Here is a 72,089-nt window from a genome sequence, read left to right on the forward strand (position 1 = left end):
CAGTTATGGGCTCTGTCTGAAAGGAGGAACGCAGTTATGGGCTCTGTCTGAAAGGAGGAACGCAGTTATGGGCTATGTCTGCAAGGAGGAACGCAGTTATGGGCTCTGTCTGTAAGGAGGAACGCAGTTATGGGCTCTTTCTGTAAGGAGGAACACAGTTATGGGCTCTGTCTGTAAGGAGGAACACAGTTATGGGCTCTGTATGTAAGGAGGAACGTAGTTATGGGCTCTGTCTGCAAGGGCCCTGTCACACCTTGACGTTTTAGCCAGCGTATGGCAACGTATCAAAATGTATGTAAAACGTTGGCGTACGCTGAACTATTGATGTTTTTTTTCAGTTTTGGGTGTATAATAACAAGTTGGACGTATGCATAACGTATTAGTAACGTACACAGAACTTTTCGATAACTTATCCCAACGAATGCTTAGCATGTTGTCGGCGGTCACAACCTATGCCCAACGATAGTCTAACTTATGCATCGCGTGCGGCAGCGTATCACCGACGATCACGTGGCGTAGCCTATTAAAAGGCTGCCGCTCGACGATTCAAATCATAACCGCACTCGACATCGAAGTGTCAACATCACCATCATGCCGAAGAAAACTTCAAAGAATGCTGCCAAGAAGTCTCCTGGCCGTGGACGTGGACGCAAGGAGGATCCATCATCACCCACACCCTCCCCATCACGCTCAGCTACTACTACTGACATGGACCTACTACTAATACTACTGACATGCTCACCTACTACTACTACTGATACTACTGACATGGACATCTACTCACCATGGAGTCTGAAACACTGACGGGTTCCTCCTGTGTGAATCCCATTTTTATATACCAATTCCCCTAAACGCTGCCAATACGCCATTATAGGGTAGCTGTAAGTTAGAAACACATTCAGTAAATTCTGTGGTCGTCCGGAAGACGTCAAATACGTCTACATATGGCAATATGCGTTGGAGATACGTTACACATAGGTTCAAAGCACGTTACTCAGAGGTTAGACATAAGTTTCGGTTACGCTAGACATTACCTCGACGTATTTCGACTTATGAGTAACTTACAAGTAACGTGTGTCGACGTGTGTCAACGATCGCATAACGTGCCTACAACTTATGGCCAGCGTATGCGGAACGTGCGAGTCATACGCCGAGCATGTCGAAAAATTTTGAGCATGCTTAAAATTTGTCGACGAGCTCGACGTATGCTAGCGTGCTTCAGCGTGCTCTTAACGTATACAAAACTTACCCATAACGTATTCGACGTGTGCCAGCGTATTCGCCAAATTTTTCATACGTCGGCAAACACTGGCTAAAACGTCAAGGTGTGACAGGGCCTTGAGGAGGAACGCAGTTACGCGCTCTATCAGGAGGAACGCAGTTATGGGCTCTGTCTGTAAGGAGGAACGCAGTTATGTGCTCTGTCTGTCAGGAGGAACGCAGTTATGTGCTCTGTCTGTCAGGAGGAACTTAGTTGTGGGCTCTGTAAGGAGGAACGTAGTTAAGGGCTCTGTCTGTAAGGAGGAACGTAGTTATGGGCTGTCTGTAAGGAGGAACGTAGTTATGGGCTCCGTCTGTAAGGAGGAACATAGTAATGGGCTCTGTCTGCAAGGAGGAACGTAGTTGTGCATTCCTTCTGTGAGGACGAACGTAGTTAAGGGCTCTGTCTGTAAGGAGGAACGTAGTTGTGCATTCCTTCTGTGAGGACGAACGTAGTTATGAGCTCTGTCTCGAAGGAACGTAGTTGTTCGACCACTTCTATCCCCCTCACCCCCCTCCCTCCACACTTTCACTCCATTTCATTGAAGATCCGAAACTCAATTATTCTCACACTGAAACCAACTCAACTTGACACTTCTGACTTACTGAAATCAGATTCTCAGTTTTGTCAGTCACCATCATAGCTCCGTTACAAGGATCCGAAGGGAAACAAACAAAAGTGAAAATGTGGAAACAAATGTGAATCAATCCATCAACCAGAACCCACCCGATGAAGTCCAGCGCTTATCACACTCAGCTATGCCACGACCTCTCACATTCTAGCGAGGGAAGGGTATTCCAACATGGCGGCTGTTTGTCCTAGTTTGGAGGATTGCTCCAGATATACTATCTATATATATATATATATATATATATATATAAATATATATAAATATATATATATATATAAATATATATATATATATATATATATATATATATATATATATATATATATATATACACATACACACACACACACACAACTCAGTGCCCAATATACACATGGCAAGAGGACTGCGGGGAAGAGATTTGCATATTTCACATACTCGTTACTGACATGTGGTGGCCCCATGCTTTGCCAATATGTTGTACGGCCCGTGTACCCAGTGTTTCCATTTTTTGTCTGCTATGTATAGAATTGTATAGAAAATGGGGCAAGTGTATCTATGTCCAGCCACTGACGGCACTCAATGACATAATAAATAAACACCGTTTTTCCATGTCATTTGTGTTCCTGTTAAAGCATGATACAATTAATTGCATACATGTTGGTCATACCCAGGGTCAGGTCAAGGGCACAACATTTTTTAGAATGACCCTCAGTGGGGTGCACATCTCCACCAAGCTGAACGGTTTATGTTTTGTAGATTACTTCCACGCTTGAATCCCACCTGATCTGCCAGATCTGCATCCCGACATTAACCAAAATTTCATCGACTTGTTCTTGTCACCTGCCCAACTCACCGCCAAGTTTCGTTCCAATCCGTCCATAACTTTTTGAGATATCGTGCTATATATCATTTTTGACCCCATCTCTCAATTATGAAAAATCACTTAAAAAATTAAAGTATCTGGATCCAGACTCAGGTCTTCACCAAAACTTAATCAGTTCATCCTTATCACACTACACAGACAAACAGACAGACAGTGGTGAAAACATAAAATATCCCAAAGGGAGCGGGTGCTTCTAGTATCGATAAAAGAGCGAGTTGTTCACAGTCACGTGTGTTTCAAGCTCTTTTTTGTTGGTCACACAATTCCATAAGCCCTGGGCCAATTGCAACAAAATTTGCTGGATGACATACCTCTATTAATTTGAAATTAGTCACTGGCTTTGACACCAACACAATTTTTTTATTACCGATACTAGGTATCAAAAAGCTGTGTATAATCGAACAAACAGTTGCAAATGGAGCATCTCGCCACCATTAGAGCATTTAAATTGCATCAGATGTGGCAATAAATGTGAATTACTGCTCCGAGCAAACCGGCAGGATGACAGAAGACACCATTTGCATTTTTGCTGCCTTCATCCCTAACTTCCAGGCCTGTACCCAGGGAGGAGGGCAGGCAGTGCGTCGGGTACAATGCACATAATTGCAGTTTCATTTAAACACTTACAAATACAAAAAACAAGTCTGAAGACGACGATGGTTCACGAGCGGTATTTGACGATGTAGATTGTTTCAGAAGTCAAGGATGAGACAATGTGATAATGTTTGACCAAGTTATAAAAATGATCAACATTATGTGGTACGAGTGACAGGTTATTAGCTGCAAAATGTCGAAAACCCAGTTTCGTTCAACAACTTTCAAAATTTGACCTTTGCATCACCTTTAAAGGTCATATCACAAAACAATGTTGTGGACATTAAAATAAGGAAACAGGATACGATAGCTTATAGTATAGCGTACTATAGCTTATTGGAGTTAGTTCGTCGAAGAAGGTTGAAAACCCGGTTCGATTCCCACAACTTTGAAAATTTGACCTTCGTGAACTTTAAAGGTCAAAGGTCAAGAATTATGACCTTTGGTGCAAAACCTCCTCTGGAACATTCCAGGAACAATATAACGTCATATAGGCTTTATGGCATTTCGCACTCCTCGGATTATCCATACTTTGATGAAATCAGCATAAAAACAAACTTGAAGGGGGCGCAATGGGCAAGGTGTTCGAGATAGAGCAAAATGGTTTGAAGACTTTAGGTGGGGAATGACCTCAAGATTATGCATAAAAAATATTGTCATCCTAGCTCTCAAAGTTTGGGCGGTCGTATGATTTTTATGTCGAAATTCGAAATTGTCTAAGTTCATGACCTTGTGACCTTGACCTTGGGACAAAAATGAAAATTATTGAGCTCCGTGGGGCTATGCAGGTGCCATTGGGCTAAGCAAATACCGAAACCCCTACCAGATTCGACAAACCTCTCAGAGAAGATGGATTTTTATGTCAAAATTGGCAATTTTCTAAGTTTGTGACCTTGTGACCTTGACCTTGGGACGAAAATGAAAAATCGAGCTCCGTGGGGCTATGCAGGTGTCATTGGGCTAACCAAATACCGAAAACCCCTGCCAGATTCGACAAACCCCCCAGGAGAAGGTGGAAATTGAAATCGGCTACCCCCTAAAAACACAATTCGCAATTTTCTAAGTTCGTGACCTTGTGACCTTGACCTTGGGACAAAAATGAAAAAAATCGAGCTCCGTGGGGCTATGCGGGTGCCATTGGGCTAACCAAATACCGAAACCCTTGTCAGATTTGACAAACCCCCTAGGAGAAGATGCAAATTGAAATTGGCTACCCCCTAAAAACACGTTTTTTGGGCGTGGCTCCGCCCATAATGTGCGGATCACGCCCATTCTCAGGAAAAAACTAGATCATGATATAAACCTCCCATTAAAATTTTTATCAGGATCGGATCAAAACCCATGGAGCTATGCTCGGGACAGACAGACAGACAGACAGACAGACAGACAGACAGACAGACAGAGACAGACACACAACAATAACGAATATAGTGGTCACTTATTTTTTTCATGAACCAACAACAGTAGGTAGTGTGAACAATTTTTATTTACTTTTGATGTCATGATGATGAGTCAAAATCCAGTGAACTCCTCTGAAGAGGATGCAGGTGAGGGTGCTGAAGAGTCGTGCACTGAAGGGGACGCAGGCAAGGGTGCTGATGGTGTTGAGGTGGAGGGACCGGAGTGAAAAAAATTAGTGATCGAGAGTTGTGTTGCTGAGTGCTGCAGGTTTCTGTGCAGCTCCTTGTACAGCAGCAACACATCATCCAGCCGCCTCTTGAATCAGAGGTACCGCTCCGTCACTGGGTTGGCATCTTGCAACTTGTCTGCAACAGCCCTCATATCCTTCAGCATCTCAGCCAGGAAATTGAAGGTTAGCTTCAACGTCTCCATCTCTTTCTCCTCTTCACTGCCTTCCTCCTCCTCGGCAAACTTTATAGTCATCTCCTGTCGTCGAAGCTTTCCCTTCCCATCTCCCATACCAACCCGGCAATTTTCCGCCTCTCCTCGGTGTTGGCGGGAAAACTTCTGAAGTCGTTGACTGCTTGAGGCCATAGATTTTGCCAGCAAGCATTGATGGTGGAAGGTTTGACTTTATCCAGTCTTTGATGGTGTTGATGCAGTGGGGGCTATGTTGAAGTCCTTCCAACATTTCCTGACGCTAAGTTCGGGATCATTCTCCACAGCCTCCAATATGCAACTGAAAGTGCGGCGAGTATAATAAGTTTTGAAAGTGGAAATTAGCCCTTGGTCGTGGTTGGATTATGGAGGTGGTGTTGGGTGGCAGGAAGATGACCTTGATATTGGGATGAGACACTTTTAGCTCCTTGGGGTGGCCAAGGGTGTTGTCCATCCACCAGCAGGAGAATCTTGAAGGAAAGGTTCTTTTCTGCAAGGCACCTCTCCACTCGAGGGACAAAACAGTTATGGAACCAATCCATGAATATGGCAATGTTACCCATGCCTTTTTGTTGGCCCTCCAAATTATGGGCAGAGTGTGTTTGTTTTTGCCCTTGAGAGGTCGCGGGCTCAGGGCAAGGTACTGCATCATCGGCTTCATCCTACAGTTCCTTTTGGCATCGACAGTCCTTTGCAGAGAAGAGATACCAGTCCTTTGCAGCCTTTAACCCCGATGCTGTCCTCCCTCGCTTGGAGATGAAAGTTCTTGTGAACATTTTCTTCCAGAAAAGGCCGGTCTCATCAGCATTGAAGACCTGCTCTGGTTGATACCTCTTCTCTGCAATCAACTGTGTGAGTTGAATGAGGAAAGTGGTCGCTGTCTCATGGTCTGTTGAGGCACGCTCACCTGTGAGCTTCACATTGTGGAGGTTGTACCACTTCCTAAAACGGTCAAACCATCCGCTGCGAGCTTGGAAGGGACTGGGGCCATTCGTACCTGCATCACTCATGCTAGCAGCACCACCCATGCTAACCATATGATCATACATGCGCTTTATCTTTTTTACGAATGACATGTCCACTTAAAAGATCGTTTTTTTATGCATTGTCCTCAAGCCACACATTCAATGCCTAATCCATTTTCACAATATGGAGATCCCTAACATGTATAACGACTTTGACATTGGGTGATGCACCAGCTGCGACAGTTTCACAAATCGCCTTCTCGTTTTTCTTAATGTACCGGACAGTGGACTCGTTCACACCATAATGTCTGCCCACAGAGGCCGCACCCTCAACGTTTTCTAGTCAGTCAAGCAGCACCACTTTCTGACTCAAGCCCATCACTTTGTTTTGCCTCTTGAGAGCAGATGCATCTTCTGCACTACTCGTATGCTTCGGAGCCATGATTGATTTGAAACGATGAGCACAAAAGCTTACGAGCGCAAGGAATAATAGCAGGTCAAGGCCGCTGGACGAGAAGAAAGAGCTAGGTCCACAACACGCGATACAGACGGACCCGTGCAGGGGATTGTTGGTAGATGGAAGAGGGTGGGTATTGTGACCATTGTTTGTGGGGGTTGGTTTATACCTACAAAAAAAAACCACAAGTATCTGGAATACAGAGGCCGTGAAAGTAGAAGCAGAATTGCAAATCCACGAATGTCGGGGTTTTATGGTATTTATATTCCGTATGTAGAATGGAAATCAATATATAATGGGTCCACAGTCGCCACGGGACTACACTGTGAGTAGTCATCGCACGATCCTGCCCAACCTCAAACAAGGAAATGAGGACATTTGGCCCATCATTGCCGTGGTGCACTCCCGGGTTAATATATTTTTTCTTCCAGCTTCAGACATCAATCTTCTTGATGGTTTACTAAAGTCTAAATAACCCAATCTTGATGGGGTGACCCAGCTTGTTTTACATATGAGGAATGATAAATGTTAGTGCAGTCGAAGTGAGGAATCACTTGGGTGTGCACTTGCAATACAACCTTGAAAAGTGATTTAGGAAAGAATGCAATTGATAAAAACTCATCCCTGTAACTGAATTAGCGGTTGAAAGGAGACGTTACATCTTTTCTGAGCACAAACATTCCGACGTAAGACGACGTCAGGATCATAATGAAGATTTTCACGCCAGTCCATGCCCTCTCCTTTTGCTTTAAACGAGACAGGAAAAAATGTGGTAATCATAGCATCACGTAACTATGGTGCTGCGGTAACCAAGGGTACAGCTTCATAGTTACCATGGAAACCAAACGTTTCCCATCCCACTTTGTCTATCTGAGCAGTGCGAGTTGAACCCCCGGCGGTTCCAATATCTCTCAGAGGAAAGAATTCAGATGAGTTTCAGCAAAATCCATTTCCAGAATGATACACTCATGTATCATTATTTGCGGTTTATAAGTAAAGGGGTTATGAATGCAAATTAATGCGATTTCAAAAGCAATATGGGGTCATTGTATCGGACGACTGGGTGAGCATTAGCTCTGTTTGTGGGAATTAAACGATGGGGGTGAATCGACTGGGGATGAAACCAAGTCAGATGCCTTGCAAATGCAATCAATGTTGAAATGAATAACGAGTTAGGATCATGTGTCAAGAATTGATTTTTGGCAAATTTATTCCCCATATACTCGAACGCAGGGCATAAGGACTCGGAGTCGAAGCGTGTTAAAGGAACTCTGTCGAGTCCGATGTAATATTTTCAAGTTTATCAAGAAAATTACTGCTGTCTTACTTCTGAAGATGTGATCTAATGTCCAAAAGAGGCACAAATACAAATAAGGACATTTTTGGGGGGACATAGTCGTGTGAATGCACCCCCTCTTGGTTGAGGTAGATGGCCCATGCAGAAGATAGAACCTCAAACTCTTTATCATCAAAATCCACTTTGTTTCTATCGATATGTTGAAGGGAGGGCAGGTGTGGTTGGGGGGATGGGGGGAGTGGGGGTAACTGGGTGTGATGATGTGTCATGATGGCAAACGAAGCCCAACCTAGAAAAAACACTAGCACTTGCACTATATTTCAGTTTAGTTCAGTATATTTCCACTCTTGAATCAATCAAACACAAAATACAAGAAACATGCATCTTATTATGAGAAGACTGGGGGGGAACCTGGATAAAAGCATGGACTGCAAAAAATTTATGTCCCTATGACAATGGATTGTGATGAGAAATATGAAGAGACAGAAAGAAAGAAATATTGTGAAATAAGATACCAATCATGGGAATAATTAGAAGTTGGACAAATGGAAGCTAAAACAGAAGGGAATGAAAATGGGGGATGTGGGTGCAGGATCCACAATCAATCCACTATCACTGCCACTACTAAGCCACTACCAAGCTATTACTGCGGCGACCACTACAACAGCCACTTTTTAGTATTTTGTATGCAGCCTGTGGCTGATGGTTGCATCATTGCTCGGAGTATGGCAGTGCCGCTGATGCAGTGCCCCCTGTTCCAAGAAAGCTGGTACTGATTTTGCCAACCGCGGAAGGATGACAGGCTGAGTCAACCCAGCTGGTGTTAATTTACGGCATGGCAGGGGCTCAAACTCAAGACCTTAAAGCTTAAGATCTTAAGCGAGTCACCAGACTTAGAACAACCACTACAGCTACAAAAACTCCACCACAACCACTATCAAGTCATTTCCACTACTATCACCACTGCCACCACCACAACCAACGATCAGTGCTGGCCGACAGGTTATCCTTCTTACGTCCATTTGATTGATGGCGCACACATTGTATGTATATTTCTGCATGAGAACCACCAAGATGACAGTGAATAGCGAGGTCAGGATTCGTTCCCAGACAAGACAACTCAATGGTGAGAGTGGATAGTTTACAGCAAGATAGCTTAGACTTTAGAGGTTATGCACACTTTCCTCTGAGCTGTCAAACCGGAGTTCAAATCCCGACCCAGCAATAAACTGTCATCCTGGTGTTTCACCCTTTGGGTTGAGTCATCAAAGTCTGTACCGTCTCTCGGATGGATGTTAAACTGGATATCACGTTTCCCGAATCGCCCCTCTCATCTCCGCCTCATCTTTTTTTTTTATTCTGTCTCTGTCTGTCTGTCTGTCTCTCTCTCTCTCTCCTGCCCTGCTCCCTCTCTCTCCTGCCCTGCTCCCTCTCTCTCCTGCCCTGCTCCCTCTCTCTCCTGCCCTGCTCCCTCTCTCTCCTGCTCTGCTCCCTCTCTCTCTCTCTCTCTCCCACCCACCCCTCTCCCTCTCCCTCTCTCTCCCACCCCTCTCCCTCTCTCTCCCACCCCTCTCCCTCCCATCTATCTCTCTCTCTCTCTCTCTCTCTCTCTCTCTCTCTCTCTCTCTCTCTCTCTCTCTCTCTCTCTCTCTCTCTCTCTCTCTCTCTCTCTCTCTCTCTCTCTCTCTCTCTCTCTCTCTCTCTCTCTCACCTCTCTCTCTCTCACCTCTCTCTCACCTCTCCTCTCCGTTGCTGTTTGATCATGTTTTATTGCTCTTCCCTTCTTCCCCTCATACTTACCTCCTCCAAACCCCCTCTCCTTTTCACCCCCCCATGGACATCTCCGGGAGGTCTCTCCATGTTGTTTTAAAGTACCCCATTTCATTCAATCCTGCACTACTCCCCACCCCTCCCTCCTCTCCCCTCACTAACCTCCCCCCCACCCTTAATACTCTCATCAGCAAAGCAGTGGGCTGTATTTGCTAGTTACACATAAATTGACAAACAGAGGAAAGTAGGTGTGTGTGTGTGTGTGTGTGTGTGTGTGTGTGTGTGTGTGTGTGTGTGTGTGTGTGTGTGTGTGTGTGTGAGAGAGTGAGAGAGTGAGAGAGTGAGAGAGTGAGAGAGTGAGAGAGTGAGAGAGTGAGAGAGTGAGAGAGTGAGAGAGTGAGAGAGTGAGAGAGTGAGAGAGTGAGAGAGTGAGAGAGTGAGAGAGTGAGACAGTGAGAGAGTGAGAGAGTGAGAGAGTGAGAGAGTGAGAGAGTGAGAGAGTGAGAGAGTGAGAGAGTGAGAGAGTGAGAGAGTGAGAGAGTGAGAGAGTGAGAGAGTGAGAGAGTGAGAGAGTGAGAGAGCGAGAGAGTGAGAGAGTGAGAGAGTGAGAGAGTGAGAGAGTGAGAGAGAGAGAGAGAGAGAGAGAGAGAGAGAGAGAGAGAGATGAAAAAAGGGAAGGAAGGATATAACAGAGAAAAGTGTGGGCAAGGGAGATCCAGTAACACTAGTGCAATGCATTAAAGGCATTTATTTTTGTAAATAAAGGAAATGATGGGTCACATAGAAAGAGAATTCACAAACAGGCTGCTATCAAAAAAAACACAATTCATGTTGTTTCACATTTCTGCAGCACCAATCATCACAGGTAAATTAAACTGCTCAATGACAATCCCACCGAACACATCGAAAGGAAAAAAAATAACGATTTGATACTTATTCAACAATGAGAGTTTTAACTTGCGTTTAAAAGTATGGAAGCCAATAGTTCATCTTAAATTCAAATCGAATGGATTTCAAAAATGAGGTCGAATAAAAAATGTTTTTGAAAAAAGGTTGTTCTTGTGAATGGAAGGTGAAACATGCTCAATTGTCTTGTCGGATAATTATGAAGTTCACATTTTTTTTTGTAAATAATTGTACAAGTGCATTCAGGAGATCATTTATATCTAACTGATACATCAAGGATCCAAGGTTATATAAATGTAGTTCCTCCATCTGAAGAATTTTGTTTTCATAAAATAAAAGATGAGGAGTTTGTGACCTTCGTTGCAGACGATTCCCATGACTTTTTTTTTTGCAATAATAAGATTTTATGCATAAGCAATCTGGAGGAATTATCGCAGGCAAGTAAACCGTAATTTAACTGATACAAAACAAGAGTGGAATATAATATTATAAATATTGATTTGGGGAAGAAATTATTAAATCTAATGATGAGACAAACATTATGAGAAATTTATTACACAACTCATTTGCAGGTGTTCTCCACAACAGGTGATCACCAATTAACATGCCAAGGAATTCTGGTGCACTCGATCTTCCACAATATTTGTTCATTTATGATAATAGGATCGGCGGAGCACAGAGAGTGTATTGCTAAAGAACATGAAAGTTGTTTTATCCAGATTCAATGAAAGTCTATTTGCCCTTATCCAATCTGATATATGGGCAAGCTCAAGCTTTATAGTCTTGCTTAGAAGATAGGGATCAGGATGAGAGAAAGAAAAAAAAAACATTAGGATTGGCAAACAATCTAAAAGACAAAACTTTGAATGATTGATAAAAATCATTAATGTAAATTATAAATAGTAGCTGTCCGAAAATGGAACCCTGTGGTACTCCACAAGTCATTACTTTTAGACGAGATTGACAGTCATTGAGAGCAACGAATTGTTTCCTATTCGTTAAGTAATTTCGAAACATTCCAAGGCTTTTCCCCCCAATTCCATAATGTAATAATTTATGCAAAATAATTTCATGATCTATTGTATCAAAGGCCTTGGAGAAGTTCAGGAAGATGCTGACTGTATGCGAATTATAGTCGATGGCATTTGCTATCTTTTCAATGAATGGTAATAAAGCATGGGTTGTGTTGTGTTTCTGCTGAAAACCAATTTGCATTTTACATAAAATATCAGATTCATCTAGGAATTTAATTAATCTTGTGTACATAATTTTTTCAGATATCTGAGAAAATGTGGTCAAAATATAAATCCGGCGATAATTTCAAAGCTCAAAAGGGTAGCCCTATTTGAAAATGTGGGCGACTTTAGCAATTTTCATCTTAACTGGTACGACTCCAGAAGAAAGTGATTCATTGAAGATGCGTGTTCGTGGAGGGAAGTAATCGAAGGGAAGTAAACCAGAGTTCCAACATTTTCATCCAGTTGAGGTTTCATTTGACCACCATCACCACAACTACATATGTGGAAGGGAGAGGAACAGGGAGAGGTACATAGGGGAAACAAGATGGACACGACAAGGACTTTCAGGAAGGAAAGCAGGGAATTTGAAGGAGGTGGGTTTGGAGTGGATTAGCGGGGGTACAAAAGATCGTGGTTTTAGATGGGAGAAGATAAGAGGTGGTGGTGAACAGCTGTTTTGAAGACCTGGAGGGAAGAGTGGGATTGAAAAGAGTGTGGGAGTTTGTTCCAGAAGTGGGATAAAAATAGGAATGAAAGAGTGAAGGTGAGCAGTGATTCGTGATTATGGTAGTTTCACCAAAAGGAGGTTGCTGGCGGACCTTGAGTGCCTCGTGGAAATATGGACAGGACAGATCACAGACAGAGTAGGGGGGGACGAGGCTGGAGAGGAGACGGTGGAAGACAGAAAAACCACCGACCTGCCTGTGGTGAGAGAGTGAGAGACCCAAAGACTCAGCTTCATCGCAGGAGATAACAATGATCCTAAATGCTTTGGTTTCCACAACGTGAAGCTGAGAAAAGTGAGAGGTGGGAGGACCAGCCCAGAGGGGAGAGCAGTACTCCATCAGGCTGCAGATGAAAGCTTTGTATGTTGTCATGAGCTCAGGTGTGCCAAGGAAGGACTTTGCATGCCAGAGGATGGCCAGTCGGTGACTGGCTTTGGAAGCCAGCTTGGAAAATATGGCTTTCCCAGGAGAGATCATGGCAGATAGTGAGACCCAAAAGCTTGAATGGAAGGACTTCTTCAAGAGGATTGTTGAGAAAATAAATGGAAGGGTTTTCCAAATGGTCCTTTCGGAGGGACGCAGTAAGAGTGTGAGATTTGTCAGGATTGAAAGACATGTTCCAAGTGTTGGACCAGCTTGTGATTTTATCCAGATCTGCAGAGAGTGAAGAAGGTGCTGCTTGCTGATCTGAGGGATGACAGATGGTGTGAAAGAAAGTGGAGTCATCAACAAAGAGATAAAGAGGATTTTCCAGAGAGTTGGAGAGATCATTGATGAAAACCAGAAAAAGCACAGAAAAAGCACGTTGCCCAACAGCCCAAAACAATGCCCAAGGAACTCCAACTTGGACAGGAAGAGGGGATGAGACAACTCCATTAAGGGCCACATGTTGACTGCGACAGGAGAGGAAGTCTGCAAGCCATGAGTGGAGATTGCCTTGGATACCATAGGAAGAGAACTGCTTTCTCTTTTAAACTGCTCTACCTTACCCAATGCAGCACTGAGCATGGACCAGTAGAAGAAAGGGAGCGACATTAAATAGAATTGTGACAATTCAAATAAAATCAGTACACCAGTACTTCTACTATGACCACCACAAGTATTCCAACATTCTTGTGGAGCCATGGGAGAAGTTTGGACCAAATCTTTAACGAACAGGCTGGCCAGGTCAAACTCACCTAATCCTTATGAAAGACATGGTAGGGATCTTTCAGGTATACCAACTAATGCTAGCTGATCGGACAGCTGACTAAACATTCATCTGAGGGACAACGCACTGCATGATGCAACACCCTACCTGCATACCGGCACAAATCCAACAGTTTATAGTCAGGTCGAAACTTAAATGTAGACTCGACAGCTCAAAGCTAAGTGCCCTACCTCTGCATCCACCTGTAGACTCAAAAATAATACACTAAAGATATTATGTTAAAAGAAGAGCAAGGGTACCATTGCCTCTGACATATCTAACTGGACTCTAGAGCAGTGATCTTCACAATTATTTTAGAGGGGGGGGGAACTTTTGCCCATAAGACATCAGTGTGAAAGCCACCACCTGCAGGACTCCATAGTGGCTGTTATTAGCCCCCAACCTCCACATCCTCTTCTTCATTGTGGTTAACTGAGTTGCAAGCATAATTGTTTGTACACTGCAACCATATCCTGATGTACAGGAGTTATGTTGCTTTTATGCTTCGCATTGTAACACTCATTTGAAACCATTGGGTCAACTTGATAGCATTTATGGCGGATTATGATGGGGTGTTTTCACATTTGTGTATTATCGGCCACACGTCAGGGGCCACATTTTAGGCCACCAGGGGGCTGCCAGTGGCTTGTGGGCCATGCAATGAAGAACAGAGCTCTAGAGAGTTCATAGAACACGTTACCCACTCAGGGTTCAGGTATGTATTGCAATTGAAATAAAATAATGATTTTATACATCATACAAAAAATTCTCGAAGTTTCCCGCCATTGTGCAGTGCCTTATACACCAACTTAATTAACATGTCCAAGTACTGCAAAACTGGAGGTTTATGGAAGTGATAGGAAGGCCATTTGGGTTCTGCAGCGTTCAAGTATATTGTTAAGTTTGTGGGGAGGGGGTAGACATCACCTTATAACAGTTAGAAATGTATAACTTAGTATGGTCCATTTTCAGGTAGTTATCCAATCTCGACATATTAAGTTGGGAAACATTAGCTTAAGAATTTTCTTGTTTAAATGTACATCATACGGAGGGTGGTGCATGGTAATAATTAGTTAGGGTTTTAGGTGAAGCAAATGAATGTGCAGCCTCCATTGACATCACCAGGTTGGGGGGAGAGAGAAAGAGAAAGAGAAAGAGAAAGAGAAAGAGAAAGAGAAAGAGAAAGAGAAAGAGAAAGAGAAAGAGAAAGAGAAAGAGAAAGAGAAAGAGAAAGAGAAAGAGAAAGAGAAAGAAAGAGAAAGAAAGAAAGAGAAAGAGAAAGAGAAAGAGAAAGAGAAAGAGAAAGAGAAAGAGAAAGAGAAAGAGAAAGAGAGAGAGAAAGAGAAAGAGAAAGAGAAAGAGAAAGAGAAAGAGAGAAAGAGAGAAAGAGAGAAAGAGAGAAAGAGAGAAAGAGAGAAAGAGAGAAAGAGAGAAAGAGAAAGAGAGAAAGAGAAAGAGAAAGAGAAAGAGAAAGAGAAAGAGAAAGAGAAAGAGAGAAAGAGAGAGAGAGAAAGAGAAAGAGAGAAAGAGAGAAAGAGAGAAAGAGAGAAAGAGAGAAAGAGAGAAAGAGAGAAAGAGAAAGAGAGAAAGAGAAAGAGAAAGAGAAAGAGAAAGAGAAAGAGAAAGAGAAAGAGAAAGAGAAAGAGAAAGAGAAAGAGAAAGAGAAAGAGAGAGAGGCTTGGATTGCCTTGCGAGGGGGCAGGGTGTTCTGTGCACTCTGGCGAGAGTGGGGATCATGTCAAAAAGGAGGACAATTGAGAATCGCCTCAGATAGGAACACTTTTGCCTGCCTGCTTCATCGTTGCCTGTTCGTTCCTGCCTGTGTGACCATTTTGTCGTCCCTGCTCACTGTTCATCCTGCCTCACCTGTTCGTCATCCCTGGTTTGTCACACCGTTTTGTTGCTTGCTTGCCAATTCGTGCCTGCCTGGTACTATTTTGTCACCATCTTCATCAGCACACCAAGAGAGCTAAGGCCCAAACCACCCAGTTCTCGTTACCCTTTCCCTTTGGTGCACGACGCTGGTGTGAGGCACCTTAGATTTTATCATCTTTTAAATAATTATTTATCTATTGCATTCCGTATTCCATCCTTCCCTTCCTCATCCCACCATCGTCCCTTCCGTTTGGTGCAACTATCCCTGGTTATTTGTTTGGGAATAAATCCTGTTAAACGAGGTAAGATCCTCGTGTGCTTCTTCGTTCCTGCATGCATAAAGCCACCATTAACCTGATGTGTACAATGGAGTAAAGCCAGTTTCAGTCCATCCATTCAGTGGCCAATGTTAATTGGTGCTGAACACAATCATATTATTCAATTTAAATAAAATAAAGATTTTAAAGATTGTATAAAAAAAATTAATTCTGGAAGTTTACCGCTGTTGACACAGTGTCTTTTACACCACTTTATTGAACACATCACGTGAGTTACATGTGCCTGTTGTACGTGTCCTTTATGACGCCATTAAAAACAGTAAGTTTCCTGTTTTGAATTATTTTCAATTTTGTTTGACTCGCAGACAGGCAGACAGAGGAAATAATATGACCACACATCCTGAAGCTCACCTGGATCAGGGGCAACAGTCACTCAAACCCACAACAGACCCCTTTAGATCCTGATTTTTTTTTAATGCTGTGTACAAATTTTTAGAACATCACAGGTGGTGAAACTTGTGGTCAAGTTTCATCAAAATCGTGTTTGGTTCAAGCGATAATGACTGAAGTGTTTACTGACTGACTCACTCACTCATTCACTCACCTGTGTACACTGCTCAATCACATAAATTCACCGGACCAACGTCCAGGTGAGCTAAAAATGATCTCACTCCTCTCTGCGCATGTGCTATCGGGATGAATTCAGAGCCAAAGTACTGCGAAACTACAGGTTCGATTTCTGATTCGTGTTCAAAATATAACATTCAATTGAAATAATATTGTAATTCGATCATAAACTGGTATTTGTAGACAGACATACAGAAAGACAGACAGACAGACGTGAACCAATTGCTTAACCCCACTTTTCGCTTCACATGCACAAGGTAAATATATCTTCTCAAGGATTCCAGCACAAAGCTTCAACAAAATCAATCGATTGATCATTACAGAAAACTTTGTTTTTTGAACCTGAAAATTTTCGAGGCAGGCTTCCATTAGACCTTTTGTTTTATGATACAAGTTTATCCAGGAAACACATGTCTATATCTCCAGCCTTCCAATCCACTCCTCTCTCTCTCTCTCTCTCTCGATTCGTTTTTCTTCTTACCTTCTCCCGGTGGAACCCAGTCCTTGTCTTCTCACGCCATATAATTGGTGTCAATCAGCAGTTCAATCATCCGTCGGAACACCTTTGTCCTGTAAATGGTGAACAGCAGGGTCAGAGATATATAAACAATCGCAGCACTCAGCACATCCGTTATTTATGACCTCGCCTTCACCCCGGTACATCCTATGGAGTTCAAACATGTATTATGTTCAGGAGAAGGACATTATTAGAAAATGAACAAATGAACACAGTATACAGTATATGATTGATCCTGAGATGCCATCGTCATGAACTGTGTATTCAAATGGAAACATCAAGGAGGCTTTCCCAGGGCCAAAAGGATCCGTCCTTAATTCTGCTACCAATTGCCCTTGCAATTTAAGAAGTGTGAATATTAACAATCGCTGCACTTCTCATCCCTTCTTACATTCAGGGAATGTGCCCTTCATTTGGATGTAATGCATACCCAATAGGTCATCCATGAGCTATATGGAGTAACTGGCAAAAGACACTTGTTTTGTAGTGGTCGCACCAGTGGTTTCTGGTTGCAATAGTGGTGGCAGAAACTTTTCCCTCTGTGTAATTCAGTCCACACTTTGTAATAAAATTGACTGCAATATACATCATATGCCTCACAAAGATTTAAGCAACAAGTTTTAAGGCTTGTATTGTTTTTATGGTACTTTCCATCATTCCCATATTCTGGTTAAAAGGGGACCAGCATATGGATCTGTAAACACCAAAAACAAACATGATGACAGTAGAAGCCACAGTTAAGTTGTTATACAAAAACAACATGGCTGTCCACAACGAGCGTGAAAATTGGCAACGACGCCAGTCTGCAAAATTATTGCAGACATGTTTACAACTTGGCAGAGATTACTTTAAACAACATGTGTGACCACCATTGACCTCATTACAAGCTTGTGCACATCTTGTCATCGACCAAATCTGTTCTCATTTTGGATGTTGAGCAATTCTTCAACCAGGGCCACTTCCAGCTGATCACGAGACTGTGGACGCAGTTGACGACCACAAACACATTCCTTAGGATGTTCCAGGGAAGTTCAATCAAATTCAACCAGCCTGTGTAAGGGATGTTGTGGTCATGAAGGGGCCGTGTTTACAAAACATGCACAGCGTAGAAGCGTGTTGTCATGCACAAAGATGAAGTACGACCTTGCTGTTTGGCGAGAAGGTCGACTACAGAGATAATGATTTCATCCCTATTTCTGACACCGGTCATATCACCCACCCAAATAATGTGATCAGTTCTTGAGCCAACTTAATTGCCAACCCATACCATCAGATGGCTGCCCCCACCAAGCCAATCATGCTGCTCATCAGCATCCACAATTAGCAAATGACTCTCCACCTTGAGTCCAAACTCTAGCACATCCACCGTTGAAGTCTCAACAGAATCTAGACTCATCAGTGAAAGGAAAATGGTGCCAACGGTTCATCCTCCAGGTGTGATGTTGCATCAACCATTTCATGCACTGCTGTTGATGGCGCAGTGTTCGTAGGTTGCAAAGCAGTGACATGCTGGACCTTATTAGACAAGCATGAAGCAAATTCTCAACTGACTCGGTCGAAATGTGATGGTTGACTGCTCTTTGTAGGTCATTCTGGAGAGACCGTGCTATTGAAAACAAGTTCCTTTTGGCAATGCTAAATCAATATGCTCACGAGGGATTATAACCCTTGGGTAACTGAAATAAGGTCGACACATTATCCGGCCTGTCCGGCGGTACATTGTCAGTCGCCCAGAAAAGACACTGGAATGAACATCGTACTGGGAAGCAAGGACAGTCTGAATCTTTCAGGTTGAACCATCCCGATGGCATGAGCCAACTCGTTTATTGCTAAATTATGCCGAGCTATTCCAATATTGATCAAGACTAACAAGGGTGGCCATTTTATAGAAGGTGCTGACATAGGTTGTGTGCAGACATGTACACAGGTTGTGTGGGAGACATGATTTCCACGTGAACTTCCAGGAGATGATTCATCAATTGTAATAGTTTGCGTACACATGAAGAGGATCTTTCTGAACTGTGATCCAGTTAATAAGTGGTTACACTAAAGCACAAACACACACACACACACACACACACACACACACACACACACACACACACACACACACACACACACACACACACGTCATTGCCTCACATCTCACTAGAACGCACGTCAAGTTAGGACATATTTTTTCTCCGCTTCCACCAGAGAAATGGCCCTGATCTCATGTGTGATATTGAGGGCCTCCATCCTTGTTGGGTGGGTGAAAGGAGCATGTCCAAAGTGGAGTGACCAGGTCTGAGTCTGAATTGATGATCTGACATGAGGCCGTTGGAGAAAATAATTGATTTTATGTCAACTGTGATGATGGATTCCATGACCTTGCTGATGATTGGAAGTGCAGGAAACAAAGTGGTCTGTAGTTAAGAAGATCCGTTTTTGCACCTTTTTACGTCCGCCACCGAAGGTGAAGGAGGTTATGTTTTCACCCCTCTCTGTCTGTTTGTTTGTCTGTTTGTCTGTCGGTGTGCAGGATATCTCAAAAAGTTGTGGACGGGTTCAGACGAAACTTGGTGGACACGTTGGGTGTGTGACCTTGACGAATTGATTCGATTTTGGTGAAGATCTGAATCCGGATCTGGATACGAGAATTATTTAATTTTTAAAATGATTCTTCACCATTTAGAGATCGGGCTAAAAACGATATATAGCAGGACATTTCAAAAATATATTGGGCCCAATATGTTCTCATGGATCAGGCATTATGTGGCGGATGTATGCGCTCTACCAAGTGCCCTTCTAGGTTCTGCAATGTGGTGATGTTGGCTGATTTCCAAGCATATGGAAGATGACCTAGGGCAAATGATAGGATGAAATTAGCAGAGAGAGGATGTGCAAGAGCAGGAGAGCAGGTTTTTATATTAGGACATGAGCTGATGCCGTTGTCCATTTAGAGAGTCAGAGTCGAGGGATGCCAGAAAATTCACCTTTTCAGGTGCAAAATAATACAGAGTCCTGGAGCAGTTGGGTGCAACTGGGCAAGGTGGGTTGAGAGGGCGAGGGGTTCAGGACATAATATTTGGAAGCAAACACAGAATTCAAGCATTCGGCCTTTATAATGAGCGGAGTCTGCTTTGGTGCCATTTGAAGTGAGGGAAGATATGGAGGGGTAGCATACTTCAGAGACAGACTTTGACAAAGTGCCACCAGGTTTTAGAGGAGGAGACACGTTTGAGAGTTCAATCTTGAGGTTGGACAAATGTTGTTTTCTGGCTCTCCTGAAAGTAGACACACACCTGTTGCGGGCTTTGTGGAATGATCTGAGCTTACCTTCGGTCAGATTTGCCTTTCAGGAGGAGAATGCACGTTGTTTTAAGACAACTGCCTCGCTACAGGATTCAGTGTTCCAAGAGTGGGAGGATGGGTAAGATAACTGAAGATTATTAAGAATTATTAAAATTATTATTAATATTATTATTAAGATTGAAGAATGAAGATGGGATTAATCTGTGCATTAGAGAGAGCAGGTTTCTGTGGAAGAATTCGCAAGCTGAATAAATATCAGGGGTAGATCTATATGAGACCAGTCCTGAAGTGCGATGGCTGCTTGTCATCCCTGCCTGTTTGCCTGAGTGAACTGCTAGACTCGCTGTCAGTGAGACTGTTCTCTGAGAATGGCCAGAGAGATGTTGATCAATACAAGCACATGATCAGATGAACCAATTGGGGCATAAGGAAGAGCAAGATGTGTTGGCGAGGAAGTTGGTCATCACCAAATCCAGAAATCCGGGTTGGAAAGTTTTTGCCATTTTGCGTCCATGTCACAATAGATTTGCCATTGACAGAAATCTGGGTTGGGAAGTTCACAGATTGAGTCAGTCTCATGGAGCCACAGAAGGGATGAGCGATTAAAAGTTGGTCCATGTCAGCTGATAGAGAGAGGTAGATGGAGATGTCACTGTTTGAAGGACAGGACAACACACAGCCAAACATGAGGTAGGAGCAGAGGGGAAGTCACAGCCAGAGGTACTCCTGGAGTTTGGGAGGTGTAACAGCACTACACAGAGAGTGAGAAATGGAGTTCTTGATATAAAGTGCAACTCCACCACCAGGACAGGGTTCAGGTCGATCAAAGTGGAGGACACAATATCCAAGGAGAGGCACTGAGGAGTCAGGGACGTCCCATGGGAGAAAGGATTCTGTTAAACAGATTATGTCTGATTTATTGGCAGGAATCTGGATTGAAGAGGAGGAGGAGGAGGAGACTGGGACCATACTCTGTGCAGAGCGTTGGTGCTGCTTAAGCAGTCTCCTTGGCTATTGGGCACAATCCTGGACGGGTCGCCACTCCGACACAGTATACCAGCATGCTGGCACTCATTTGGCTGACCTCGGAAGGAAGACAGGCCGAGTTAACCCCACCTGGTATTAATTCAACAGCTGAGCGGGATTTGAACTCAGAAGCCGAGGATCCAAAGCCCACCACTCTAACCATTAAGCCAACACTAGGCATACGGCTTGAGGGATCTGTCAGGTTGTAGCAGAGGCCTCGGATGTTTGAGGTCCACATGGTTAAGGACAGTTGGGGTAGGAGGAGCTCCTGATAGGTCGTAGAGATATGGAAGATTAGATGTACACAAACCTTGTCCAATGTATCTATTGTGACATTTGCATTGAGCGATGTGTGCATGGACGCTTATCCAGGGAGTGGCTTTAATCATATCCAGGGAGGATAACTGGATCAGTCATGCGATGTTAGGTCTCCAGACTATGCAAAGTTTTATTGATGAGCAAAGTGAGGTTGTGTTGATGAACCGTGTACAATTTTGAAGACCTCTGAGGTTGTTAATCAACCCAGCCCAGCTGGAGCATGCAATCATTGGTGAACTGTGATCTGTCATTGATGTAGCATCACTTTGTTGCCCAGGCACATGTTTCGTTTGAATTGTACAATGTGGAAAACGCTTCGGATGCTTGAGGTCCACACGGTTAGGGACACTTGTGGTGGGAAAGGGGGGGGGCATGGAGGAGCTGCTGTTAGGATGTCGGGATGCCCCAATATTTGCTAGCATAATGAAGTACCTCTCTTAATCGCTTGCTCCGTTTGCAAAGTGGTTGATACAGAACGACTGGCTTGGAAAATGATAGTAATTGCTCATGGAACACACCCCTATCATCAGGAAATCGGTAGGACTTCTTATGTAAGGAAGTCATGGAAACTCCATAGGCCTAATACAACAAAAATACTCAAATAAATATACCACCATACAAACGTATAAACCTATAATACTATAAAGTACATTCCAGTTATCTATGGAAGATTTCACATCCATTTCATATTCATGAAACTCTTGGACAGCACCATAAAACAAACCCACCCAAAACAGCCCATTTATAATGAAGCCTCTCCCTGTAGGCTTATAGATGGTGTAGGCTGTAGGGTTTGTTTGTACAATTAGTGCCCCCCCCTTCCCCCAGTTGTTTAATGATACCCCAGAGTTTCTTAGACCCAGAGGAGCACTAAACCACCGTTTAGATTTTTTTTTCTATTTTTTTTCTGCTAACGTCCGAACTGCATCTCAGAACCAGCTGGGATTTTCAGAACGAAATTTTGCATCAATAATAGGAATGTACAATGTATGCGGGGTTGAAATAAAAAAAATGATCTTGGCCTAATTTTAAGGTCATGACCTAATCGACAATTTAACATTTCTTTCACCACAACTCCACCAAGACTTGTCCGAATGTAACAATGCAGCACTCGCTAGATAGCCTAGAGCAAGGTGCATTTCAGCTTAATCTACATCATACCCCCTCCGAGTTAAAGGTTAAGGTCAAATGGTGGTCTGAAAAAAATAACGAATTCTTTTTGTCATCACTAAATTTTGCCAAGGTGAAATGTCAAAGACTGCTTGGCCTTACAAGATGTCCTTGCATCATAATAGTGCACTTGCACTGAAGTTGTGCACCTGATACTTGATTGGTGTCCTTGACCTACTTTTACCGATTGTGACCTAATAAAACAAAAAGCACTTTTTTAATCACAGCTTAAATAATTTTTCTTCCGGGACAGATGTTTTCATGATGTTGAGTTTTATGGATAGAATGTAGAAGGGGGCACATGTTTTTCAATCTACACTCCATCCCTAAATGTTGAAGGACAAGGTCACGTGACAGTCCAAAAAAAAATAAGGTCCTCATTGGATCCCGGTGCTTGTGGACGCTTACCCTTAGCAATCACTTTGTTAGCGCAGACGTCTACTTCTTGTTCTTCTTTTCAGACAGCCTACCTCCAAATTGGTTTGAACACGAATCTGCTGTACTGTATTTTACAGAGGGAAGGTTCACCCTCTTTTTCTACTTTAAAGGCCACAATTATTCCCACATTCTTTTTGGGTTGGCCAGGAGAAGCTTGGCCCAAGTCTTTCACGAACCGGCCAGCCAGGCCTGAGGTTCAATTACTCGGTGAGGGCAGGAATTTGTACCAGTCATATAAAGGGTACCAGTGACAACTCGCCGACTCTTCACGAAAGACACCGTGAGGTCTTTAACATCCACCAACTAATGCTGGCAGGCAGGACGCCCAGCTTAACACCCATCCGAGGGATGGCACACACATTGATGAATCACCCTGCCTGTGAAACACCGGGTTGACAGTCTATAGCTGGGTCGGGATTCAAACCCAGGCTGGACAGCTTTGAGGCGAGTGTGCGTACCTCTCGGCCATACTGTCAGCCCGCAGTGGGATCCAAGACCTCTCGAAATTTTCATAACTTGAAAGGATTTCACAAAGGAAGCACAGCTGCATACCTACCCATGCAATGAAGGTCCAGGAGGGGTGGGCGGGACAACACCTCTCGATCAGCTTGGCGGGGGCGAGCCCCTGTTGATACAATTGGCTCGAGATAGCTATCGTGTGCAGCCTGTGGCTGTTGGTTGCATCATTTTCTGGGGGTGCGGCTGTGCCACTGATGCAGTGTCCTCTATCACCAGTGCACTGGTACTCATTTCGCCGACATCGGGAAGATGACAGCCTGAATCAACCCCACCTGGTGTTAATGCAATGGATATTTAGGCCTCAAACTAAAGACCCTAATAGCTTTAGCCATTCACCTTAACCATTAAGCCAACACCAGGCTTTAATTATACAATTGGCTGAGGGCCAGTCACACCTGTATGGGTGTGGTTAATGGTGGCATATTATTGCTGCCCATCATTTCATAGCAAGACTATTTCATGCAAAGAGTTTTCACACATAATCGACAAGATATTTAACAGTACAATCAAAAGAAAATTCTTCAGCATATAAGTACATTTTTTTTTTAGAAAATACAGGAACAAGTGATAAAAAAACATGTTTAAAAATAGAAAAGGATGTTGGTATGCTAAAAGGTATGTAAACAAGACAAGGATGGTCACAATAAATTATCATGTGAAACCATCCCACCATCTTCCTTTGAATAATGGTTGCTCCTGAAAATGACAACATACAATCAATTTGGGTTCACAACCACCAAAAACAGACGCCGAATCCACTCCTGCTGAACCTCGCTTCATTACTTATGGTCCTTTCTCCTGTCAATTTGAATAATGCTGAAGATATTCCACGGCAGAGGGAATAAAATAATATTTCACAGTGGGAAATATATCCCTTCTTTGCCAAACCGATTTCATAGTGCCTTTCCTTAATCTCCTACTCTCTTTATCGGTTCCATCATCACCTAAAACGGATGGCTGCCTCGATCCACAATATTGCTGTGGCTGTGCTGGCAGTGTCATGTTAGGAAAATTCTTCAAAATGATATTCCCCATTTCCTCATTCTTTCCATCCTTGCGAATGATGTGTCCATTCCTTCTTACCAGCAACTTTCTTTCAACCTTACACGGATGAAGGATGGTACGAGTCAAACAGACCCCACCAATCCAGTTTTATCAAATTTATTTTTCGTCATTATTTCATTAAATATATTGTATTTCATATCAACACTGTAATTCCGTTTTCAAGATGGCAGGCACACACAGAGATGGCCCAGGTGGTGGAATCTGAGCCATTTTGCCTCAATATTGTTTATCTTCCTCCCCTTAACCACCGTTTTCCTCGACCACCAGATTCCTACACCACACGGTTCCCGCTGCAGATACTCCTTCCCACAGCACTGCAGGTCATCGGGATTCAAGAGGGTGAGAAGAGCGAGAGGAATAGAGAAAGAACTAGAACGACACTCAGTAGAGTGCATACATCCACCAGGCTGAACAGTGTATATTTTGTATCCCAGTGATGGGTTCAGAACAACCGGACCTGAACCAACATCGATTTAGCTTGTTCTTGTTACCAACCAAACTTATCCACAAAGTTTTGTCATAATCCGTCCACAACGTTTTGAGATATCGTGAGTTTTTTGAGATCGTTTTTGTTTTTTTCAAACTAACAAACCCGTACTAACAAATCGTTTTTGGTCGTATCTATCTCTCAATGCTGAAGAATCATTAAAAAAAAATATCTGATCCGGATCTTCACCAAAATCTAATTCATCCTCATAACACGCCCAACCTGTCCATCAAGTTTCGGCTGAATCCGTCCACAACTTTTTGAAATATCCTGCTTACAGACAGAAAAACAAACAAACAACAGATTAAATAAAACCAATGTCACCCGCAGGGTGACCCGTATCTTGCCAAAAGGTGACCACGTGTGACTTCTTTTAGGTCACACTTAGGTGAACAGAGCTGCTATCCACCAGGAGCGACTCCTTGAGGAATATCTGCCTACGAGAGATTCCGATGAGAATCGTTCTACAGAGTAACCATGAAAAATATGTGTTTGCCTCATAATGTCACCAAATGACGTCATAATGTCTCAAGCTTGACATATCTAGAAAGCACTCATCGAGGTGTTCAATCTGAAGTGTTACACGATATGGTTCCTAAAACTTGAAAATTTGACCTTGGGGTCAAATATATTTGACCTCAGGCGCTAACCATGAAGGTCAAGGCCAATCGCCACCAAAAATTAATCAGCTGAGCGCCAGACCATGAACTATATTCCCATGAAGTTTGAAGACGATCCGATCAAAATTACTCAAAAAATAAGGGTTTCGTCGACTCCCCTAATTTGCGACAAAGTGACCTTGACCTTTGACCTTGAAAATTTTATGCGCTGAAAGGGACCTCTATAGGCCTCTGATATGCGAAGTTACAAAAATTTCCAATGATAACTGTGCTCTGCAGAGCGATTTATACGTGATTACAGACAAAAAATAAAAACATATGAAGGTCAAGGCCAATCGCCACCAAAAATTAATCAGCTGAGCGCCAGACCATGAACTATATTCCCATGAAGTTTGAAGACGATCCGATCAAAATTACTCAAAAAATAAGGGTTTCGTCGACTCCCCTGATTTGCGACAAAGTGACCTTGACCTTTGACCTTCAAAATTTTATGCGCTGAAATGGACCTCAAAAGGCCTCTGATATGCGGTTACAAAAATTTCCAATGATAACTGTGCTCTGCAGAATTTTTTATACGTGACTACAGACAAACAAAAAAAATAAAAAAAACATACAAACTGACTAACATATCTTGCAAAAACTTCGTTTTGGCAAGATAATAAAAAAAATCACTCGTAGAACGACACTTGGCAAAACAGAACAAAGTAGAACAGCTCTCGGTGGAGCGCATACCTCTGCCAAGCTGAACAGTTTACTTTTTGTATCCAACTGATGGTCTGGATCGGAACCAAAATCTAATCAGCTCGTTCTTGTCACCAAACTGACTCATCTACCTAGTTTTGTCATAACTCGTGCACAACTTATTGAGATGTCATGATATATATGCACTGTATATAGTTTTTGGCCCTATCTCTCAATTTTAGAAATCAGGCCGATGTTGATGAAACTGAAGACCAAGAAGGAAGCCGAAGAAGTAAAGAGCAAAGATGGAGTCATCAGGAGGAACCTGGATAGGATTTGAGTTTCAGCCGATACTCCACTCCCCTCAGACCCATCGAGGCACAGCCAAGTGAGCCTTACAGAAACATTTCTGAAAGAATTCACTTCTCCTTAGAAAGATAGATAGAAAAATAGAGAAGAAAAGAGATGAAAGAGAAGAAAAGAGATGAAAGAGAAGAAAAAGCCAGAATTAGAATGAACTAGAACATGCCCGTACGTGTGTGGCCGTATGTGCAAAAAATAGAAATAAAAAAAAAAACTTTCAAACCGCGAGCCAAAAACAACAACCACACAGGCCATTCCTTCACTCTCGCGTGCCCGTATGTGCGTGGCCGTACATGCAAACCAAAACAAACAAACAAAAAAATTCAAACCGCGAGCCAGAAACAACCACACAGGCCGTTCCTTTGCTCTCGCGTGCCCGTACGTGCGTGGCCGTACGTGCAAACCAAAAAAAAAACTTTCGAACTGCGAGCCAGAAACAACCACACAGGACGTTCCTTCGCTCTCGTAAACGACTGGATTGGGGCATTGTGTTTATCTATAAATGCGCATAAGAAATCGAGAAATTATTAGAATACAGTAAGTCATCACTATCCGGAATTAGTGCGTGCCCGTATGGAATGTTCACATGAATTCCACGAATTATCGCTTGCATTGAAGTAACAACTGCTTTGATACTTACACACACAGAGTTAATTAAAATCAAGTTTACCTCCCTGTCTTTGCTTGCCATGACATTCGCTGCCATTGACCATTGCCACTCCTACGCCACGGTAACTAAGGCACCGACCGATCCCCATCGTAACCGGCACGGCACGTGAGGTCATCGTCAGCCGGCCGCGCACCGTCCTACGCGAAGTTAAGTCCTCACTGTCCGGAAGTTCGCATATCGCAGTTACGATTATTCGCAATTTAGTTTTAATGGCCAATTATTCAATTAGCGCCAACGTATTTTGCCTTTTCGCAATGTCATCGCAAGGAAAAACACAAAGAGAAGAGAAGAGAAAAAAAAACATACGTGCAAAAAAAAATAAACTCCCCCAAAAAAATAACTTTCAAACAACCGCACAGTCCGTTCCTTCGCTCTCGTAAACGACGACTGGATTGGGGCATTGTGTTTATCTATAAATGCCCATAAGAAATCGAGAAATTATTAGAATACATTAACTCATCACTATCCAGAAGTCCGTACGTTGTAACCCGTAATGGGGAACATGGCTGAGGTTCACTTCCCCATAGGCCACGCCTACGCAGCAACATGTCTTGTCATTGGTTGGTAAATAAATGGCCGCAGCAACGTGTCTTGTCATTGGTTGGTAAATAAATGGCCATAACTTGGGAAGCACTTGTCCCATTAATATCAAACCTTGAAAAGGCACATCCTCGGGTCCCCCGCAATATAGCTGGCAAGTTTCAATCAGATCGGACCAGTGGTTGTCGAGAAACAGCAGTCACACACACACACACACACACACACACACACACACACACACACACACACACACACACACACACACACACACACACACACACACACACACACACGTTGCTGGAATTATAGATAGATAAAGAGAATTGTGAAAAAAAAATTAGAAAGAAATGTGAAAGGAACAAAGAACAAAGATGTTCTGAGACCTTTTGTCAACAAAAATAATTGGTGGTTGAATTCAATGAACTGATATGAAAATCCTCTTCAAGTTTCAAGTCAATCGGATGAAAATTGACAATTTTAGAACTTTCAGCCTATATTAACCTTTTGGCCTATGATGACCTCAAAATAATTGGTGGTTGAATTCATTGACTTGATGTGAAAATCCTCTTCAAATTTCAAGTCAATCGGATGAAAATTGACAATTTTAGAAATTCGGCCTCTGTTGACCTTTTGGCCGAAGTTGACCTTGCGTCGACTTTCAATCGACTGACGCAGGGACGGTACCTACAATCTCCAAAAGTTTCAGAACGATCGGCTGAGCGGTCAGACAAACAAACAAGCTAAAGGAACAGATCAACATACTTGGCCAAAATAATAATAATTTGCTGAGTCACGAACCGAGTTTTAAGTTTTTAATGATTCCTATTGATACATAATATTTGTCCACCTTTGGTGGTGGAGGTAAAAAGGACAGAGAAGAAAAGTTTTTGCAGCAGGTGTGATGAAGGCATGCAGGTAAGGTGAGCATACAGTGCAGTTGAGGTGGGTTGTGGATGAAAATGGGGTTCAAGTTCATGAAAGATGTAAAAATGCAGGTCAATTGGTGAGAAAGGAATACTACACAAAAGGGAATATATACACAGATGAAGATTTTGAACGAGGTTAAAAACTTAAGGAGTTTAATTAGTGTTAAATATTAATAAAATTTCAAATTTGAGCACACTCAGCTGTGACTGCGGGCTGTCTCCGAGTTTGAAGTTCCCAGTCATAAGTCTTCCAACCAAAGGTGACATAGCTACAATCTTTCAGTGACAAACCTTGTGAGATAGTATCCAACAAATGGGTTACTGGTCTTCTGCTGGGTATATTATCTTGCTTTCAGCAGTGTCAGGAGGACTTCGTTGCCAAGTTGGTTCCCCTTGGACGATAAGCCTGGAAACTGCAGACACCCTGGATGAGTCAAGCATGGAATGCCTTGCATGCAACATCCAGCACGCAATGCATGAAAATCCTTCAACATGTCTGCCTTGCAGTATCCTCGAGATCCAGACCTTCATCACTTTTGCCCGAGGGAACACCAAGTACTTGGTAAAATCAATTTACCAAGGAAGGCCTGCAAATTTGAGCCTGAATTTCATCATCAATAGAGGAATTCGCAGAAACAATAAAGCCCAATACATAAATCCTGAAAGCTTCACCTACTCACCCCCCCCCCACCCTCGGCACTAGGGTCACGTGTCCGAAAAACCCGGCTCTGCTGCGCTTTTAGGACACGTAAGCGTGGTGTTTAGGGGGTGGGAGTGAAGCTTTCAGGTTTTATTGATGGGGAAACTTAGGGATGAAACTGCTACCAGCGCTTAAGGATGCGGTATACAACTGGCACACAAAGTTATATGGAACTCAGGTAAACCACAAAAGTGTTCACCAGTTTTAATGAATTCAAGTAAATGTGGTGCCCAGTTTAATTGGGGGGAGAGGGGTGAGGGGAGATGCTTGTTACATCGAGTTTTATGTTATTTTTCCATGATGAGCTCTAATATTATTGCTTTCAATGTAATCTGCTTTTCCATAAACCCGAGACAATGGAGAAAATCAACGTACTGTACATGTTGTTCCTTGGGAATAATACATTTACCAGTTAATCAACTTCCTGTGGATAAGGTGCAGGTGTGGTTGATTTGCACGTGTAATGGAGAAACAATCTGTGGTCAAAGTTTTGCAAATACCATTACAACAGAGCATGACTATACTACGACACCACTTCTTTAGCGGTCCCAGTTATTCTGACCTTCCTGGGGGATTGCCTGGGTAGAACGTTTTTGGCCCAAATCCTTCACGGGTCGGGCCGGCCAAACCTGACGCTCTACTGAAGGAAAATTGGGCAGGAATTTGAAATTTGTTCAAGGTGTCGGTGACAACTCGCCCACTCTTCACGAAAGACACGATGGGATCACTGCCAGTGACGTCCACCAACAATCAACAGGTGTGGGCAGATGTGTCTTCCATCTTAATCTGTTGCCGGCACCATGACTACGTTCCAAATTCTCGTTCCAACCTACAGAGGGGCACAGCATCGGCGATATACAGCTATGCCCCCAGCAAATTATTATACCCACAGCCATGTGCTGCATATGAAGGAGGAAGATTAAGAGGTGGTCCTTAACCGATAGACGATGCACACATTGATGCTTGGCCCTGGAAGCGAAAGACCAGGGTGACCTGTTTATTTTTTGTATACAAAGTCGAGGCTCATAAAGGAGATAGAAAATACAACAGATCAGGATGTAACAGAATAAAAGGAACAGGATAAAGATGAGGGAAACACACCAGGGTTGAGAGATAAAATAAAGGGAAACATAAATAAGGGATGTGGGGAAGAATTAGGGTAAAGGCCCGGTCACACCTTGATGTTATAGCCAGCGATGGCAACGTGTTAAAATTTATGTAGAACGCTGGCTTACGTTGAACTTTTGATGTTTTTTTTTTTTTAAAGATTCGGACGGATTCATAGCAACTTGGCCTTATGTATAACGCATTGGTAACTACACAGAACGTTTCGTTGTGTTATAGATAACTTATAGCAACGAATGCTGAACCTGTTGTCGGCATACACAACCGATGCCCAACGATAGTCTAACTTCGGCATAGCGCGTTGCACGCATCGCCGACGATGTCGTGACGTAGCCTATTAAAAGGCTGACGCACAACGATTCGAATCATAACTGCCGTAGAAATGGAAGGGTCAACATCGCGGTCACACCTTGGCGATCTTGCCAGCGTATGCAGACGTCACAAAAAGTGTGTCTAAAACGTTGGGGCACGTCAAATACGGTATGGGTAAGTTTGGTATGTGCGAGTAGAACGCTAAATACGCTATCATACGTCGTAGTAAGTAGAGTACGTCAAGAAATTTTGAACATGTTCAAAATTTTACGACGTACTCGGCGTATGACACACGTTCCGCATGCGATGGGGATAAGTTTTACACACGATATGCGGACGCTTACACACGTCCACAAAGGCTACTCATAAGCTACTCATAAGTCGAAACACGTCGCGGTAATGTCTTTTTTACGCGAAACTTATTTCTAACTTATGTTTGACGTGCTTTGAACCAATTCTTTACGTAGTCCCAACACACATCGACGTATGTAGACGTATTCCAATGACGTCTTCCGGTCGACAAAAAAAAAAATTACGTGTTTCTAGTTTACAACTGCCATATAAAGACGTGTTCCCAGCGATTTTGGGAATTGGTATATAAAAATGGTGTTCATAAAAGGGGAACCCAACAGTGTTTTCGAGTCCTTTTTGAGTCGATGTCCATGTCAGCAGTAACAGTATCAGTATCAGTATCAGTATTAGTATCAGTATCAGTATTAGTAGTAGTAGTAGTAGTTTGTTCATGTTGGCAGTAGTAGGTGGGTGTGAGGGGGAGTGTGAGGGGAGTGTGAGGGGGAGGGTGTGGGTTATGATGGATCCTCCTTGCGTCCGCGTGTCCACGGGTAGGTTCATAGGCTGCCACTCAACGATTTAAATGGCTGCATCTCCACTATTGAAAGTAGACGCTTGCGCTCAACAATTTGAATTTTTTTACACTCAACGACTTTTAAACGGTACCACTCAGCTATTTTCATTGTTTACAATGAACGATTTAAATTGCTGTCACTCGCCTTTGTTTTTTGACGCTGGGGTTTGGAAATTTGAAGCGTTTCTTCTGAACGTGTTAAAACGCTCAAACTCGACTATTTTAAATAGACGCTGCCGATGGACAATTGGAATCATAGCCAAGCTAGACATCGAAGTGTGAACATCCTCGTCATGCCGAAGAAAAGTTTGAAGAATGCTGCAAATAAGTGTCCTGGCCGTGGCCGTGGACGCTGACGCAAGGACGATCCATTATACCGACGTCTTTCAGCCTATGAGTAACTTAAAAGTAACGTCTGTCGACGTGTGGCAACGATCGCGTAACGTGCCAACAACACGTTAATCATAGGTTAGAAATAAGTTTCGGGTACGCTAAACATTACCTCGGCGTGTCTCAACTTATGATTAACTTACAAGTAGCATGTGTTGACGTCTGTCAACGATCGCAGACCGTGCATACAACCTGTGGCCAGCGTAGCGGAACGTGCGAGTCATACGCCGGCATACGTCGTGAAATTTCAAGCATGAAAAAATTTGAGGACAACCTAAAAGTACAACGTTTAAAGCCAACGTACAACGACGTATGGCAACGTACTGCGACGTATGCCAGCGTGCTCTCAATGTTATCAAAACTTACCCATAACGTATTCAACGTGTGCCAGCGTTTTAGAAAAAAAATTCAAAAATCGGCATACGTTGGCTAAAACGTCAAGGTGTGACCGGGCCTTAAGGGGAGGACACAGGTGGGTGAACAGGATGGAAGCAGCCACAAACGCTAATGAAGGAAAAATGGAAACTCTGAAAGAGGTGGGCTTGGTTGGGTAGTGGGGGGGGGGGTTAACGAGGGTTGAAAGGATCATGGTTTGGGATTGGGGATGATCTGAGATGCTGGTGAACAGCTGTCTTAGAGCCCTGGAGGGAAGAAAATGAGATTGAAGAGAGTGTGGAAGTTGATTCTATGGGTGGAAAAAAAGAGGAACAAATGAGTGGAGGTGAGCTGTGATCCTGGATTTCGGTAGTTTCACGAGAAGGGGGTTGATGCTGGACCGCGTGCACTCCGCATGTGGGAGTTAATAAGCAGAAAAGGAGGATGGACACAGGAGAAGGCCAATTGTCCCATCATGCCTGTGCTCCGAGATAAGAAAGAAAGTTTAAGAGAAAAGAGAGAGCAAGACGATTGATGATAAGGTATATATTCAAATATTCTTGTCGGTTGTTTTCATAGAGCACTTATTTTGAGAAAAATAATCACAAATAGGTTTACAAACTATATACAAGTCCTGTACTCACACAGTGGCCGTGCAATAACGCTGCTTCTTCAACAGGCACAATAATTATTCCAACCTTCTTGTGGGGTCAGCCAAGGGGGAAGTTTGGCCCAAGTTTTTTCACGAACCGACTGGTCAGGCCCAGCGTTCGACTGAAGGTGATGTGGGCAGGAATTTGTAATTTGTTCAGAGTGCCGGTACTTTCTGATTCTTCATGAAAGACACATAGGGATGTTTAACGTCCAACAACTACCAGTGCTGTCAGATGAGACAACCAGCTTAATGTCCTTCTGATAGATGGCACACACATTGATGCTTCACCCTGCTCGTGAAACACCAGGATTTGAACCCAGGCCATAAACAGCTTGGAGGTGAGTGTGTGTAACTCCAGCCAATCCTGCCAGTCCTCTGATGTCCCATATCATCACTCAGATCATTAATCATAAAATCAATAATGAGATACAGATACAGATACAGATACAGATACATATACATATATCAACCAATTGCCGTATAACTTACAATAATAATATGGAATAGGCAAAGCCAAGAAGCGAACGTAGAATTCTTCTTACATTCGATGATGCAATTTCCGGTTACTTCGGCCTGGATTCGGGATCAGCGATCAAATAATGTAAATGACGATTAAAAATTATTTTTTCATGATGCGGGAGATATCTTTATTATAAGATTAGGAAGACTTAAAACTGCTGGAGTATTTACTCTCTATGTTTGTTGTTAATTTTTTAGTCATAAAGGTGTGATTGGGTATACTATAGATCAAATTAATTATTTGTGCATTTCTATAACCGTGATAACACTACTGCATATTACCTCAACATTACCTTCACAACAACAACTACACCACCGAGAACAGGATCTCATCTGAAAAAAATAAATTCCTCAACATTACCTTCACAACGACAACTACACCGCCGAGAACAGGATCACATCTGAAAAAAAAAATCCTCAACATTATACCTCAACATTACCTTCACAACAACAACTACACCGCCGAGAACAGGATCTCATCTGAAAGAAAATTACCTCAACATTACCTTCACAACAACAACTACACTGCCTAGAACAGGATCTCATCTGAAAAAAAATATAATACCTCAACATTACCTGCACAACAACAACTACACCGCCGAGAACAGGATCTCATCTGAAAGAAAAAAATTTCCTCAACATTACCTTCACAACGACAACTACACTGCCGAGAACAGGATCTCATCTAAAATATATATATATATATATATATATATATATATATATATATATATATATATATATATATATATATATATATATTACCTCAACATTATACCTCAACATTATACCTCAACATTATACCTCAACATTATACCTCAACATTATACGTCAACATTACCTTCACAACAACAACTGCACCGCCAAGAACAGGATCTCATCTAAAAATATATCTATATATATATATATTACCTCAACATTACCTTCACAACAACTACACCGCCTAGAACAGGATCTCATCTGAAAAAAAAAATTCTTCAACATGACCTTCACAACGACAACTACACCGCCGAGAACAGGGTCTCATCTAAAAAAAATATATTACCTTAACATTATACCTCAACATTACCTTCACAACAACAACTACACCGCCGAGAACAGGATCTCATCTGAAAAAAAAATTCTTCAACATTACCTTCACAACGACAACGACACCGCCTAGAACAGGATCTCATCTGAAAAAATAAATATTACCTCAACATTACCTTCACGACAACGACACCGCCGAGAACAGGATCTAATCTAAAAATATATATATTACCTCAACATTATACCTCAACATTACCTTCACAACAACAACTACTACACCGCCTAGAACAGGATCTCATCTGAAAAAAAAATTCTTCAACATTACCTTCACAACGACAACTACACCGCCTAGAACAGGATCTCATCTGAAAAAATAAATATTACCTCAACATTACCTTCACGCCAACTACACCGCCGAGAACAGGATCTCATCTAAAAAATACATATTACCTCAACATTATACCTCAACATTACCTTCACAACAACAACTACTACACCGCCTAGAACAGGATCTAATCTGAAAAAAAAATTCTTCAACATTACCTTCACAACGACAACTACATCGCCGAGAACAGGATCTCATCTAAAAAAAATATATTACCTCAACATTATACCTCAACATTACCTTCACAACAACAACTACACCGCCTAGAACAGGATCTCATCTGAAAAAAAAATTCTTCAACATTACCTTCACAACGACAACTACACCGCCTAGAACAGGATCTCATCTAAAAAAAATTAATATTACCTCAACATTACCTTCACAACAACTACACCGCCTAGAACAGGATCACATCTGAAAAAAATATATTACCTCAACATTACCTTCACAACAACTACACCGCCTAGAACAGGATCACATCTGAAAAAAAAAATTTCCTCAACATTACCTGCACAACGACAACTACACCGCCTAGAACAGGATCTCATTTAAAAAAAAAAATACCAGAAGCGAACGTAGAATTATTCTTACATTCGCTTCTGACCTTACCTATAACTTGTTCACAACTGTACACGCAATTTCCGGTTACTTCAGCCTGGATTCAGGATCAGTGATCAAATAAGGTAAATCACGATTAAAAATTATTTTTTGATGATGATTTGGGAGATATCTCTATTAAAATCAGTGGAGGAAATATACACCATGTCTGATATTTGGGTCTTTCATGTCTCCGACGATGCCTTTATCTCCCGGCATGCATCATTCCCCATGACAAAAACCGGAAGCAAAAAAAAAACCGGAAGCAAAAGGGTCATAGCCAACGACACGGATTCCAAATTGCCAGGGTTTTGTGTTGTTGTTGTTGTTGTTGTTTCCTATTCTCTCATGTGCACGCGTTAAGTATGAAGCTCACTACGTTCGCTATAACCTCAATCACCTGCTCACAGTAACCATCTGATCCCTGCAATCACCTGATTATGCCAGCACCTTTCCCATCGATTTCACGATACTCACTTCACAACAACCTAAGGGCCATGATCTGACCATGCTGAACAAAGTTCGGCTTCACAAAGGACAGTGTAAGTTAAAAGCAGGATGTGAGTAGAAACAACCTTCAGGTGTCAGAAACGGCAATTCGGTTCATTGAAAGTTCCCAGTCTGACCAAGCAATGATGAGAAGCGCCTGCAGCAATACGTCCACTTTAATGATACCACTGTCATGTTTTGATGTCATAATCACATTGATCTCAAGGCTTTCCAGACTGCAGCTACTCATCTACTTTGTCTTTGGCATGCGATGTGCATTCCTCGTAGATGTCACAAATGGGAACATCGTCAGGCTTGCTATTTGCAACAACTCAAGGTGAGAAAACATTCAAACTAGCCAAGGATATCTCCGGTGCCTTTATGGCAATCTTAAGATAAAGTACCAAAAGAAAATGGTGTACTTGGTTCTGCGATAAGAAAAATAAAAGTTGTTAACAAGAGGAAGTAAACCAGATGAAGCTCAAAACAATAAACTAAATAACTAGAGCAGCACTCGGTGGAGTACATACCTCCACCAGGTGAACAGTTTATGTTTTGTATCGCACTGATATGCTGGATCTGGATTTAGACCTGAACCAAAAATCGAATCGGCTTGTTCTTGTCACACACCCAACCTGTCCGCCAAATTTCATCCGAATCCGTCCGTAAGTGTTTGAGACATCCTGCTCACAGACAAACAGACATGGGTGAAAACATAACCTTCGGTGGTGGAGGTAAAGATTATGAAGTGCCTGACTTCATAATCTTTCATAATCCTGTGGCACGGTGGCTCAGGAATGAAATGAGAGAAACGTGAAAGCTGTCCAAACAAATTTCCTTTAGAGTACTTGGGGCAGGTGTGGTTGGCTCCTTGGCGTAAAGTTGCAGCACAAACAGCAGCGTACAGGAGATGCCGCTTGTTTGCAGATATCCACCACCGGTGGACCCGCGATGTGGATGTGCAAGGATTCCTTGGCAGGGCAGCCTGAGACTTCCCTCGGAAAAGTCTGAAGACAGGAGATGATGAAGGTAGAAAAAGTGACACTACCCAAACCTCGTATCATTTTCACAAACTACATTGAGACATCATTTAACGGCCAAACATTTATTCCTTTCCTTTTGAGATGTTGGTGCGGTGGTGGCCGAGTGGGAAGGATGCTGACATCCCTGCTGAGTTTGTCATAGAGGAAAGGTGTTGAGCGATCCGTGTGTCGAGACCGGCATGCTGAGTCTTCTTGGTGCTCACACCTGAGTCCATGGCTCGTGATAGTAGGGATGGAAGGTATGGTGTTTCAAGCATGGACCATTCTTCAAAGGAAGATAAAGAACTCCCTCTTGGTTTCACTCTCCAGGGTTCTTTTTCTGGCTGTGAAGAAGAGGGCTCAAGTCGTTTCACTTTTCCTTTTCACAGGATCTAATGCTCAGTAATTCACATGCAGACAGAGACGTTAGACAACGCAGGAGTTCACTCACATAAACATCAGACAAACACAGCTGGCGACCCTACTTCCAGGAGCACGACTTTGGGGACCAAGGATGCCATCTTGTGTCGTCGCTTTTCTCTACATAATCAGTGCGGCAATCGAGGAGAAATCTCTCCCCTACCGTCCCCGCCACACAGATGTCAACCGATGGGGTCTGTCCGTGCTCTATCCTCTAAATGCTGAGTATCAAGAAAGGAAGCAGCACGTACCATCTTCAAAGTCTTTGGTATGACTCGCACCAGAGTTAGGACCACGGACCTCCCAGACTCGAATCGACCGCTCTAACCACGTCGTCATTTGTTTCCCACGGCGGTTAGATTACCTCTCTCAACATTTGGTAGAGAAAATTTATTCTTATGATCCTGTCCCTCCATGTTCAAATCTCATACTCCGTATCGATTTCTCCTTGGTCTACTAATGTCCTCGTAATTCATGTAGAGGTACACTGATGCCTCCAAATGCCCTTGTCGTGCATGACATTTATGTACGAGCTCTTCCATGAACCTTGGATGTAGTAAAAAAATAATAATTTTTAATGCAATCTTCTAATGCCTTTTCCATATCCACACTGAACTATTAAAATGGGTGATCTATCTGATCCTGCAGACATATTCATGGGTTATTGATCTCACAGCTGGATGATCATAATGAATCGTTAGATAATGAAGGCATAATATTAATGTGAAAGTCTAAGGTTGAAATAACATTTTGCATCTAACTTTGTTCTCGCAAGTACAGAGCCATTACAAGCTTTGATTAGGTTGTGAACCGAATGATGGGAACAAGCTTTGTTTACCTGTAACTTTACTTCAACACACCAGATTGTGTTTACCTATCAAAAGAGATGAACTTCTGATAAGGGCAGTAAATAACACACACACACACACACACACACACACACACACACACACACACACACACACACACACACACACACACACACACACACACACACACACACACACACACACACACACACACACACACACACAGTCCTTTAATGTTGTGTTCAAGAATAGCAGATACAGGGTACCTTTTGACATTATATAAAAACCATATTGGGAGATATTAGCAAACTTTTAAATCATATGAATGGACACTAAGAGATGGTGTACTTCTACATGATGTAAAACGACATACATGATATATTCAAGATACATACATACATATGCCTGGTGTTGGCTTCATGGTTAGGGGGGGTGGTAGGCTTATGGATCCCAGGATCCTGAGTTAAAATCCCACTTGGATGTTGAATTAATACCGGGTGGGGTTGACTCTGCCTGGCATCCTTCTGAGATTGGCAAAATGAGCGCCAGTTTGCTGGTATCCAATGTCGGAGTGGTGACCCGACCAGGATTGTGCCCAATAGCCATGGATAGTGTGGTCCCAATGGATGTATATGTACATCCACACCAAAAAAGACATACATGATATACAAAAACATTTTAAAACTAGAACGGGCACTCATAGAGCGCATACCTTCGCCGCCACTACTTTTTTTGTTCTTGGTACGAGTGTGGGGAACTGGTTTCATATGAATGGTCTTATGACACAAACCACATATCTATAATGTCATGACCCCCCCCCCCGACTTTCGGGGGCTACGGACTAAACAACAATCAACTCACGTCGTTTTGGCGAGTCTTCATTCGCAAGCTCGGTGAATACAACGTTTCAACAAGAGAAGGTAATCTCGTTTGATGCTGGTTTCATGCAAATCGAATAAGAATTGACTGAGTTATGCCAAAAACCGCATATTTTTCAAGGGCATGACCCTCCCCCCCCCGACATTTTACCCCAACCGGTGACATGTGTTATGACGTCATTGTGTCACAAGATTGGGCATTAAATTCTGAACATTTTGGTGCTGGGTTCATGTAAAGCAGACAAGAATTGACCGCGTTATGACAAAAACCGCATATTTTTCAAGGTCGTGACCCCCCTGACCTTTGACCCCTAACCGGTAACAAGAGTATGGGCGTATCACAAGATGAGGCGTTGAATTCTGAACATTTTGGCGTTAGTTGCATGCAAATTGAATAAAAATTGACCGCGTTATCGTAAAAAGACGATTTTGACCTTTTCGTGACCTTGACCTTTGACCCGAACGATCCCAAAATCTAATCGAATGCTTCCTGGCTAATAACCAATCATCCCACCAAATTTCATGCAATTCGGTTTAATACTTTTTGAGTTATACGAATCACAAGATTACAAATAAATAAATAAATAAATAAATAAATACACGCCGACCAAAACATAACCTTTCGCAGAATGCGAAGGTAAAAACGTTCTTTGTGTTCCTTGTGTGTGCATCGAAGTGCACCATTAGGGCTGGCATTAGGGCTGGCAGAATGCCTAGGGCTGGCATTGGGGCTGGCAATAGGGCTGGCAGAATGCCTAGGGCTGGCATTAGGGCTGGCAGAATGCCTAGGGCTGGCATTAGGGCTGGCATTAGGGCTGGCAGAATGCCGAGGGCTGGCATTAGGGCTGGCATTAGGGCTGCCATTAGGGCTGGCAGAATGCCTAGGGCTGGCATTAGGGCTGGCATTAGGGCTGGCATTAGGGCTGGCATTAGGGCTGGCAGAATGCCTAGGGCTGGCAGAATGCCTAGGGCTGGCATTAGGGCTGGCAGCATTCTCGCCTCACCTCGAAGCTGCCTTGCTTGGGTTTAAATCCCGACCCAGCTATAAACTGCCATCCTGGTGTTTCACAGGCAGGATGACATCAAAGTGTGTGCCGTCCCTTGTAAACTGGCATTCCGTCTTCCAGCATTCATTGGTGGATGTTAAAGATCTCTTGGTGTCCTTCGCAAAGAATTGACGAGCTATCGCCGGCACCCTGAACAAGTTACAAATTTATTGCCCTGACCAGCACACATGACTGCATCAGAAGCATATCCGTGCCCTCGGCCAATGATGCTACCCCACAGCCTTGTGCTGCATACGAACGAAGACAGGCAGGGTGATTTATCAATGTGTGTGCGGTCCCTTGGATGGATGTTAAACTTGGTGTCCCATCTTCCGACTTTAGTTAATCCCTCAATGTCGTTCACCAAGAGTCGGCGAGCAATCGCCGGCACCCTGAACAAATTACAAATCCCAAAAGCAGAAAGAGAAGAGGGAAATGCGAACAGCAGGGCTGAGGGGACAAAATATATGGAGACGGACAAACAAGCGATCTGGGTAACGATGAGTGGTGGGGGAGGACACAAGGGGTGGACAAGATGGATACAGAAACAAACAAACATTTGGGGCAGAGGTCTGGGCGGTCCAACGGGGATAGAAAAGATCATGGTTTTGGAAGGGGGATGATCTGAGATGGTGGTGAAGAGCTGTCTTGACGACCCCGCAGGGAAGAATGAGGAACGAATGGTGAGCAGTGATCTTGGAAAAATTCTGGAAAATATTGAGACTCTACACACTTTTCATTCGAGATCAAGTGGACTGGAGCATCTTGACCCGTTGATCCTTTACATCTCTTTCATATTCCTCACCATGTTCGCTCTTCTTCTTCTTCTTCTTCACCTCGACCACCATTCCCATGCGTCCCTCTCGCCGCTCGGACGTTTTCACAGACAAGCTGGCCCCGATTTCTCCATTCAGACATAAAGCGGATCGATGAGGGCAGGTCAGTTATATCCACACAGCAGCGGCCATTGTGGTCTTCGATGGCAGGTGACGGTGTTCCCAGGAGGGTGACGGGCCGTCAATAAGAGAGAAAGCTTGTGAATTCTGAAAAACACAACAGTCATAAACGGAGCCATGAGGCCATCCATCCACAGAGGTACATTCTACTTACATTCACAATATTTTTGAATCAAATAAACATTACCTCATGCTGTTGTTGCGATCATTGTGAGGTGACGTAGTTGTTCTTCAAGCTTCTGCAATCTTGAATGCAACCCCTTTTTTTGATGGTGCTAAGTGGGACAATGGGACGTTGCCAGAGAGGCTCCAATACATCAGGACGCTCGATGACAGGGTTATAAAGATGGCCGCACCGACTGACAGCCAAGTGTTTCTGCCAGTTTGCGTCGACCCTCCGAGGCTTGCACTGCCGTCGGCGAGTGTATGGATCAAGGCAAGCACTCTGTCAGGCCTTTCTCGAAATGTGTCAAATTTCTTCTTGTTTTGGACTTTAATACATTCATCTTCAGCTCGACCATTCAAAAGTCTCACAATTTGATCCTCAACTGGTACTGAATCAATCCTCATTCAACACAGGCCACAGGGCCTGAACCTGGAGCTTTCGGGGTAACTATTTGACTCCAGTCTATCTCAAGATGTGCTTTCGTTTTGCCAAATGTTTCGGAGGGATTGAAGCAAACTGAAGCAAATAGTGAACGAATCAAAGCTAGCAAGCACGGATATCAAAATTAACTGCACGCCATCTTATTGTGGATGGAGAAAAGTTGGACGGCCCCTCCGGAATTCACTTCAAGTCACTGGATTGACATCCCAAAGGTTGTGGTTTCAAATGGAGACGAATGTAGCAGTGTTGAGGATTTGGTTCCTAAGCTTCTGGAATCACCGTGTGGTTTATTAGGGCAGAGGGAGGGGATGCCAATGGATGTCTTCATGACATTTCGTAAAAGCTCAGCAAACCAGCCAAGACTGACATAATGGAAGCTTCTTAAAAAGCTTCAATCCCAGATAATGAGCCTTAAGGGATAACCACCTGATCTCTGCTTCCACGGTTTCAAATATAGGTATCATTATATGGATTCCGTGAATTGCTAAATCGGTAATTCTATTTCCTTCCTGCTGCACATTATTTCCAAACCCTGATCATACTTAATCAGGACTTTACTCAAACTCTGCTTCATATTTAATCAGGACTTTACTCAAACTCTGATTCATGCTCTCACGACATCATACTTGGATTATTGCAAATCACTGTTAGTATATTTACCTGCCTCTTCTCCCGGCCTTACCTGCCTCTTCTCCCGGCCTTACCTGCCTCTTCTCCCGGCCTTACCTGCCTCTTCTCCCGGCCTTACCTGCCTCTTCTCCCGGCCTTACCTGCCTCTTCTCCCGGCCTTACCCGCCTCTTCTCCCGGCCTTACCTGCCTCTTCTCCCGGCCTTACCTGCCTCTTCTCCCGGCCTTACCTGCCTCTTCTCCCGGCCTTACCTGCCTCTTCTCCCGGCCTTACCCGCCTCTTCTCCCGGCCTTACCTGCCTCTTCTCCCGGGCTTACCTGACTCTTCTCACGGGTTTACCTGACTTCTCTCAAACCTTTCCAATTCATTCAGCATATGGAAGCTAGGCTGGTAGTTCTTTCTCATACATTTGATGGACATCACTCCAATACAGTATCAAAACAAGCCTGGTGTTGGCATAGTGGTTAGGGTTAGGCATCGGCCACACAATGCCTGATCCACAAAATGATATCCAACCTAATACATTTTTGAGATATCATGCCATATATCATTTTTGGTCGTATCTCTCAACGGTGAAGAATCACTTAAAAAATTTAGTAGCCGGATCCGGATGCAGATCTTCACCAAAATCTAATCACTTCGTCCTTGTCACACACCCAACGTGTCCACCAAGTTTCGTCCGAATCTGTCCACAACTTTTTGAGATATCGTGCTTTCTCGAGTTTTTGGCCCGATCTCTCAATGGTGAAGAATCATTTAAATAATTATAGTATCCGGATCCTCATCCGGATCTTCACCAAAATCTAATCAGTTCGTCCTTGTCGCACACCGAACCAGTCCATAAAATTTCATCTGGATCCGCCCACAACATTTTGAGATATCCTGTACACAAACAGACAAACTAACAAGAAGAAGACATCATGCAGAGCTTGTTACTTGCAAAATCCATAAAACAAATTTGCCCCAAAAAAATATTTGGTGGTTGAATTCAATGACCAAACATGCAACTCCTCTTCAAATTTCAAGTCAATCAGATGAAAATTGAAGATTTTATAAATACCAGATTCGTTGGTGACCTTGGGCTTTTGTTGACCTTTTGGTCCATGTTGACCTCAAAAATAATTGGCTGGTTGAATTCATTGACCTGAAATATAACTTCTTTTCACATTTCAAGGTAATCAGATGAAAATTGAGGATTTTAGAAATAACACCTTAGTTGTTGACCTTGGAACTATGTTGACCTTTTGGTCCATGTTGACCTCAAAAATAATTGGCTGGTTGAATTCAGTGACCTGAAATATAAATCCTCTTCAAATTTCAAGTCAATCTGATGAAAATTGACAATTTTAGAAATTCGGCCTCTGTTGACCTTTTGGCCTAAAGTGAACCTTAAAAATAATTGGTGTTTAAATTCAGTGACCCGAAATATAAATCCTCTTCAAATTTCAAGTCAATCAAATGAAAATTGAGGATTTTAGAAACACCACCTTAGTTGTTGACCTTGGGCCTATGTTGATATTTGGGTCTTGGTTAACCTCAAAAATAATTGGCTAGTTGAATTCAGTGACCTGAAATATAAATCCTCTTCAAATTTCAAGTCAATCGGATGAAAATTAAGGATTTTAGAAATCTCACCAAAGTTGTTGAGCTTTGGCCTATGTTGACCTTTTGACCTCAAAATAAACTCTCCCATGTTCTTCCTTATGACAAACTCTCCCATGTGGTGAAGTTTCCTGAAGATCGGTTTAAAATTGCGACCTGTAGGCGACAAACAGACAAACAGACAGAATAACAAAATCGACTGACCAATAAACTTGAAAAATCTTCGATTTTGCAAGTATCAAACAAACAAACAAGAAGACGACGTCATGCAAAGCGTGATACTTGCAAAATCAACCCCCCTCTCCAAAGGTTGCCATGGATACATCAAATTGTCCATTTCATTAAGATTAAAAATGTCAGTCTTCACTAAAGATCGGGTCCATCGGATGAAAATTGATTATTTTTCAGATTGAAATTGATGATTTTAGAAGCTTGACCTTGAGTTGACGTTTGACCTTTTAACCTCAAACATAGTTGGTTTCCAAATTAATCAATATACGATGCAATTGCTGCTTGATTATCAGGTTAATCAGATGTAAATTGATGATTTTTCACTTGAAAATTGACGATTTTAGAAGTTTGACCTTGAGTGGACCTTTGACCTTTTGATCTCAAAAGTAGTTGCTATCCCAATTCAGTGATGTACTGTGCAATTACTGTTTAACCGCCAAGTCAATCGGATGAAAACTGACAATTTTTCAAATAAAATTTGATGATTTTAGAAGTTTGACCTCGAGTTGACCTTTGACCTTTTGACCTCAAAAATGGTTGGTTTCCAAATTCAGTGACGCAATGGGCAAATCTTTTTTTTCAAATTTCAAGTCAATCGGATGAAAAATTGACGATTTAAGAAATTTGACCTCAGGATGACCTTTGACCTCAAAAATCAATAGGTTTCTCAATCGAGACAACCTCTACGACTTGGTGAAGTTTCATGATGATCGGTTTCGAATTGTGACCTCAAGGCGACAGATAGATATATTTCTTCCTCCAACGGGAATCTCCTTGATGGTTCCTCAAAGGATAACCAAGACTTTTGGCGATCGACCATTCCTCAGACTTGCACCTCACCTGTAGAACTCTCTGCTTCTTTCAATCCACAAAACCTCATCAACTACAGCTTACAAATCTCTCATCAAGTCCCATCTTTTGACAGTTGATTCTTCTTATTTGTCTCTTCTCTCGGGACTTTGAAACTGTTTTTTTTCCTTTCCTCCTGTCTACTCTTCTTACCCTTCATTTTCATTAAGCACTTTCAGGTTGTTTAGCATGAAGCGAATTACAGTAGAAATCAAGTCGATGAATCGACTGATTGACGATGGGAAACCGTCGTGTGCCAATCACGTTGCCAATCAAATCAAAGAGCGACTGTCGTCGTGGCACAAATACAAGCCCCACTTTCACATCTTTCCGCAGAACCAATGTTACCAATCAGCTTTATAGTGCGAACAAATCATTTGTTAATTTTTTTTTATATCAACTACAATGCGGGGGTGATGAAACAAATTTCAAGATTTTTCATCAAGACCAGGTAAGTCTCGCCGCCTCGTGGCCAAAGGTGGACGAACAAGGATGAAGCACCACACGGGATGATCTTTCACTCAAATTGAAAACTTTTATCTCATCCTTTAGCTCTCACTTAACATTCGTACCTCTGAAATATCCTGCCTAATAAACCTGCCGCCAGTGTTTGAGGTCTGTTCAGAGCCATGCATTTATTAAGTGCGCACCTGACGATGGTGGTGGAGTGCTCAATTGTGAAACTCAACACAGAGCTTTCGTTCTGCTGAAGCATTGTTTTGGCAAAGCTTGTTTGTGCTGGGTGGTTTGTCATTGCCTTCCCAGTAGTAAGTCTGTACAGGAATTTGTAATTTGTACAGGGTGTAAGACTGCCAGGGATAGCTCGCCTACTCCTCACAAAGTCCGAGTCTTCAGGTCCTTGGTGCTTCCAGTCTTGCTCTATGGATGCGAGACTTGGACTCTGACCAAGGATCTGAGACGGAGACTTAATTCCTTTGGTACCAGGTTTCTTCAGAGAATCCTTGGCTATAGCTGGTCAGATTTTGTGTCCAACGAGCGGTTGCTGAGAGACACTCGGATGACATTTGTTACCTGCATGGTCCGTGAGCGTCAGCTGTGGCTGTATGGACATGTGGCTCATTTGCCTGACGCTGATCCTGCTCACCAGATTCTCTCAGTGAGGGAGTCTTGTGAGTGGAGGAGGCCAATGGGCCGACCATGTGCCTCGTGGTTGCAGCAGGTTAACCAACATCTCAAGGAGATGGGGATGGGCCTGGCATCTGCCTGGGGGAAGGCCAGACGGAGGCCCCTGGAGTACCGGCGGAAAGTGGACGCAGCGACGCGCTGTTCTGGCACATGCTCCCATACCTGACCTGACCTCCTCACGAAGGACATGTCTCACCTGAAATCCTCACTTTTTCTCAACCTGGACCCCTTCTGTCGAGATATTATAATTAGATGGCATCTTATCTGGGTGACTTTAATGTAAACTTAATCCCGAAAATGAACAAAAAAGCCGAAGCCAAACTTGAGGTTTGTGACATGTTCTTCGATGGTGTAATGGCGCAGGTAATCATTCGATGAAGAAGTAAACACCTGAATTCGGATTGACCAGTTCGCATCTGTGAGGTGGTGTAAGAAAGGGAAAGTAAAGAGCAACCCTAGTCGGACATAGTGTCACTTACTATCTTCTCCTTGGGATGATGTGGACATGGACCTGCTAATTCCTCATCATCGACCAAAGGAAAAGTCTCCTTGAAAATGAACCTTTGGCCGTTTCACGTCTTCGTGGGGGTGCAGAACGGACACCTGAAAAACTGAACACCAATATAAATTGTGTAACATTCGCACTTAGTTTGTGCAATTCATTTAGATGAGCAAGCAGGAGATCACGTCTCTGCCTCCTCGTACACCGACTTATAGATTTGAAATGATTGCCGATAACTTGAGAGCAAAACTGCTTGTTCACCGTTTCTCCATCAATGCTGACTGTTACATAGTCCTTTTGTCCAGAGCATATTCGTGAGACATCATCATCTTCATATAATAAGGCCAAGACAGGTTTTACAGCATTATTTGAAAGTGTTCTTCCTTTACTCCTCGCAGGAGTGGCAAGAATATCATCTGACTCCTTCATCCTCCAGGCCTGCATGGCCATCTAAGTGGACAGATCAACCTCCATTTCAGTCTTTTCTATTGCACAGCTTGGAGGAGGTATGGTATCCGTGTTTTCTGTGAACGTGTCGAGATGTATTTTTCTTTTAAGTTGGTTACCAAGTCATCCCCGTCAAAACATTTCTTGCAGTCTCTCTTGGCTTGCGAGTCTATCTTTCCATTAATTATTGCGGCACATCCATCCTTTGTAGCTTCCATCCTCTTGATGTGCAAATCACACTTCCTTGCTACCTAAGTGTGAAGGCCAAAAGGTTCACAGCAGCATTGTTGAAGCGCTTTGTTGCGATGCAAGCACACGCTTGTGCTATTGTTGGAAACAAACTCATCAGCCAAGGTTGTTCGACAAGAGCCAAAACGATGAGGAGTCAGGTGCGAAGCCTTTGGGATTTTCCATGAAACCTATCCAAGGAACAAATCAAAAACTTTTTTGAGATGGTCAGGTGGACACCATCAGTCCATTTTCCATGGATTGATCCTTATGTGCTTGCCTCACCACATTTAAATTTTTCCCATGAGAGCATGTTCTTCGACGTATAGTGTTCGGAATTCTATGCGTCAAAGTGTTATCTTTATAATTACAATGTTGTGCTTTCAGGCGATGTACGAGAAGCACTTCTTGAGGTTGCAGAAGTTACATTATCATGGAGTACGGTAGTACTCCATATATAGGGATGACACTGGGTAAAATGGCCGCCCCATCAAGTGTGTACAAAATGATATGCTGAAAAGCCACTATAGCATGAAGTTGTAACCCTTTAAAAGCCATAACTTTTATTCTTGAGCGTTTACAGAACTACCAACACGGATAAAGATGCTGGAATACATCGCTAAAGTACCAAATTGGGTGATCGCAAAATCACTCAATTTCACTTTCGGCAGCAGGCCCAGCACAATAATGGCTGAAGCGATTCCAATGATTCCAATGGGAGTAAGCGAGATTGTCCCTTTGGGCCGTGCATCCTCAAGGCAAAAGGTAGCTGGAACTCGATTTTGTGACCATGACCAAGGGACTGCTCAACCGTTGGACATGTTGTACCTGAATAGTTGCTGAATCTGAAATGACTTGTTGGCACTTCAATAACTCTGCAGTCTTTTTTGTAGACAACTTTGAATAGGGGTGTTGTGGGTTTTTTTTTTTAAGTAGATTTTTGGCATTTTGGACATTTTTGCAAATTCGCTGTTCCGTAATTTCAACGCCTACGACAATAAAACTCATTCAGGATGCGGATCGTAGTATTTTGTTCAAGTAGATGAAGTTTAACCACTCTGGCATGATTAGGAGCTGAGATGTTGGTAATTAAATTGGGTGATTGATTCTTTAATTGGTCTCGTGTTTCATCGCATTTTAGCAGAATTCGCAAAGCTGCCACTCCACAAATTTTGTTCCTTCAGGCAAGAAACTTCAGCACTATTCTGGATGCAGATCGCAGTACTTTGTTCAAGCAGATGAAGTTTAACGACTCTGACATATGGCATGATATTTTAAAAAGGCATGAAACTTCAGCACTATGTCGACATAAGCATGAAGTTCCTCTTTCATACGTCTTGAGCCTCGTTCTATGAAGTTATAGACTCCCGAAGTGGGCTTACTCATTTCCTTGATTAATGAGTAGCATGTGCTATAGAGGGTGCATTGTGCATGTAATTCTTAGGTTTCATCATCTTCAATGACTCGGTCAGGTAGCTGACATCCTCTGCAGTGAAATAAGATAAATGGTAACTTCATTGCCCATCTTTTTTTCTCTGCCACTTTTCAGCTAACTCTTAAGCTTATGGGGATAGATGTATAAAGGCTGATCCCTCTAAATCTGTAGGCTACAGATGGGCTTCAGCAGATGCTGCCTTCAAAATATTGGGGCCCATAGTTGCATGTTTCATCTCTGGAATGTTAAGAGGAGACTAGCATGCGTTGTCATGTCCGTAGAGGGAATATGGCAGAGAAATATACATATTACAAATACAGGGTGTTTCAAAAAGATTGATACAACTTTGACTTCCTGCCATATCTCTGTTTTTTTGACTGATATCGTTTTTCTTTTGAGGGTTTGTTGGTGTTATCGTGGCATTTGTTCTCTGCGATTTCTAGCTCCGTAGCTCAACTATGCCATTGACAGTGAAGAAGAAGACAAAAGTGGTGGCTCTGTGGTATGAGACTAAATCATATGTCGACACCTGCCGGAGATTCTGCCAGGAATACGACCTCAGAACACGTGATAGACCCACAAATTGTGCCATTCAACGTATTGTGAAACATTTTGAGCACAAGGGTACAGTGCACAACCAGAGCAAGGGCAACAGCGGCAGACCAGCATCAGTAACGAAGAGCCAAGCCAACATCGACGCCATGTGGGATTCTACAGCGGACAGTCCCAAGAAGTCCCACCGCCGGTGCTTCCGGGAGCGAGGCATCAAACCAACATCAGTCTGGTGAATCCTCACTAAGGAACTGAATCTTTTCCCACACATCATCTATATTAGGCATAAACTGAGTCAAAATGACATGAGAAGGAGACTTGATATGTGCAATTAGCTCAGTGACAGGATGGATACCAACTGCCCTGCCACACTGGATGATCTGAAGCAGGAGGTGTCAGACCTCCTCCAGGCATTGCCACATGAGACTTACAGGAAAGTTGGACAGAACTTTGGAGTCAGGATCAATGCCTGTCTGAACCGCGGAAGGGGCACACATCGAGAACGTCAATTACAAGGATTTTGCGTAAATACCAATTTCAGACCTTGAGCTCTCACTAACTCCAGCAGTGACTTACTGCAATAGTAATCAGAGATATTAAATACCATGTCATAAGCTTTCAAGAAATGTTTGGTTCATGTTCCTGAGGTTTCTGTTTCTTTGTAAATAAACATTTAAAGTGGCATCACTCTTTTTGAAACATCCTGTAGATCGGTATACAGTACATTTCAAAATCCAGACAGTGACGGCAAGATAAGTCCAACAATTCCAACAGATTAAATACTACACCGCTGCAATAATTCAGAAATGCCCAAGTTCAGTATTAAAGCTGAAAAGAGTTTGAGGAATGGTACTCTCTAATTGTTGCATAAATTGCATGGTAGAGATAAGAACTTGAACCATACTGGAAAGAGAGCACTTAAGCACAGGAATACAGCCGTGCCAATCGAATATGAGGTGTGCATATTGTTAATTCCAAACCGTACGCTTAAAATTTGATCTTCTGAAACAGTGTTTGCCAGTAACTACTATCTATAGTTGAAAGCACACGACGACATGTTGAGACAGATGTTCAGAAAGCAAAAGTCATGTCAGACAAGCAGAATTATTTCTCGAACCCTATCATGATGTTTGATTATTATTTATCGATTAGAAACCTAATCATCATCATCAAGGTAGTTCTCGTCCACATCATTCAATCCATCCTGTTCGCACAGTCGGGACAAGCACAAATTTCTGAACAGGACAAGTTTGCGGCATGATAAGAGCATTTCTTCACTCTTTTTGCGTGAACATAAACAATATCCTGAAGCAATGACAACAATTTCAAATGAACCTCAGCAGGGAACTTAACATAATGATCTAATACAGACCCATCTGATACACCGATCATCCAAGCTAGTAAATTGTACAGTGTAACGGGCACAAAAGATTCAGCACCCTTTACATTCAGGTCAGCTGATGTTGGTGGGCACGCTCCCTCAAGTGGGTTGATCAGGGACATTTCCTAATGGAGAACCAGAGCTGCTGAGAACAGATTGTGCAGACATGTTACTGGCCTTCACTTGGCTGGAGACGTCTCGGCTTCATTTGCAGTGATCATCCCACTTTCAGTGTCAGTTTCAGAGCTTGAGTACGGTAACTTCAACAGCACATCACCATTGTCAATAGTCATGACATACACCAACCATGTCACTCATGCACTATTTTGATGATTGGTGAAAATGCAGTTGGGAATATTTACATTGAAGACTTTCCTTCAACCATGAAGTCCTGAAAAAGTGAAATCTTCAATCAAAGAATTTCAAGGATTTATAGTGGGGTTAACCTTTCTGCAATCAGACTTAACTAGAATGAAACCTGGTAGAGCTCATACCTTCGTCAAGTTGAAGAGTTTATGTTTTGTATTCAACTGATAGGCCAGACCTCAATTTGAACCTGCACCAAAATCGAATCAGCTTGTTCTCGTCACCTTCCAAACTCATCCACCAAGTTTGGTCAAAACTCATCCACAACTTTTTGAACTATCATGCTATATATCGTTTTTGGCCCCATCTCTCAATGGTGAAGAATCACTTTAAAATTTGTTTTCTTGAATCCAGATCTGGAACTTCATCAAAATCAAATAAATTTGTCCTTGTCACACACCCAACCTGTCCACCTAGTTTTGTCAGAATCTGGACGTAACTTTCTGAGATATCATCCTATGTATCGTTTTTGGCCCCATCTCTCAATGGTGAAGAATCACTTTAAAATTTGTTTTCTTGAATCCAGATCTGGATCTTCATTAAAATCAAATAAATTTGTCCTTGTCACACACCCAACCTGTCCACCTAGTTTCGTCAGAATCTGGACGTAACTTTCTGAGATATCATCCTATGTATATTGGCCCAGTCTCTCGATGGTGAAGAATCACTTTAAATAAATTATCCGGATCCAGATAGTCACCAAAATCGAATCACTTCGTCTTTGTAACACACCCAACCTGTCCATCAAGATTTGTCTCTGCTATGGGTTGGTGCACCAGCATCACATCTGTCTCTTCTGGATTATATGGTATCTGAAGCTCTCAACATTAATTGGAATCTCCCATGATGAGGCTGAAGCACAGGTTCTGTTGCTCTCACGTTGCAGGCAAGTCGGTGTTCTCCATGTTTTTTTAACAGACTTCTCCAACATTGCTCCCTCTGCTGCCTCAGTTCTCCGACCGTCCCAAGCAACTCCAGACTACACGCATTCTTCCATTAACCCATCCTGGTTAAACTTCCAAAATTCAGGCTAACTACGTACCTCAACCTCGCTTCTCCCATCTATGGAACCATCTTCTACAGGCCATTCTCTTTCACTCTTCCTTCCAGCACTTCAAGCAAGCAGTGCACCATCATCTCATGTCATCCCCAATTCTGACCCATGATCTGTATTACCCCCATTAACCTTTCCCACCACAACCATCATAAGTGCTAGTTTCGGTGGTCCCACCGCTCCTCCATCGTCTATTTTCCTGTCCGTTCATTCCCTTGTTGTTTGTCCCACTGTCAGTTCTACCTTGCTCTTCCATGAGCCTCACTCCTGCACAGAATATTTTAAAAAAGACATTTCTGTGCCCAAGGTGCATGCATGTCGTTGCACACATGATGGACCACAACTTCAGAGATGGCAAGGAATTGGTCCCTCAGAGAAGTACTTGCACGCAGCAATGCTGGTATGGTGGAAGATCACAGATGATAGGGATTGAAAAATCTGCATAAGAGCTCATCAAGAGGGACCACGTTACTGATCCATTATACTATACATTTGTCATGCTGTCAATAATCCATTTGCATGAGCTGTCCTGAACAGCAGTTCATTTTTCCAAAGAGACAAAAGTTTTAATGAGCGCAGCATGTTCACACCAGTAGTACTCATGAACATTTATTAAAGCTTGCATCGTCTCTGAACTTTTCTTCAGTCGATCACCTTGAGGATATATATCCTGAGGACAGAATCCGCTATATGGTTTTCATTAGTTGGAATGGGAAAAAATCCTTCAACAAAGACCAATTCACACCACGAGACAACCTTTTCTTTTGGCTTGTACCAATGCCATTCGAATGAATCAGTCCTTTTACATAAAGACTTGAGGCATTGTGACATTGTGAGTGGACGGCTGTTCTATGATAAGATGATGGCGTCACCAGATTATTCACTGTTTTGTACAGTTTATATGGAGTCAATTTCCCCAATGCTTACGATTCATGTTATACAAGATCATATTGAGAAATATAAATAATTTGACACCACCAAAGGACCAAGTATTTAACGTGGACTTGCTAGCCTAGAGGTATACATAGTCACCTCTGAGCTGGGTTTGAATCCCAACCCAGCTATAAACTGTCATCCTGATGTTTCACAGGCAGGGTAATTCATCAATGAATGTACCTTCCCTTTGATGGACGTTTAACTGGGTGACCCATCTGCCGACGTTCATTGGTGGACGTTAAAAACCCCATGGTGCCCTTCACGAAGAGTGGGCGAGCTATCGCGTTACCCGAAACAAATTTCAAATTCCTGCCAGAAGTACTGCTGGGAAGGCAATGGCAAACCACCCAGAATAACCCTTGCTCAGGAAGCGTCTTAGGCGGGATGGGAGGAGTGAACCATCTCAAGCATTGCACGTCGGCCAGAATAAGTACAACAGGAAGATTATCAAACCGTGAAAGTTGTTTATGGCCTTGTTGGGTTTTGTCAACTGACCGACCAAAGACAAGCTAGACCTCCTGAAAATTTGAACCCAAATCCCACAGATAACTGACTTCAGCTGTATTTGAACCGCCAACCTCGAGGATCCATTCCAGTGAGGTGTTATCACCAATAGGCCACCACTACATTGTACCCAATTTGGGGCACAAGAAGAGAAAGTCATATAAATATAAATCTGGACAATTTTAAATATTGGCCTTGTGAAACGTTTTAGTGGAATACGAAGATGGGCTGAACAAGTATAGGTGATGACCTCTGACCTGAAAGTTGTTCATTCGATCAGAGTTACAGCTGTGGATGACACTCTGTAGCCAGGTCGCTGTAATCAAAATTGTAACTCGGTCGTCAAGGTGGATGGCAATTGATGACGCTCCATGAAGGTCCTAATTTTTTTTTTAACGCACCCGTCATTTAATTGAAAGATGACCAACTACAAAGTGTGGCAGGAAAGATGAAACATAATTTATCAAAACACACTGTGGATGTGGTGACAATCAGGAGTGTTCCTTCAGCATACAGCTTGCTATGGATTTCCAAGTGGCTTGATTGATAGAAAGCACTCAAGCAAATATTGTACTCCAACGGAATGGAGTGCTCGGCACAGTTGAACAACATGGCGGTCTGCATGGAAACAATGCTATCATGGGATTCAAACAAATGCTGTCCGATCCGTCGGTTTCAGTTTTACTCGATCATCAGGTTAGCTCAGGTCTGGGAGCATGCGCCGGAGCAGTGCTTTGTTGTGTCCACTTTCCGCAGGTACTCAAGGGTCCTCCATCTGGCCACCCCCCAGGCAGATGCCTGGCCCATCCCCATCTCCTTGAGATGCTGATCAACCTGCTGCAACTACGAGGTATGTAGTCGGCCCATTGGCCTCTTACACTCACGAGGCTCCCTCGCTGAGAGAATCCAGTCAGCAGGATCAGCATCAGGAAAACGAGCCACATGTCCATACAGCCGCAGCTGATGCTCATGGACTATGCAGGCAACAAATCTCATTTGAGTCTCTCTCAGCAACCGCTCGTTGGACATAAAGTCCGACAAGCGATAGCCAAGGATTCTCCAAAGAGACCTGGTACCAAAGGAATTAAGTCACCGTCTCAGATCCCTGGTCAGAATCCAAGTCTCACATCCATAGAGCAAGACTGGAAGCACCAAGGACCTGAAGACTCGGACTTTCGTCCTCCCACGCAGGTCCGAGAGCACCACACCCCATTATCCAGTGAATCCATGACTCCCCAGGCCCGACCCAGACGTCTCTTGACCTCTGACTCGCAGCCAGCAGAGACATGAATATCACTGCCAAGGTAAGTGAATCTCTCCACGACCTCAACATCCTCACCACAAACAGACACAGACAGGACAGCAGCATCCAAGATGTCACCGAAAGCCTGGATCTTAGTTTTGACCCAAGAAACCCGTAATCCCAACGGCTCTGACTCCTCATTCAGCACCTCGAGGGCCCCCAAGAGGATGTCTAAAGTCTCCGCAAAGATGACTGCATCATCTGCAAAGTCAAGGTCCGAGATCTTGACATTCCCAAATGACGCACCGCAACTTGATCTCTCCGACATCCTCCCTAGAATCCAGTCCATACAAGTGCTGAAAAGTGTGGGGGCAAGTACACATCCCTGACGAACTCCAGTAACAACTGGAAATAAGTCAGAGATGGTACCACCACACTTCACAGCACTCTCAGTACCAGAGTAGAGTTCAAACATCAGATCGATCAGTTTTGGTGGCACCCCACGAAGACCAAGAATCCTCCAGAGGACATCCCGATTCACTGAATCGAACGCTTTACAGAGATCAACATAAGCTCCAAGCAGCCCCTGCTGAAACTCTCATCTGTGTTTCGAGTGGACCCGAAGAGCAAGGATACGTTCAATTATTGACCTCTTTGGTGTAAAGCCTAACTGCTCTGGTGCTGGTGTTCAAGCAGATGGTGGTGAACCCTCTCAAGACGTATCTGAGCAAAGACCTTGCCCGGCACTGAGAGCAGCATCACCCCTCGGTCATTGTTGCAATCCTGGCGACCACCCTTTCCTTTCCAAAGAGGGACAACAAGGCCCCTCTTCCAGTCAGTTGGGATGATGCCTGTGTTCCAGGCAAAGCACAGAACTGCATGCAACGACATCAGTTTCCACCAGCCTTGAGAAAGAAGTCCGGCATGGTTGCCATAGATACCAGGAGCTTTCCCGCATTTCAACAGGTTCACCACAGCCTGTGTTTCCACAAATGAAGGTAGAACACAGTTTATTGGAGGGTCAGCAATAGGGATAGTAACATCCTTGACATCCAACTCAACAGCTGGTGGATTCACCTGGTTCAGCCGCTCAAAGTAGCTGACCCAGCGGGCCTTCACTTTGAGCTCCTTTGCCAAGAGCCCACCACCCTCCGCATTAACTGTGGTACACCGAGGGATGGGCTTGGTGGAACACAATACGTAAATTTCCCCTGAAAGCAGGATGAGAATTACTTGACCACAGGTGATGCTCTACCCCCTCACAGATTCTTCACACATAGGCCCCCTTGTCCACCCTTAGCGCACGTACAGTTTTAAGCCTCAGCTCCCTGAACATCTCATTAATCCTGCCCTGCGACTCTGGTCGATGGTATCCAGTGTCCCTTGTGAGACAAAATTCTTCTTTGCCCAATGGTGAGTTTCAAGACATCCACCGGCAACATCAAGGATGGTGGTCTTGAAAGCAATCCACAACTCTTCAGGATTCGCCAAAGCACCCAGACCCCCCCCCAATCCCCGCTCAGCCTATTCGCAAATTCCTCAGCTACCATCTCATTCTTAAGCTTGCCAACATCCAGCCTAGGCTGGGATGGTACCATTCTCCTGGATTTAAGCTGCAACTTCAGAGTTGCTACAACAAGCCAGTGGTCAGTATTGAGGAACTGAGCACTCCGGTGACCGTGCAGTTCTGGATCATCCTCCAGCGACCGTCAATGAGGACACGGTCAATCTCCTTTGCCACACCGCCAGTGTTGGAATTCCAAGTCCAGCGATGAGCTTGTGGGCGCTGAAACCATAAAGAAGTCACCCTAAGTCCATGACTTCTTGCAAAGTCAAAGAACTTAGAGCTATTCTGGTTCACAGTTCCAGACCCATGGGGACCAACACGTCTCATAAGCATTCCTATCAGTTCCAGTCAATGTATTGAAATCCCCCAAGACTAGAAGAGTATCTCGCCTGGGGCACTGATCAACCACAGACTCGAGCGTGGCGTAGAATGCTTCCTTCACGGTGAGATCACTCGCCTCAGTCGGAGCAAATACAGAGACCAGGGCAACAACACCCAAAGAGTGACGAATCCTTAATCTCATAATACGCTCGTTGACCGGTGTTACCTCAATTATCATTGGAGTCGGGTTATTGTACACAGCTACAGCAACTCCTTGGGCATGGTATCCATTGGAGCGACCAGACCAATCGTCGGTGTAACCACCCGCCATGATCTCACAACAATCTGTTCTCCGAACCTCAGAGAGAGAGCTTCAATACCGACGTTCAAACGCTTGAGCTCAGATGATAACAGACACAGGTGATCATCCTCTGTTCGGGATCCGACATTCCAGGCACCCACCCGAAGGGACCGCCTCAGGTTAACACAAGGAGACCACTGTCTGGTGAACGACACCTCAGCATCACCCTGACACACTCTCCTGCAATCCAACCCGGGAAGGTTACCCGATGTTTTTCCGCCGATAATCAAAGAGTGGGGATCCTGAAGGCTTTGCCACAATCTCGTCATCCGGTGAGGTGCTATGCGAAGGGAAGCTGCACAGGAGATACTCCCACGGAGTGGATTTTCAGTTTTCTTTGCATTTTTCGTATGTTTTGTGGAGTGAAGTGTTTTGCGGTGGCCGTACTGCAAATCCTGCCGCTAACCTCCTCAATAAAAGTAACCCAACTGCAAGAGGACGTCTACAGACACAGTTGGGCACCAGAAATGGATGGCCGTTGGCTTACAAGGATCTCCACAGCCTTGATCATCTTGTGACAACAACCTCCCCGAAACAAATTTATTGTGTTCGTAGCGGCCATGGAGTATAAGGAAGAGGAAGAGGGAGAGAGTGATAAAGAAAAGGGAAGTCAGAAGGAGGAAGCCCCTGCCAAGCTTATGTATGGATCCTACCATTGTGTATTTTGCAGAAGGGATGGAGGGGTTTTGCATGTTTGTAGATCTTGAAGAATTAGGACGAAAAGTAGAGTAACCAGAGAGTTGGTGTCAAAGCCACCCAATGCTCGCCTGTTTATACATTTATCGTTTTTAAAAGACGAGTCTAATAATTAATATTTTTTATAAAGCATTGCAGTGAAGTATAATTTTAAAGCAATATATGTATTTGTATATTGTAATCAGTAACAAGAGCACAAGTGAGCACAATATACGCCCGAACAAGAAGATATATACAGAATAGTGGTACGACATGGAAAACAGCATCCTGGTTGCCATGGCAACCACTTTAGATGACGAACGTATGTCACGACACACCGTCTCCACAGTCTGTACCTATGTACCAAATATGAAACGTTAAAGTTGAAAACTTTGGGAGTTGGAGTGCGGACAGGGACGGAGGGACGGACGGACGACCGGTTTCGCATAATACGCCCCGATATAGATATATATATATATATATATATATATATATATATATATATATATATATATATATATATATATATATATATATATATATATATATCGGGCATATAAAAAAATAGTGTGGTAGATAAAAACATTAGAAAGGAAAAAATAACTTGCACCAAAAACTTTTTCACGCTCACGCCGGGGGTATCGCGATAGCTCTCTGTTCTTTGAACAGGCGAGCTAAAAATGAAAGTATGAAATGTACGTTTAAACTATATTATGAATGAATCCTTCCTATAATTCACGGACCAGTGTGTAATTCATGGACCAGTGCGTGTGTGTGTGTGCCCGAATGTGTGTGAATGAGTGTGTAATTGTGTGTGTGATTGCTGCACTACTCCTCCAGTTCTCGGCACATTACATCCAAACTTGTTACATAGGATCAGCATTACCCCAATTAGGGTATAGGGTGTTTTTATCTTTGCTGGTGGGTCTTAGAGAGAGGAAGGGGAGGGGGAAGGGGAGGGAGGGGGAATGCAAATTCTCTATGTAAATGTGTATCGTGTAGCACCGCCTCCAGGTAGGGGAGGGTATTACAAGTCTCCACCATTAACATTACAGTGTTCCTGTCCCCACGTTTTCCAGTCCAGTGTTCCTGTCCCCACGTTTTCCAGTCCAGTGTTCCTGTCCCCACGTTTTCCAGTACAGTGTCCCTGTCCCCACGTTTCCCAGTACAGTGTCCCTGTCCCCACGTTTTCCAGTCCAGTGTTCCTGTCCCCACGTTTTCCAGTCCAGTGTTCCTGTCCCCACGTTTTCCAGTCCAGTGTTCCTGTCCCCACGTTTTCCAGTACAGTGTTTCCGTCCCCACGTTTTCCAGTACAGTGTTTCTGTCCCGTTTTCCAGTACAGTGAGGTGTTTTGAATTATGTTTGTGGTGATTATTCCCTTTCAGTATGCTGGTGATGATGATGATGATGATGATGATGATGATGATGATGATGATTAAACCACAGCAAGATAAATGTTACACCAACAATACAATGACGAGTTGTAAATGAAATCCGGCTGATTACTCCTTCATCGTCTCCCCAGCCACGGTTGGTGAAGAAAGAAAGAAAGAAAGAAAGAAAGATTGATTTAATGGCGCTGAGCCGCGATGGCTTCAAAATGGCGTCAAAAATAGTAAACATAAAAAGGAAAACTCGTTCGTTGCAGTCGTGGTTGTTTGACCAAACAAACGAAGCCCACTTCGCTCCAAAGTTCACAAAGTCGAACCAAAAATCACGATGAAATCGTCACGTGTTGAGCGACTCGTGAATGTGGATCTGGATGAGAAAGGCCTGTCCGTCAGGATGCGCACGAGCTTCCAACATGGCGTCAAGATCAACTCCTGAGGGTCCTCGGCCTTTTTGACATCCCGTGCGTTGATTGGCTCTCTGGAGAGATGCAACCGATTGGCTACCAGAGTTCACGTGTTTTTCTGGTTGCTTCACTTTGTGGAGACGCAGCTGTGCCGCTGATGCAGTGCCCCTGTTACCAGTACAGCTGGTACATACTTATTGTGCCCACCTCGGAAGGATGACGAGCTGAGTCAACCCACCTGGTGTTGTTTAAACGGCGGGAAGGACTCGAACTTAAGCCAGCCACGTTAACCGTTAAGCCAACACCAAACATGTTTCATCGGTTGTGGTGTCGTTTTGAGCCCGACGACGGCGGCCATTTTTGCTCACGTGACGAAGCACCTCTTTTTTTATTGCTTGCCATATTTGCCGAGCGGCTTGCAAAGCGGTTAATACGGAACACACCCCATAGTATAGGCCTCCAAATTTACGGAAGGTGCCCGTAGGCTTGCTTGGTGACGCCTGGCTATGTTAAAGCGTGAGCATCGGACGGTCAGCCATCGACATCTGCGGTCCCTAATGAAAACTACTCGATAGTTCCAAGTCCCAACTGAGCCTTTCCACCATCGTATTAACACAAGGAATAAATATGCCGCTCGTGTAGTGTATGGTGAAAATGTAATATACAATTTACCTGTAAAACAGCAGATGTTCGTTTACAGATATTCCTCAGAATTTGGTATTAAAACTAACGTTGCGGTGTAGCTGCTGGTGCGGCGACCGGCGGTGTATAAGTGTTAATATTTTTGTTTTTCTTTTATATAAATCGTTGTTAATGGCAGATATGGTCAAACTTACGGCACATAATATATAATTACAAGTTGAAGTGCAAGTTTAGTCTGTTCCCAAAGTAAAGCGATCGACTTAAAATACTGCACTGTACAGTGGTAGGGGGGAAGGTCACGTGTCAGGGATAAAGCACGTTCGTGGACCATGACTCGCTGGGCTCGATTTGGTCATCGTCTCCAACCGATATCAACCTTGGACTCGGCAAGTTTGTTTAGTGAAAGAGTTGCTCGTTCTTCCTTATTTGCATCCAAGCGAAGCGCAGTACAGTGGGTCTCCGTTACAGTACAGTACGTGTCAATTGGGGCCTGCGGGTCCAATCCAAGGCATGTCTGTTGATCTTTTTGAGATTAGAAAAGGTACCGATGTACACAGGTGTTTCTTTAAAATGTCTGTGAATGAATGGGATGATGCTGTTACATGACGAGTGCTCATTTGGTTCTTACCAATTACGCGAATTGATATTTACAATGCGTGGCCGTACGTCCAAAAAAAATAATTGTGACGTCAATTGTGACGTCATAGCACCGTGTCCTGTCATTGGTTGGCAAATAAATGGCCGTAACTTGGGAACCGCTTGTCCGATTAATATCAAATGTCCGAGTGCAGGCCCGTACGTGCAACAAAATAATAATCTATAATTCCAGCTGTGTGTGTGTGTGTGTGTGTGTGTGTGTGTGTGTGTGTGTGTGTGTGTGTGTGTGTGTGTGTGTGTGTGTGTGTGTGTGTGTGTGTGTGTGTGTGTGTGTGTGTGTGTGTCTGTGACCGCTGTTTCCCGACAACCACTGGTCCGATCTAATTGAAACTTGCCAGATATATTGCTGGGGCCCTGAGGATGTGCCTTTTCAAGGTTTGATATTAATCGGACAAGTCATTCCCAAGTTATGGCCATTTATTCACCAAACCAATGACAAGACACGTTGCTGCGTCGGCGTGGCTCCGTAGGCCGGTGCGTAGCCGGCCGACGATGAAGTCACGGGCCGTGCCGGTTACGATGGGGATCAATCGGTGCCTTAGTTCCCGTGGCGTAGGAGTGGCAATGGTCAATGGCAGCGAATGTCATGGCAAACAAAGACAGGGAGGTAAACTTGATTTTAATTTGGATTTTAATTAACTCTGTGTGTGTAAGTATCACAGCAGTTGTTACTTCAATGCAAGTGATAATTCGTATAATTTATGTGAACATTCCGTACGGGCACGCACCACTTCCGGGTCGTGATGACTTGCTGTATTCCAATAATTTCTCGATTTCTTATGCGCATTTATAGATAAACACAATGCTCCAATCCAGTCGTTGTTTACGAGAGCAAAGGAACGGCCTGTGTGGTTGTTTGAAAGTTTTTTTTGGGGGGGGGGGGTTGCACGTACGGCCACGCACGTACGGGCACGTGAGAGCGAAGGAACGGCCTGTGTGGTTGTTTGAAAGTTTTTTTTTGGGGGGGGGGGGGTTGCACGTACAGCCACGCACGTACGGGCACGCGAGAGCGAAGGAACAGCCTGTGTGGTTGTTGTTTCTGGCTCGTGGTTTGAAAGTTTTTTTTTTTGGTTTACTCGTATGGCCACGCACGTACGGGCACGTACTAGTTCTTCTAATGTGGATACATGTTCTTGTTCTCTCAATACAAGATCACATCTTAAACATTGTGGTTAAGGACTCGGTAATCTCAACTCCTGGATGATCGTTTTAGTTTTAATATCCCATTACCAGACTCTGGCATAATAGTTAAAGTATCTGTTATGAGTCAGGTAGGTCAGCGGTTCGATTCTGAACCTGGCCAAGTCATATTATAGCAAAGACTTGAAAAATGGTATGTGCTATTTCCATGCTTGATGCTCAGGAATTCAAGAATATAGCAGATATAAACTCCATTGGGAGGAGGAAATTCCTCAATTGCCTTAGCTGAGTTCAGAGAGGGAAGAAATGCCGTAAAAATTGCTTCACTGGGACCCAGGATGCCCGAGGAAGTGACATCACTTCCCCCAAGTTCAAAGGTTTTTGTCCTGTCATGCATCAACACGATTGGTGTTGTGGCTCTTCCACAAGCCTTAACCCTCGGAGAAGAAAGGCTTTTCTGTCTGTGTAAATGGCAGGAGGTTGTAACCCCTCTGTAATAATTTTCACATGCATATCACTCATATTTTTGGCACCACTTCAGACTGATGTTTAATCGGTAAATCTCTGCTTGCAGAAAAAAGGAAAGAGAAATTGGAGGAAGATGAAAACAAAAACATCTGAAAAAGACGACGACGTGAACGGCTTTGTTGCATTCCAGCGGAAATGCAAGGCTTCTCAGGGAACAGAAGCGAGAGATGAGCGGCTGGAGGTCGAAGTGAAGCGGGAACGCCGGAGGGAGGAACGACGATTGAAAAGGCAGCGACAGAAGCTTTCAAGTAAGGTGTGCATGGTCTGGGAGCGAGGGAAACTGTATCGGTACCAATTTGGTAACTCCAGGAAACATCTGCAAAATGAACTGGGCTCACATGTTCCTTGGCACTACCTGTATTCCAGGTGTGTTTCCAGTGCCAGCAGCCAGGACACGAAATGGCAGATTGTCCTCAGGCCATGGAGAACTTTGAGTCTGGAGCTGGTATTTGCTTTTGCTGTGGATCGACAGAACATGGAATGCAACACTGCACATCACGCTTTGCCGAGGGTGAGAACAGGTCAAAAGCCATATCAACAGTGAACTTGGTTGTGGTTCACAACTGAGGACAAATTTCATTTCAGGGCTTAAGTGAAGAGCACTGGCACAAAACATTAAACAAGAAGGAACAATCTGAGGTTGCAGACCCTTTCCAGTACCTGTTTTGCGTGGTGTACAGATTATGTACCCAGGAGATACCCGTTTACGACGGGTATGGGGGACAGGACGGATCACAATACTCGGTTACGGTAGTTTCTTTGGATGTTTTGCACCGCATTCAACCGCTCGGTTCATATTGGTGGCGTGTCGGTACCCATGGTAGCTTTTGAGACTGGTCGCTTTAGATTGTTGGCCTTGACACATCGTGCCGGATGAATAACACGAACGATTTGGCATATTCATCGTTTCTGTATTACCTCCATCAACAGATTAACAACATGGCAGGATAAAAGTCATAAATGCTGAGTTGAACAAACGTCTTGAACTCGTGGACTTGGTGAAGTTAAGCACGTCGTCTGGGACCCGCCAAACGCTGCTGATTGTGACGTCACCGATTTCCTCTGAAAATTCTATCTATGTTGGATTTTTTGAATCCGCTATCACCTGCGTAAATTCATGGAACACATAATGTGAAGATTTCGGAAATATGAACAGAATATGTTCGGAGAAAAGTTAGAAGTTCCAGGCTTACGCCTATTATATTATGAGATTTCGATGACATAAAATTAATGAACTTGCTCATGTTCCATTAATACATAATTAATGAACAGACTCACGTTCCAATGGTACATAATTAGTAGATGGACTCTTGTTCCATCGGTGGGTCATCACATTTCAATCATACATAATTCCGACATACTCATGGTCTGTGTTGACAAATGGACCCAAATGCAATACTCTCTTCTTCAGCAAGGGTAATAAATGAAGCACATTGGAAATTGCTATTTTTAAGTTATCAAAAATGTAGTTTAAACATACCTACAAGGACTAATTTCAGTCTCTACCCCTCTCCCCCAAACCATTAAATCAAGTCATCAACCTACACACATCAAGATGAGACAAAAGATAAATATCTTGTTCGGTTATTTCTCCGAAATAAGCTCAGAGTGGGTGCCAGTGTGGCCGTACGTCCAGTCGTGGCCAAAAAATATTGGCGCCCTTGCACTTTTTTCAAATAACTCACAATTTTCTCAAAAAATACATTGAAATTGACAAAAATATTTTATCTCCACAATTCTTTATTACACTGTTAATATTACAGAACCTTTGTTTATGATTCAGAACTTAATATATCCTTTTAAATCAGAAAATATAAATAAATGGCATTGGCAAAATTATTGACACACGAGACTTGATATTTGGTATCACAGCCTTTGGACAAAATAACTGCAGTCAAACACTTCCTATAGCCATGAATGAGCTTCCTTCACCTCTCTACTGGCAGTTTGGCCCACTCTTCTTGTGCAAACTGCTCCAGTTCTCCCAGATTTGAAGGATGCCTTCTCTCAACTGCTGTTTTCAGATCTCCCCACAGGTGTTCAATGGGATTTAGATCTGGACTCATTGCTGGCCACTTCAGAACAGTCCAGTGTTTTGTCTTGAACCATTCCTGGGTGCTTTTTGAAGTGTGTTTGGGGTCATTGTCCTGCTGCAAGACCCATGATCTTCGACGGAGACCAAATTTGACACTGGCATGAACAATGCGCTCTAAAATTCCTTGGTAATCTCATGATTTCATGATGCCATGCACACATTGAAGGCACCCAGCGCCAGAGGCAGCACAGCAACCCCAAACCATCACTGAACCTCCTCCATGTTTGTCTGTAAGGAAGGTGTTCTTTCCTTTGAAGGCTTCATTTTGTTTTCTGTAAACAGAGATGATGTGCTCTAATTTGGTCTCATCTGTCCACAGGACAATTTCCCAGAAGGATTTTGGCTTATTCAGGTGTGTTTTGGCAAAGTCAGTCAGGCTTTCTTATGTCTCTCTCTCCAATGGGGTCCTCCTGGATCTCCTACCAGAAAACCCCTTTCATTGAGTTGGCGACGGATGGTGCGAGTTGAAACTGTCGCACCTTGTGTCTGAAGGTCAGCTTGAATCTGTTTGGCAGTTGATCGAGGTGCTTTCTCCACCATTCGAACAATCCTTCGCTGCAATCTTCGATCAAGTTTTCTCTTGCAGCCACGTCCAGGGAGATTGGCAACAGTGCCATGGGCCTTAAACTTCCTGATAACATTGCATATGGTGGACACAGGAACATCAAGGTTTCCAGAGGTGGACTTGTAGCCCTGAGATTGTCCATGCTGAGCTCCAATCTTGTGTCTGATCTCAGACAATTCTCTGGTTTTCTTTCTTTTCTCCATGTTTATTGAGGTACACACAGTGATAAAAGAGCAGAATGACTCATTTTCTCTTTTCAAACTAGTTGAATGAATGATTTTTATATTGCAGGCACCTGTAACTCACCACAGGTGAGTTCAATTCCAAAGTAAAGTAGAATCACCCACTTGAAATCTAATTATTTCTAACAACTTCTAAAAGGTGCCAATGATATTGTCCGGGCCATTTTAGGATTTCTGTATGGAATAAGCTAAGATTTAATAATTTTTTTCAGCTTTTTTTCATTTTCTTCCACTGCAAACCAAATAAATACATGTGTGGATACCAAAAGTGCAAGGGTGCCAATATTTTTGACCATGACTGAACGTACGTCAGTTAACATTTAACTAAAATATCTTCTCACAAACTACCCGACCGATTAAATTATGGACCAAATTTGGTACAATGCATTAGGACAGCAAGGTCTCATTGGGTTGCGCTCCCCATCGGGATGTGCCCCCTATAAAGGAGGTGAATTGGGGGGTTTCACCCCAATATTGGTGTTTTATTCAAAAATAATCTCAAAAACCACCAGACAGTTTCAGACTAAACTTGCCAAGAGGCATCGGGACCATGCCCTAACCTTAAGTTGTACTCCTCATGGCCATATCTCCCCTGAATCCTTCATTTTCACTGAAACTTCTTCACCACGACCTGAGCGATATGGATCAAAATTGGTACCATGCATCAGGACAGTAAGGTCTCAGGGCATTGTGCTCCCCATCCACATCTGCCTTCTATAAGAGGGTGAAAAGGGGGTTTTCACCTCAAATTTAGGCAATTTATTTTAAAATCTTCTCAGAAACCGACGACCAGATACAGACCAAACTCCTCATGAAACAAGAATAATGCTGTTAACTTAAGTTGTGTTCCCCATGACCATACCTCTTAAGGAAGGGCAGGCATGGCCCCTTCCCCCTCATCCCTCATTTTCATCCAAGCTGTTGGGGAAATAACCGTTAGTCCCCCACAGGGCTATTTTAATTGGCTGAACATGATGAATTTAACAATTATACCATTGGAATACATCAAGATACCTTTTAACTATGCAATGCTCAATGAACGAAGATTGCTTGGAATGCTTTTTATGGATATCTTGAGGATTATAAATCATACGACTGTCAGTTGTCTGTCCAGTTTCTGGTCTCTTCTCACCAGTTAACGCATAGTCACCAAACTTCGTAAGCATAATTAAATGTCTTGCAATTCTGCTAACAGCATCTAAAATTACTTGCAACTTATATTTTGTTCGGCCCAGTCGAAAGTAGACTTTTTGTCAGTTTACGATGCTGGATGGCATGATGGCATTCCACTGGGTGGTGCTTCAAGCCCAACTGTCACAGGATTGTTGTCTCTTATTATATTTGTCAAAAACATATCTTCCCCCACCTCGTCCAGGAGCAAGGACCTGAGAAAAATGAAATCGTTCAACACTCCCTACAGAAAAGGTTTGACTTCACAGAGTGGTATAATAGACCCTATAGAACACCTCCAGGTAGTATGTGGTTTCAAATTGTGGTATCATTAAAATTCTACAGGCCATTATACATACCAAGAGGGCCACTGTGGGCTAGCAAAATTTAGGGGAGGGGTCACGTAAACGTGAATAGACTCAAGACTCAACCAATTTTCTATATTGAGGTATCATTGGCTTCGTATTATAATTCTCTTTCAGAATATGTACAGAAATGTCGATATTCATTCAACTGTACAACCACAAGAGGTAAAACTCACAAACAAATCAAATATTATGAGCTTTTTTTTATATTTTAGGCATCTTTGAGAGTATACTAAGTTGTCAAGTCAAACTTTTCTGTAGTGGGTGTTGAACAATTGAATTTTTCACAGGTTCATGCTGCTGGACTAAAAAATGCTGCGTTAGTCTATTTTTTTATGAAATTCTTATGGACTAGATAATTACAAAAATAAAGTTTAAAAATGTCATGTTAATAATGATGGTAAAAGAGGCTGTGGGTTAATAGTTGCTTTTCTGTGTCATTCCAAATTGAACATCTGAAAGACTCCTACTAGCCCACTGAAGCAATGGCCAGTTCAGAGAGTCAGGCAGTAGTGCAACTTTTACCTGTAAAGAGACAGAAGTTGACTAACTTTCACAAGTGCATAATTTGTCAGATGGACTCAACCGAGACACTGAGGAAAGCCCGAGATACCTCCATACAGACACTTGTTGCAGCACTGGAACTCCGACGAGATTAAGTATACGAACGTTTAAAATCAGATTTTGACAGTTTGACAACCGCGGATGTTAAATGGCACTCAAATCGCTACGAAAAATGGACAAGCAAAGAAAACCTGCATTACATGCAGAGGAGAAGATCTGCATTCTCATCGACACCAGCAGAAGAATCTAAGATTGGCACACAATCTGAAACAAGTTTGACGGAGACCTCCAGCGTATCCAGGTCCCAGTCAACGTCCACTGACTGGACTATGTGCCTCTTCTGCAAGAAGAAAACACAAGGGTAGGAGATGACCATGGTCAGAACTTTCCAAGCCTGTGAAACTATTGTGCAAGCAGCGACCGCAAAGGGCGATGAGGACATGTTACGGACTACTGGTGCTGTCAGTAATGATCTAGGGGCAGCAGAAGCTAGATACCACAGAGCTTGCCATGCCTTATACATCAGCAAAGCTAATCTGCAGTATGCTGGCTTCCATGAAGGGAGACAAGAAACTTGTTACGATACGGCATTCAAGCAATTGGCTGAAGATATCTCTGCTGACCTGAATGGTGGGAAGGCCTTTGATATGACAATTCTTCTGGACAGATACAATCATTTTCTGCGCGGACAGGGAGTGGCAGTCGACAGCTACACTACCCAGCGACTCAAACTTCGACTAAAGAAACACTTTGGAGATGACATTGTCTTCCATAAGCCATATGATCTTAGTCAGTCCGAGCTTTTGTACTCAAGCTCCATATCCCTTCAAGATGTCATCAACTCTGCCTATCAGTGTAACACCGCAACAGCCACGGGTGTATCAAGAAAACAGCGCACAACAGCGATGGATGATTGCGACAGGGTGAGTCTGCTGTACCGCACTGCGAAACTCATCAAGTCGGAGATCAAAGAATCCCAAGGCATATCAGTCCGACCACCTAATATCATGGATCTAACCCTGACAAAATCCAAATCTGTAATACCAGACAGTCGTTACTGGCTACTACGCTGGGTTATTGCCAAACCAGAAAAGGAAGATGAAGATGAGTTTTCAGCACCAGAATGTAGCAACTCATCAGATGAAAGACGTGTTTTGATGCTTGCTCAGGATGTTGTACACTGTGCGACTCATGCTAGAACTAACCACATGCCATGCACAGAAGCATGTGCATGTATGGCCGAAGAAACTTGTGAAAATCCAAGAACAATCTTTGAATCCAGTGGTGAAGAAGACGCTGACGAAAAGATACAACAGATGACATCTTCATGCTTCCATGGCGAATGTGATTCCTTGTTGCCAGACACAAATATTACAAACCGCTCTGACGAATGTGCTTCCGTACAACCATGCACAACTATTATGATTCGCTCTCACTAATGTGCTTCTGTGTTGTCATGAACAGCTCCCAGTGTCGACCATGATAACTATGATCATCCACTATGATGAATGAGTAGCTTCCGTGCTGCCAGAGACAACGAATGTACTTCCGTGTTGCCAAAGACAACTATTATGCTCGGCTCTGATGTATGTGCTTCCGTGTTGCAATACACTAGTAAAAGACGAATGCTAAAGATAAGTTGCAGTTTTCTTTATGCGTGCCTCTGTATGTATATGAATTTCTGCAGAACAATACTTTGTTAAGCGTTTGATTTCCAAAATGCATACATACCAGTAGTAATTGAGAAACACCGTTCACCTTCATATGAGAACACAATTAAAAATGTCAAAGTTTGAATTAATGTGATATTTTAGCTTTGGTGATGCCATGGCAAAGGCCATTTTCAAATAACTGTACATACTCTGATAGAGAATTATAATAGGAAGCCAATGATACCTCAGTATTGAAAATTGGTTGAGTCTAGACAAAGATATTCATGTTTACATTACCCCTCCCCCTAAATTTTGCTAGCCCACAGTGACCCTCTTGGTATGTATAATGGCCTGTATAATTTTAATACCACATATGACCTGGAGGTGTTCTGTAGGGTCTATTCGACCACCCTGTCAAGTCAAACCATTTCTGTAGGGGGTGTTGAACAAATTTCCTTATTTGGCCTAATATGAGAAATGGCTGCTGGACTAACCCCACAACACAGTGGAACTACTTGGGGCTATTAGGACAGGTAGTAGTTAGTGGATTAATTTTTGATGTGGAACAAGCCGGGCAGAGAAACATCCTGAAATATTATATATATATATATATATATATATATATACATACATATACATATATATATATATATATATATATATATATATATATATATATATATATATATATATATATATATATATATATATATATATATATATATATATATATATATATACATACATATACATATATCTTCTTCTTCTTTCGGCTGCTCCCATTTGGGGTCGCCACAGCGGATCATCCGTATGATCCACATAGTGATTTGGCACATGTTTTACGCCGGATGCCCTTCCTGACGCAACCCTGGTCGCCTCTTACAGCACAGGGATCTGGTACACCTATTTTAACCGGGGTATACACCGGCCCAGTACACTGGTACTCATTTCGCCGACATCGGAAGGATGACAGGAAGACAGATTTTGACAGTCTTCTTAGGAACTGTCCTGACAGACAGGAAGACCTAAGCCGCTGCCCTAACCACTGCGCCAACACCAGATCCTGAAAAAAAATATATATATATATATATTACGTTTTTTTTTTTTCAACTGACACTCTGAGGCAATGGCACACAACATACAACAATCCCAAGGCAGTGATTTTATTAATGTGTGTTTAGCTATTCTTTCCATACGTCTTGTGGGTAAATGGGAAAAAAATGTGTGGTGTAGGGCTTTTAGTTCGGTTTTCATTCCTTTATCTTACTTTATTTCTTCCACAAACCACACAAGCAAGCACGTGTACAGACAGAACATTAACGACGAATGGGACAACAAGGAAACACAGCGAGGCTCATTCGCAAACGCATACCAATTTCCATTCAAATTGCACGCCAAAATCCAACTGCCGTCTCACCACAGACCTTCATTCTGCTCACCACAATGTTACAACGCTCACGATAACCACTCAAGTCTCTCAAAATCCCCACAACCACATACGTCCATGCCTTCACTACAAACGCCACCATTACAAACAACCCCCTTCCTCTTCCCTGCAATGCCACATTTACAACCACCTCTCCCTATCTCTTCGCTACGAACGCCACAATGCTCTTACCTCTCTACAACTGCCAGCTATCCCTTGGATGTGCCTCAGTCTCAAACAAGAAGGGCACGCGGTAGAACACATACCTCTGCCACGTAATGCCTGATCCACAAGAACACATCAGGCCCATTACATTTTTGAGATATCATGCTGTATATCGTTTTTGGTCCGATCTCTCAATGGTGAAGAATCGCTTGAATTCCAGTCGTCAGATCCGGATCCGGATCTTCATCAAAATCTAATCAGGTCATCCTTATCACACACCCAACCTGTCGACAAAATTTCATCTGGATCTGTCTTCAACTTTTTGAGATATCCTGTACACAGACAGACAGACAAAGGTGAAAACATAACCACCTTTCACCTTCGGTGGCGGAGGTAATTAAAATAAATAGATGAAAAATCAAATACAGGTGAGCGACCTGAGACAATGGGGAAGCAGGGTAGTTTTGTGTGCCGACGGACATCAAAGCCAGTATGTGGGGGGGGGGGAGTGGGGGAACAAAAACAAATGCACGTGTGCGATCCTAGACAATGTGGAAGCGTGGTAATTTTGCGTGCCGATGGACATCAAAGCCGATACATCAGGAAAAATCACAGAACCATTGGAAAGCATCCGTAAATGAAAATATAAATAAATGAAGGGGAAAAAATGAAAAAAATCAAATGCAGGTGAGCGACCTGAGACAATGGGGAGGCAGGGTTCGTATACTTGCACTGTGTAAGCACACCCTGCTAATATACTTCGTTTTTTTTTCTCAAGAACTACAGCAAACTGTGTTTCTTTCAAGGCGACCTTCCTTTTGCAAAATGTTTCATCTGTGGAGAGATGGGCCACCTTTCACGCTCCTGTTCACAGAACCCGAGGGGGTTGTATGCAGAAGGTCAGTGGTTCCCACAAACTTTACTTGGTTTGCAGTGACTGTTA

General features: G+C 43.2%; 1 protein-coding gene and 1 long non-coding RNA gene across 4 annotated transcripts in view; one reads left to right on the forward strand and one right to left on the reverse strand.

Annotated features, from left to right (window-relative positions):
* Positions 1–10,418: 10,418 nt before the first annotated feature.
* LOC147021511 (uncharacterized) lies at positions 10,419–34,512 on the reverse strand. 2 transcript variants are annotated; one of them, XR_015060819.1, is made up of 3 exons: positions 33,844–34,512; positions 16,780–16,868; positions 10,419–11,371 (listed from the first exon to the last, which is right to left on the reverse strand). It is a non-coding gene; the product is annotated as an uncharacterized LOC147021511 (long non-coding RNA). The 2 variants fall into 2 exon arrangements; XR_015060818.1 differs by lacking the exon at positions 33,844–34,512 and adding an exon at positions 29,224–29,615.
* A 26,296-nt stretch (positions 34,513–60,808) lies between these two features.
* Positions 60,809–72,089, forward strand: part of LOC147021512 (uncharacterized) — an 11,977-nt gene continuing 696 nt past the window's right edge. Inside the window, exons 1-4 of one of the 2 annotated variants that reach the window (XM_085891517.1) lie at positions 60,809–60,963; positions 62,949–63,155; positions 63,269–63,413; positions 71,953–72,045. In XM_085891517.1, the coding sequence (XP_085747643.1) occupies positions 60,907–60,963; positions 62,949–63,155; positions 63,269–63,413; positions 71,953–72,045 (502 nt within the window). In that variant the 5' untranslated portion in view covers positions 60,809–60,906. Of the gene's footprint in view, positions 61,119–62,948; positions 63,156–63,268; positions 63,414–71,952; positions 72,046–72,089 lie in introns of both variants that reach the window. The other variant, XM_085891518.1, reaches the window with a different exon arrangement.

Source organism: Eptatretus burgeri, chromosome 8 (genome assembly GCF_056783735.1).
Source record: "Eptatretus burgeri isolate ZD-2024b chromosome 8, Ebu_testis_v1, whole genome shotgun sequence".
NCBI classification, from domain to species: domain Eukaryota; kingdom Metazoa; phylum Chordata; class Myxini; order Myxiniformes; family Myxinidae; genus Eptatretus; species Eptatretus burgeri.